This window comes from Humulus lupulus, chromosome X (genome assembly GCF_963169125.1).
Source record: "Humulus lupulus chromosome X, drHumLupu1.1, whole genome shotgun sequence".
In the NCBI taxonomy this organism is placed as follows: domain Eukaryota; kingdom Viridiplantae; phylum Streptophyta; class Magnoliopsida; order Rosales; family Cannabaceae; genus Humulus; species Humulus lupulus.
The window spans coordinates 266672460-266744548 of NC_084802.1; positions in this window are offsets into that span (position 1 = coordinate 266672460).

A 72089-nucleotide genomic window follows, 5' to 3' on the forward strand; every position below is an offset into this window, starting at 1 on the left:
ATTACAGGAAACTTGATTCGGCCCGAGAAACATATCGTAGTGGTATTCTATCAGCAAAGTCCCTCGAGACATTACGTAGTACTTTTACCAACTATCGATAATTTGCTCAGCACATATTTTTCAAGGAAAATTGTAATTTCTAAATATAATTACATTTTTCAAGGGAAATTAATTTCCTAAAAATCTAGAATATTTTTCAATGAATTTAGAAGTCCTAAAAATATAATATATTTTTCAAGGATATTTATTCCTAAAAATACAAAATATTTTTCAAGGAATTTGAATTCCTAAAAATATAAGATATTTTTCAAATAATTTGAATTTTTAACAATACCAGATGTTTTTCAAGGAATTTGAGTTCCTAAAAATATGGTTAGCCTAGAGGCTATAAGTAGGGCCTCACTCTTCAAACCCTGACTCATTCGCCTCGTTCAAGATATTCTGAGCTGAGGAATTTTCCTATTCTTCATCAACTCTGCATATCTTCTCTTTGGTAAGTATTCTTTCCCAATCTTTACATCTGTGATGAATCTGTCTGACTTTCCTTAATTTGTGCTACTTTGATTCAAAACAACTAATTTTTTTTAACCAAAGAATTATTTTTAATAAAAAATTGGCTTGATCCTTGCCTCTTTTTGCGTGATGGTTTAGGGTTTAGAGGTCAGTAGGTCGACCACCTTCAAATTCACCAGCCTGGGCGATTTCTTGGCTTGTAAAACCCTAACCTAGGCCAACCACCTTTAAGATTCACTAGCCTGGGCCATTTTCAGGCTTGTCAAAGTTAGGGTTGGGCGATTTTCGGGGCTTCACATCTAGGCATAGGCAAATTTTAGGGTTTCAAATCCAAGCATAGACGATTTCCAGGTTTGTAAATTCCATCATGGGTTGACCACCCCCAGGGTTTCCCTTTCCTTGTCCGATTTCCAAGTCAAAACAATCCATCATGGGCTGAGCACCCCTTAGGCTCCCTTAGCCTGGCCAATTTCCAGGCTTGTGAAGTTCATCATAGGATGACCACCCCTAGGGCTTCCTTAGCCTGGGCAATTTCCAGGCTTATAGACCCTATGATTGAGCGATTTCTAGGGTTACAAAATCCAAATCTAGACTGCATTCCCCATGTCCTGGGCAATTTTCAGGGTTCCCAGGCCTGGGTCGTCGGCCCAAACCTTAGCATAGGTCGACCATCATACTCCTTGGGTGATTTCCAAGGATCCAAGATCTAGGGTGGTCGGCCTGGTCGGCCCAACCATAGGCCGACCACCTGGGACCCTCAAATATTTTTTCTTCGGTTTCTTCAATTTCGCTCCTTAGTAATGGATATGCCCCCAGCTATTGGCTTCATTATGTTGATGTACTAACTTTACTCTTTATTTTTCCTTTGTTGCAGATGTCAAACTCCTCTTCGTCAGATAAGTCTATAAGCGAGCATACTCCATAGGAGTTTTTGGAAAGGGTGAAAAGGATTCTCCCTCGCTCTGCTTTATATTTATTCAGTGAGGAAGATTTCTTGAAAAGGTATAGCCCAATGGCGAGAGTAAAACAGACAACTCGGCAACCCTCTAAAGATAATCCTCATATTGCCAGGCACATCACTCAAGGCACTACGCGTGGCTCTTCTCAAATCTCTTCTCAGCATAGTACTCCCCGTGGCTCTCATGGCACATCCCAACGAACTTATTCTTCTCAGCAGAGTCTGTCTGGTCAGTAAGACTCCTTGCAACGCCCATTGAACCGGGATACCAGTCGGATGCCCCATCACTCTTCTTCTCAACGAGAACATAACGAGGGTCCTCATCGCCAGGTTACTCACCCTCAGGAGCGTTCTATTCACAAGTTTCGACCTAAGGTGGTTCGCCCTTCTCCCAAGAGCAAGACAGTCTTGCCAGTTGCGCAATAGAAGAAGAGACAAATAGTTCCACTCATCAGATTCTGGGGCCACCTTTGCGAGTGAGATCATATGGAAACCAGTTGAGAAGCCTCTCCCTACTGATTATGAGGTGGTTTGGTTCAAAGGAGCTGCCTTTGACATGACTGAAGAGAAGGTAAAAAACTTAAGGAATACCTTTGACCTCTGGCATTTCTATTACTATTCCTAGTCCAAATGACAGAGCTGAGGACCCCCCCCCCCCTCTGGGTATGTATGCTTGGACATGTTCTTCCATCAAGTCTGGTGGCCTTCATGATAGCGTCATCTCGCTTCATGTATTTGTCTACTCAGTCCATGAACTCCTGCAAGGTGTTGATGGGGTTCGTATGTATGCTATCCCACAAGGGGCTACGATAAATTATTCATGCTGAGATTGCAACGAACTTCCCTTCATCTCCTACTGTGGACTCTCAGTTTGCTTCTCTCATGAATATTTGGATGTAGTCCTTCATGGATTCCTCCTTCCCTTGTTTGATGTCAGCTACCTGATTGGCATAAACTCGTTGAATCTGTCCGGCACTGAAGACCTTGCAAAATTATTTCCTGAACTGTTCCCAAGAAGTGATGGATCTAGGTTTGAATTTCCAATACCATTCCTGAGCTGAGTCAGAGAGAGTGGTAGGGAATACCCTACACCTATAATCATGTTCCACACCGAGTAATTCCATCTGATCCTCGAACTTTCCAATGTGCCGCACTTGGTCCTCCTTCCCAGTGTACGTTGGAAGTTTTGGGGTCTTGTACTTCGATGGTGGTTGAGTGGCTTGGATCTTGGCACTTAAGGGACTCCCACTTCTATGAGACAGCTCAATATCAAAAGGATTCTTTGTTAGGCCCTGAACAACCATGGTCTGTGCATCTATTTGAACCTACAGTACTGGTGGGATCGCTGCTTCAGGTGGGGTGGACGTCCCTGGTACTCCCTCTTCAGCGCTGGTTCTCTTGTTGATGACCTCCCTCAGATCTTGAGTTTGTGTATCTTTCCTAAGCCTATTGAACACAATATTGGTGTTGCTCATTGGTTCATTTCCCTTGCAAGACTGAGGGTGTAGGGGTGGTAGGTTTGCCTCATGCTGCCTTCGGTCAGCTTCCTGCTCCCTCTGGATCATCCTCTGGACCTACTCATCTATCTTTCACCGTTGTCATTCCATAGTCACCCTCTGGAGAGTAATTTTTGCAGCAAAGGCCTCTTGCCTCGCCAGAAATTGCACCATCTCCTCTTGATTAACATCTTGTGGATCGTTTGCATCAGGTTGATCTCCAACCTCCACCTGAGGTTCGTTAACAGGATCAATGGGATCATGAGTGGTGGAATCGTTGGGAGTCATCTTCTTTGTCTGACTGGGTTTTGGAGGCATCGTAAAATTGATGAAAGTGTGTTTCTTGATTTTTTACTCTCAACGAAAGCACCAAAATGTTAATTGGCCAACTGTCATATGTGCAGTATACGATACCTTTTGAACGAAATAAAATATAATAAACGACAAAGTACAAATATCTAAACAAACACACAGAAATTTATGGCGGTTCAGCCCTATTCTGATGAGCCATAATAACCCACTTAGTCTTTAGTATTGAATCAATTGATATACAATTACACAGATAAATTGAAGAGTTCACTCGTCATCAATTTGCCGAGAGTTTCTCCCCAAAAAATATTCGTCCAAAATTCGATCCAAAGATCCCCCTAAATGATGCTCTGGGTCCTTTATTTATAGTACCCGGGGGCTGTTACATGATCAACAAGACCGGGGATCGTGGTTTGGTAAAAGATTATTGTGAATGCAGATACGTGTTCACCTCTTCATGAATATGAGATTGTGAGTCTTCTCGTTGTTTATCTGGATCGTGGTTGAGCGGTTAGGAGACTAAGACACTATTGGATCTACACGTGCTCTACATCTAGAAAATCTATTTATAAGTTTTTATTTTATTCAGATTCATGCGTATGAGAAAGATCTCATTCTAGTTATGGTTTCTAGAGTGATTCGTTCTTATGCTTTAATTATTGTCAATATTACATTGAAATATTATCCCATGCTTCCGTTGCTGAACCACTATAAATGTTTGTGTGTTTGGTTAGATATTTGTACTCTTTCATATATTATATTTTATTTCATTCAAAAGGTGTTATATACTGTACATATGACCGTTAGCCAATTTCACAGGTCAACACGGAACGTCCCGTATTTTAATATTTGTTTATTTTATTATTTTAATGAAAAATGTTTTATTAAAATTAAAAATGATATTCTCTTAATTAAAGAAAAATTAAAATTAGAATTAAGGGCACAATTTATTCATTTTTAATTTTTTCTTAATTGGATTAGTAATTATTAGAATATCATTTAGTCAAAATAATTAAATTTATTTTTAGAACTAAATTAAAAAATATTGATTTGTGAAAAATACACATTTCCAAAATAGTGAGTGGGAGAGGGAGTTATGATAATAAGCATCATGGTCTCCATTATTGGTTGAACACCGAGAGGCATAGGAAGGGCCTCGTGTCGCATTCGTTTGCGGCCTCCCTAAGGAAAGGCTTCTAAATATGTTTATTTTATCTCAAGGTTGACTTCTTTTAAGAGAATATAATTAGTGATGTATTGCAAGTGACTTACTCTAAGGCACACTCTTGAGTTAACTCATTAATTGAAAATAATGAATTACACTCCGAAGGAGTATCTAGGCTTTCGAGCATGACTAGCATCTTGACCAAACTAGCGGTAGTTCATTAGTCAAAAGAGAAAAAAAAAGTTTTTAAGTTTTCACTTATGAAATTGGGATTTTTCACAAAATTAATTTGGAATTAGTCTGACCTACCCCAAAGCTGGTCCATTAAATTTCAAATTAATTTATCGTGGATTAGTATATAATTTTGTATGTATTTTTATATGTTGCATTCATGCATCATATTTAATTTTCAAAATAATATATGGTATTTATTATATGTTTTAATTCATTATATTTTATTTATTTATTTCCATCAATAATGGTTAATTCTCTTAATCCTAATCAAGGACCTCAAAATGTGAAAGAACTAGTGAATCCTTATGACGGCTACCTAAGTACTTTTCATTTAGACTTCAACAATCTTGATGATTGGTACAGAAGCATACATATAGTTCAAATTAAACTAGAAGTGTATGATGCAATCATTGATGTGCCTCCACATGAGCCATCAACTTTATCTGATTATGATGATCATAAAAAAATATGTGGATTGGATGAGATCTGATTATTTGGCTTGTCATTGCATACTGAAGACTATGTCTGACGATATTAAATTGAGATATGTAAACCTTAAACCTACATACAAGATATGGGAAAAGATCACAAGAGACTCTTTTGATCACTTGAGAAGTTTGCAAGAAGAAAGGGTAAATATGATTTACTCGTCTCCTTTTAATATATTTGAATAGTTAATTCAAGAAAAGAAATAAATGGGAAGAGAAACAAGAAAATGATTGCAGATTAGTAGACCAAGGAATAACTGGCATGAAATTTAGTTTTTATTTTCAACTTTATATTAAGTCTATTTCTTTAAATTAGTTCTGGAATTCTTTCTAGAAAATATATTTATATTCCTTTATTTGATGAGTGAACAAGTTTAATTTTGCTTTTAAATAATAAATAAAGTTGTTATTTTTGAAATATATTTGTTTTACCTATTTGATTAATGAGTGTAAATGATAATTATGAATTATTCATTATTGTGCAAATCATAGACATATTATTCCAAGAACAATTAAGTGAAACATATATGTGAATTTTTTTTTTGAGATTGGTTTGTAATTAATTAGACACATAAAACAAAAAGACAATCTTTTATTAGAACCGTTCATTGGTTCTCTCCCTGTTTATATATTTGTTATCCAGATTTCCGGATAGCGTTTAGATTGATGACCTCGGGGAAGCAGAATTATCGATGTCTTTCACGGAGGGTGACCAGAGCTCGCGGATGGACAGAAAGGCTTCGCCTCTCCTGTCTAGTATCCGGATTACTCTTCCAAACAAGCACAACACGGAAGCTCGTCAACTCTCCCGGACTCCCGAAGGATACCCCTCGGGGAGGCCCCTTCCAGGAGAGGCTCTTCGAGTGGTCTCCGCGGAAACAGTTCCGTGCCCCGCACAGAACAAAACCGAACGGTCGAGTCCGGGAGAAGGCATATTTGGAATGATATCCGTCTGACATAGGATCCCGCCTGACACGCCCGTCAGGTCAAAGCCGCACACATCCCAGCACGCCTAAGGGTACCTTTTCGCCTACTGTTCCGCTGACAACTTGGAAAAGACGGCTGACTTTGTGTGTTCCCCATACTTTCACGTAAATATACCCACATAGAGTCTGGTAGCCATGCTACTACAGTAATTGTATCCCCTATTTATGGCTGGTGTAATTAAGACTCATGTACGTAGAGAAAAACCCTAATCCAAAACCCTAGCTATAAAGACTCCTTCCTTTTACAAGAAGAGAGGGAGATATCAGATAGCAAAAACTCTACCAAAATCTCTCTAGCTTCATCTTCTTCAAGAGAACCCGAGAGAAACATTGTGAGTGTGTGAAGTTCTTATGCACCAGCCATCTTACTGTAATCTTTTCCAAGTATAATAACATCGACTCGTGGACTAGGGCTTGTTAACGCCTGAACCACGTAAAAACACTGTTTGTTTAGTTACATTTCAGTATTTCTACAGTTCTTATCTTTTTATTATTCTGTTAGTTATTCGTTTCCGAAAAACTCGGTAAACATTTTGGTGCTTTCATTGAGAGCTGTAGGAAGTTGTTAGTCAGCTCTTTTTCTGTGTACGTTTTTTGTATTCACTTCGTACTAAAGAGATGGTGACTACGCGAAAATCCGCTGTTGACAAAAATGCTACGGTCAACCCCGATACCGTGATGGAAGATGTGGTGCAGAGCGAACCCTTAGACTACCGAGGTGAAGACCCGACATCCCGCCAGGATCAGGTCAGTACCGAAGATACAACATACTTAGAAGACGAAGAAGAGTATGTCCAAGACGGTTATTACAAGGACGGCTGCTACTATGAGAAGGACCCAGAACTGGTCCAAGTAGCCGAAGAACTGGTGGCCACTAAGGCCAAGCTTGCTGAGCAGGAGCGCGTCTCCGAAAGAATGCAACGCATGATGGAATGCCTCCAAAGTAAGTTCGGAGATCTAGGCGACTCGGACGAGGATACCTCTGTTCGAGGTGGTGCTGATGCCCCCATGCCGGATCCAGCCGCTGCTGGACCATCCAAAGCCGCCCCTAACAAGGGCAAAGAAAAAGTTGGAGAGCCTGTGCGCGCTGACGCCCCTGCACCTCCTAAAGGCGTGAATCACCAGGCCGACTGCCCCCCCCGCGCGCAGAAGGTCTCTGGCGCTCCTAAGCCCAGACGCCCTTCAGCCCCAAGGGGGCACTCTGTGCCTAAAGGGCCCGGTGCTAAGGCACCCAGGCCTAGGGGAAGGAACAACCACCCCAGTGATTCCGTCAATCAGGACGGTCGGGCTGCGAACTCGCACTCCGAAGATAGCTGGTCCACGGTGGACCTAAGAAGAAGGTTGGAGGCCAAGTATGAGAAGGCCAAAGGGGAAAAAGCCCGGCCTCGCGGAGATGACCTCCGAAATCATATTAATGACAAGCTCCGGGGACGTGACCTCCCGGAAAGTGATACGAAGAGGCTCGAGGAACAGATTGCTGCCTTGACCAAGCTGGTCCGGAAGCAAAGTGGGGCCCTGTCAGATTCTGAGGAGGAAGACCCGGAACCATGTATTAGGAGGATCGCGGAAACGTCCCTCCCGGATAACTTCAAAATGCCTCACATAGAATTATATGATGGGAGGACAGACCCGCGTACCCACCTAGCTAAATACAATAAAATGATGCAAGTGGTGCGCGTCAGTGAGGACGCCAAATGCATGTGCTTCTCACTCACCCTTACCAAGTCTGCGGAGGACTGGTGGAAAAGATTAGCTCCCGGATCAATCCACAGTTGGAAGGAGCTACAGTCCGCGTTTAGGAGGCAGTTTATTGCTGCCCGCGACCACGACATGGAGGTTGGTTCCTTAACCAACATCAAACAGCAACCCACTGAGAACCTCAAAGCTTTCATTCAGAGAATGATGGAAGCTGCTGCAAAAACCAAGGTCAGCGATGACATGAAGCTGATCGCCCTTCAATCGGGCCTTACTGTCGGCTCCCTGCTATGGGGGGAAATGCAAAGGAGACGGGCAGAAACCCTGTCCGAATTCATGTCAAAAGCTCAGGGAATCATCAACCTTGAGGATGCCTACCAGCAAGCCTTTGGAGTTCCCCCGGCTCCAACCCCTTCCGTGACTGCGCCGAGCTTTGCTTCGCAAGCTCCCGCACCAGTCCTCACGCTTCCAGGAGCCTGATTCACTCCAAGTGTGTATGGGCCTTCCGCGTCTGCTCAGACGCCGGGTCAAACCCATTTCTCTGGGTATGGAGCGGTACAAACCGGATGTAGTATCGCTCCTAGCATGCCGCAGCCGCAAGCGGAAGCCCCGGAACAAAGTTTGAGCCAATCGCGGAGCAAACGAAGCGGAAAAAACTCCAACCGGGGAGACCATTCAAAGAAACCCCGAAAGGATTATGAGCCCAAGTTCACGGAATATACCAGTTTGATAGACTCGCGAGAGAATGTCTATCGGGCGACCTGTAATATGGTCAACTACAGGAAGCCCCCGAAAGTGTCTCACGAAGGAAGGCGTCCGCGAGACTCCAATAAGAGATGTGAGTTCCACGGAGACGTGGGGCACACCACGAATGAATGCCTTCAGCTGAAGGATGAGATCGAGTCCCTGGCAAGAGCGGGACACCTCGGTCAGTGGGTGAGAATACCCATAATCTATCCCGGACAGGGGGTAGTTCACGGAGCTGTATATTCACCGGGACAGAGGGGGGCCGCTAGCGCTCCTGGAGCCGGTCACCCCCAAGCTCCCGGGTCTCAGTTCCCAGCACTTCCTCCTCCACCTGCTCCGGCGCCCATTGCCTTGTTGGCTCCAGGGCCAGGCAACCCATATCCGCCCGGCCTTGCTCCGCCACCCGTTGACGGACACGTCGCCACCATTTCCGGAGGACCACACCTTGCCGGAAGCACCCGCAATTCCCAGAAGAGGTACTTGAGGGAGTTAGAGCACGCCGAGGAGATGTGCGCCTTGGTCCAATCACCTGCTCAACGTCCCCGAATGATGGATCTTCCCATCACCTTCACGGAGGACGATGCTCGACATGTGCACTTCCCCCACAACGATCCCCTCGTGGTGGAAGCCCAGATTGCCAATAAGAAGGTCTCACGGGTCTTGATCGATAACGGAAGCTCCGTGAACATCCTCTTCAAAGCGGCCTTCCACGCGATCGGATTGACCGAGACGGACCTGGCCCCATGCCCCATCCAGCTTCAAGGTTTCAATGGGGACGCACTCATGCCATTAGGCAAAATTCAACTTCCGGTCACCCTCAGAGGAGAAAGCGACGCTTGTGCCTTCAAGCATAGCACATTCGTGGTGGTCGACTGCCCCACGGCGTATAATGCCATCTTAGGCCGGCCGGTCCTGATCGATTGTGGGGCCATAACCTCGATACGTCACTTATGCTTGAAGTTTCCCTGCGACGATGGGCGTATTGGCACCCTCCGAGGAGACCAGAGAAGTGCACGGAGCTGTTATAACGTCTCCGTCCGAGCCGTCTACACGGTCCGAGAGACGTTTGCTGCCATTCCTTTGGCGGAAGTATTGCCAGAAACTAGGGATGCTCAGGAGGCATACTTTGACGAACTCGACCCAAGAGTGGGAATCGAGAAAGCAATAGAGCCGATGGAGGAAGTCGAAGAGGTGATCCTCAATCCGGGAGAACCCACCAAGGTCATTCAGGTGGGGAAAAATCTGCCGTCGGCCGTTCGAGATAAGATCGTGGCCACTGTGAAGGATAATCAGGATATCCTGGCATGGTGCCACGCTGATATGACGGGGATTAATCCCAATGTTGCGTGCCACGCACTCAACATAGACCCAGCTGCAACTCCAATTCGCCAAAAGAGGAGGTCGCTAGACCCAGTGAGAGCCGAAGCCGTCAAAGCTGAAGTGGACAAATTGATGTCCATAGGCTTTCTCCAGGAGTCGCACTATCCCGTGTGGTTGGCCAACCCAGTTCTGGTCCCGAAACCCGATGGGTCCTGGAGAATGTGCATTGACTTCACGGACCTAAACAGGGCCTGCCCGAAAGATTGTTTCCCTCTCCCGCGAATCGATCAGATGGTAGACGCTACTTCCGGGTACGAACTCTTATCCTTCATGGATGCGTACTCCGGATACAACCAGATCAAGATGCATGTCGCGGACCAGGAGCACACCAGCTTCCTCACGGATAAGGGTGTCTACTGTTACGTGGTCATGCCTTTCGGTTTGAAGAATGCTGGGGCGACTTACCAGCGTCTGGTAAACAGAATGTTCAAGGACCAACTGGGGAGGAACATGGAGGTGTACGTGGACGACATGTTGGTAAAGTCCAAGACCTCCGGGGACCACAGTAACGACCTTGAGGAAGCTTTCGCCGTGATCCGAAAGTACGGGATGAAACTAAATCCAAAGAAATGTACTTTCGGGGTCTCGTCCGGGAAGTTCCTCGGTTTTATTGTCAGCTCCCGCGGCGTGGAAGCCAACCCTGAAAAAATAAAGGCGTTCATAGATATGCCTTCCCCCCGGAAGCATAAGGATGTCCAGAGCGTTACCGGAAGGATAGCTGCTCTCAGTCGCTTCGTATCCAAGGCCACTGACAAGTGTATCCCCTTCTTCAATGTTCTGCGAGGGAACAAGAAGTTCGAGTGGACCCCCGAATGCGAAGCGGCCTTCCAACACCTCAAAGAACATTTAACCCGAGCCCCCATTCTGTCCAAGCCGGTCGAAGGAGAGGCGTTGTTCTTATACCTAGCTGTGACTGAGCACGCAGTAAGTGCCGCTCTCGTCCGGGAAGATGGCCGTATCCAGCTCCCTGTGTATTACGTAAGCAAGAGGTTATTGGACGCCGAGTCCAGATATTCGATGATCGAGAAACTCTCCCTCTGCTTGCTGATCGCTTCACGGAAGCTGAGGCCATATTTCCAGGCGCACACCATCAAAGTACTCACCAACCACCCTCTCCGACAAGTCCTGCAGAAGCCCGAGTCTTCTGGCAGATTGCTTAAGTGGGCCATGGAACTAAGCCAGTTCGACGTCCACTACCAACCGCGTGTTTCCATAAAAGGTCAAGCTCTCGCGGACTTTATTGTGGAGTGCTCGGGAATGAATGACCTCCCAGAAGATCCTGTCCCGGAACTTCCCACCTGGAAGGTCTACGTAGACGGAGCCTCAAATGAAAAAGGAGCTGGAGCGGGGGTTATCCTAATATCTCCCCAAGGGCATCAGCTCCAGAGCGCCATCCGTTTCGCATTCCCAGCATCCAACAACGAGGCAGAACACGAAGCCATGTTAGCTGGGTTACGACTGGCCAGAGAAGTCGGAGCCCAAAAAATCGAAGTGTACAGCGACTCCCTACTTGTGGTAAACCAAATATCCGGGGAATACCAGACAAAAGGCGAAAGGATGGCTGCCTACGTGTCTCTCTCCCGCGACCTACTGCAGCATTTCAAAGGCTACAAAATCCGCCAGGTCCCCCGGGACCAGAACTCACTTGCGGACACGCTGGCCAAGCTTGCAACGGACCCGGAGATTGAACAGTATGGCTTAGTCCCCATCGGGCACTTAGAAGCCCCCAGTACTAAGACGCGAAGGATAAACGCCATCATCGACCATTCCCACTCCTGGATAGGACCCATCCTCAGATTTCTCACCACCGGAGAACTCCCCACCGATAAAGCTGACGCAAGGAAGCTCCAGTATCAAGCTCCCCGATACGTGGTTATGGATGGAAAGCTTTACCGCAGGGGGTTGTCCATACCCTTCCTTAGGTGTGTTGCCGGAACCGAAGTCAGCACCATCATCCATGAGATTCACGGAGGCTTCTGTGGCGATCATACCTCCGGGCTGAGCCTCTCCAAAAAAATCCTTCGACAAGGATACTTCTGGCCCACCATGAAGAAGGATTGTGTGGATTATGTCAGGAAGTGTGAGCAGTGCCAGAGGTACGCCAAGGTTCCGCGAGCGCCGCCTACGGAAATTACCCTAATGACCAGCCCCTGGCCGTTCGCCGTTTGGGGCATTGACCTAGTAGGTTCCCTCCCCACTGGAAAGGGTGGAGTGAAGTACGCCATAGTCGCGGTAGACTACTTCACCAAATGGGCTGAAGCTGAACCTATGAACACGGTCACATCTAAAAAAGCACTGGATTTTGTCATCAGGAATATAGTGTGTCGTTTTGGGCTTCCACGGAAAATTGTGTCCGACAACGGAAAGCAGTTTGACAGTGAACACTTCACGAACTTCTGTGCTTCGCATGGAATTATCAAAAGCTTTTCCGCAGTCGCCAGACCCCAGGCTAATGGACAAGTGGAAGCTGTAAACAAAATATTAAAGACCACGTTGAAGAAAAAACTCCAAGCCTGCAAGGCTCACTGGCCGGAAGAACTTCCGCGAGTACTTTGGGCTTATCGCACAACAGAGAGAACTTCGACGGGGCACACGCCTTATTCCATGACCTTCGGTTGCGAGGCCGTCATCCCAGTAGAAGCTATGATCCCCTCTCACAGGCAAGACACCTACGATCCTACCCGGAACCATGCCCTCCTCCAGGAGTCCTTAGACATGATCGAAGAGCTCCGGGAGCAGTCGCAGGTCCAACTAAAAATGTACCAAGGCAAGATAGCCCGACACTTTAACACGAGAGTCCAGAGCCGTGCATTCGAAGTTGGGGACCTTGTCCTACGGAGAGTATTTCCTGCTACGCAGGATCCGGGAGTAGGAGTCCTCGGACCCAACTGGGAAGGCCCCTACGAAGTCCAAGAAAAAGTGGGCCATGGGACGTATCACTTAAAGAGACTCGACGGATCTAAAGTCCCGCGCGCCTGGAACGCGGAGCACCTTCGCCGTTACTACCAGTAAGCCCCGGACCATCCAGTCGGAAGTCCTTGGTGAAAATAACAAAAGTGAAAAATGTGGAAATAATCCTCCCTGTTGTAAAACTAGCGCCTAGCAGGCTATTTTAATGAAACACGGAGGGATTCACTCCGCTTTTACTGCACTTTTTATCCCTATGTTCAAAGCTGCGTTTTAACAAGCGACCACGCGGTCCGGAGACGTCCGGACCCCACGCTCGCTTGGGGGGTATACATGGCTAAGGCTTAGCCATACGCCCCTTGAACAAAACGTACACAGAACACCACTTATGTGCTAGCATTGTGTTTGAAGTTTTTAAATTGTTTTGCTCTAATTGTTAAGCTTAGGTTTATTTGTTGCCATGAACATGCTTGCATTACGTGTCATATGTGCATTATGTGCTTAAGTGAAAATTGCCACAGAAATGCCTGCCATTATGTATCATGAGAATTATCTCTTGTGTAGCCCAGCTCCTTGACAAGTCCTTTGCAGAATTCTCCGCGAGCTCTGTAGAGCTTTGCTTCGCAAGCTCCAGCTCCGGGTCCCGCAAGGCGAAAGATGGCAAGATCCGCGAGCTCTGTAGAGCTTTGCTTCGCAAGCTCCAGCTCCGGGTCCCGCAAGGCGAAAGATGGCAAGATCCGCGAGCGCTGAAGAGCTTTGCTTTGCAAGCTCCAGCTCCGGGTCCCGCAAGACAAAAGATGGCAAGATCCGTGAGCGCTGTAAAGCTTTGCTTCGCATGCTCCAGCTCCGGATCCCGCAAGGCAAAAGATGGCAAGATCCGCGAGCGCTCTAAAGCTTTGCTTCGCGCGGATCTAGCCTCGCAGGGCTCCATGCCAGGTCCCTGAAGCCAGCCACCATGAGGTTCGCAACAACAGTTAGTTTTGCTTCGCAAAGATCTAACCTTAAGTCTAGCGACGCTCACCAAAAGAACTCCCATTCCAAACAATGGAACGACTCACCTTAGCAATCCCAGCGAACAGTATAACTACAAGTCCCGGGATTGGCTATTTGCCTCAGGAAAGATAAAGTACGGTGAAAGGAGCCTGGCCGTTGGAACCAGAAAACCTTCGTAACCTAGAAACTACGTGGGGAAAGACATCATCCGTTAAAGCTTCAACTCGGAAGTGCATAAGTTTTGGCCGTTGGAACCAAAACCCCATACGCCCCTACAACAGTTTCTACCGTATAAATGTCTACCCTAAGCGCAAAGATAAATAAAGAACTCGGCAGAAAAGGAAAGGAGAATGCTATGATTATGGCAAAATTATCCGCAATGAAAAACTCAAAATGAAAAACAATTAAAGATAAAACCCCTTCAAGCATTGGGGGTAACTACAGCGTCCACGACCGCAGCTTCGGGGGCATCTGTTTCAGCTGAGGCTGGCGGAGTCGGCTCATTGGAAGGAGGGATTTGGTCATGAGAAGGTTCAGAGGTCCCCGCCTCTCCGGGATCTCCCGCCTCAGGAGCTTCAGCACGTTCGTCAATGTTATAAGTTTGGACGTACGCCTCTGGGCCCTGATCCCACACGAGTAGCTTCTCCCTCATGGCTTCGGCATCATCTCCCAGATAGCCTAACACCTCCGGGTTCACTTTCCAGAGTTGATGCATGAGGACCACATGCGATATATTAATAGTCCTGTTCAGTATCACCTCAGCATCCTCCTTCTCCTTCAACCGCTCCGCCTCGGAGGTTGCCAGCTGTGCTTCCGCGGCAGTTAGTTGGGCCCTCAATTTTTCCATTTCGGCCTTGGAGGCATCCCGCTCCCCCTTAAGAGAATCAATCGCCTTGCGCTGCTCCCTATTTTGGTTCAGCACGGATTGCTTCTCGGTCACATGCCCCCTGGCAGTGAATTACAAAGCCCCGATCTCTTTATCCTTCTCGGCGAGCCCCAACTGAAGCATAGACACGAGATCCCTGCTCCTCTTATGGAGTTGCTCCTCGTCGTGCAGCTTACTCTGAAGAGTGGAATATTCCTCTTGTCGCTTAAGGAGGAGATCGTTCTTTGATTGCAAGCGGGCTTCCAGGGTATCTTTCTCCACCTTGGCTTGGGACAGCTCTTCCCGGAGCTTGGAGTTTTCGGTCTTAATCCCATCCGACCGCTGTCTAAACTCATTCTCTGCCTTGGCCCGGTACTCTTGATATTTGGCAAGATATTTCTTCTCCGCCTCTTCTTCAGCCGTGCGCCGGGCCTGATCAATCTTCTCCGAAGCCCCCAAGGCCTGTTGGGTCAGTTTCTGTTTCTCCGCTTCCAAGGCCTGGCGAGCCAGTTGGCTCTCCTCCAGCTGAACCAGAGCTGCACCAACCTCCCGGAACGAGCGTTCCGCGATCATAGAGGCCTGCAAGGAAAGACAACAGAGTGAGCTAAAGCAGGACCAAGAGACAGGTGGTCCCAAAAAAAAAAAAATAAATAAATTAAAAAATAAATAAATAACAACTGACGGCTTACCCCGGACAGTTGCTGCTTCACAGCGTGTGTCAGCAACAGCGGATCCTTGCTGCTGCTGATGGCCCATTTCTCAGAATTGAGCTCGCATAAGCTCAGGGCCATGTCCTCCATCATCTCAGCTCCGAACGGCGCCAATGCACGTCCGAGCCTAGGCACCAGCCTTTTCTCCAAGGCTGGACCATCCAGAACCGCTCCGGCCGGGTGAGGAGATCTCACCCCCTCGGCCAGCTCAGCCCTCTTCACGGCAGACAAGTTATCTGCCCTTCCCTGAGTAACGGCCTTCTCCGCCTCTAGCCGCCTCTTCAAAAAACTATCGGCCCGTCTTACACCCTCCAGGAGGGCAGCGGGAAAACTGGTCGGCTTCCGCGGAAAGTAGAACTTCAGGCCAGGCAGGGGAAGATTGGTTGTCTGAGAAGACGGAGACCCCAGAAGGGTGGACCCCCTTTGGGCTGGAGGAGGAGGCAGCCGGGGTATTAAGGCCCCGGTCTGTTGCTTTTGCTGCTGCGGTAGCAGAAGTAATTGCCCTTGTTGCTGCTGCTGGTTTGGATGTTGCTGTTGCTGCTGCTGCGGCGTTGGTGATTGTCTCTCTTGTTCCTGTTGCTGCTGTTGTTGTAGTTGTGACTGCTGTCGTTGCTGTTGTTGTTGCCTTCGACCGGGAGAAGAGTGTCTAAGGCGTTTGTTCTTAGCACCCTCAGCATCTTCTCCGGGACGCTTGCTCACCCCAGTTGTCCTCACGGGGAACACAAGCCCTTCCCCGTCGCTACTGCTACTCGAGACCATCATAGTCTCGGAAGGCCCTTCAGCAGGGGACTTCTCTACCCTCGGAGACGCTTGCGCCTCGCCACTTGTCTTCTTGGGGGAGGCAGCCTTACCTCCCCTACCAGCCTTGGTCTTCCGTCCTTTCCCCGTGGGCGGGTCTTGGCTGGTGGCAGCCTTCTTAATAAGCAAAGTAACCTTCCCCAACATCTTGGCTTCGGGATACTCTGCAAGAAACGTACAAAGCAAGGTTAACGAACCAACAAGAAATGAGAAAGAAGATAAGCGGAAGACAAGACAATCAGCAACATAAAAGTATAAGCAAGCCCGCCAGCAGGGAACAAGAAACAAGAAAAAGAAAAGTTTGAAAGGGACGACCATGCACGAGAAACGTGGATGGCCTTCCCCGAGCAAAACAAAACATCGCTTCCTGCTCCAGGAAGCTCCCGTACTCCTTGAAGTCCGGGAAGAACATGCTGAGAGAAGAAGGGTCAACCATGATGACACCTTCTGGCAGACTACCATCACTCAGACACCAGAGGAGCTCATCTACCCTATCACAGTACCTGTCGAAAGGTATCCTACGCGGATCTAGCCTAAGGAAACGAGGATCAAACCCCATCTGAGAGGTTTGGGTAACTTCAGACAGGCTGGGGGTGTGGATCAATCGAAAACTAGTCTTACCTCTCCCGGAGGAACTAGCCCCCGGAGCCCCTTCATTAGGGTAAGCCGCGGCGTGGCGAGCCTCGATCTCCTCTCCCTCCGGCTGGGGGTCGGGGAACCTCTCCGCCCAACTAGGAGATAGAGTATTTTCCTCCCGAGCGGCTTGGGTGATCACCTTAGACAGCTCCAGGGCAATCTGCTCCCGGATGTCAGCCGACACCTGAGTCTGCCCCCTACCACTTACTGGCTCGATATTTTGGAAGGAGGCGAGTAACCCATACTCCCTCAACGATTCGGAGGTCACAAGTCCCTCCACTCTCAACTCTTCCTCAGAAAGCCCTTCGTAGAACTTGGACCTCCTTATCATCTCCGCGCAGCGAGGTGTCCGCGGAACGACTTCTGCAAAAATCAAATACAAGCGTTAGAGATCCTCCCAAAAGGCAAATCAAACACAAAGAAACAAAGTTGAAAAGGAAAAGAGGAAACCCTTACCAGGGATTTTGAAGTCCAAAGATAGAGCTGGCACCCTCTTCAGCGGGAAGCCAGTCGTCAGGAACCAGTATTCCCGGAGGTCTGGAACCCTCGCGGTATGACAAGTGGGGCACATCACATCCGGGTGCCTTTCTAGCCTGTAAAACCCCACCTTGTCTGAGTGACCCCTCATAGGCTGAGACTTCAACCCATAAAAGTACAGCACCTCCTCCGGGGTAGGAGCTTCCAGTGTCCGGGACTTGCAAAAGATGAACCACCCCGCTAAGAGCTTGTAGCTGGGAGGAATTAACTGGAAGGGGGCAATCCCCGCCTTCACACAGAAATTGGCGAAGTAACTCCTTAGGGGCAAGTGCGCTCCGCACACTATGTGTGCCCAGCTCCAGGCACCAAAGCCCTCGTGGCTCTGACTAGCTGACTCGCCCAGCACCGACAGACGGTGCCACATCAGACCTGGGACGTTCTTCAGGCCTGCCTCAGAGGAATACAGCTCCAGCATGCCATAATTCCTGAAAAGGTTCGGTTTTTGGTCCATCTCCCAGATGGAACTATTGGAGGTTGGTGGGCTAGCCGCGACCGCTTTCGCCTTTCCTTTCCCCTTTCCACCAGCGATAGGAGAGCCCTTCTCTTGGGCAGATTCAGCCTCCCCCGCAGCAAGGAGTTGTTCCTTCGAGATGTTCGTCACTGGACAAAAGAAAAGAAAGAAGAAAACACTCTAAGCAGTCAGCACCCTTGTCATACCCTAGTGGTATCAAAGGCGTCGGGGAGACCCTCCCCGAAAACTGCTTGGAGAGGCTCCCACCGAGCTTGCCGAGGGATTGGCACCATGCCACCCGAAGGACAGCAAGGAACCAGACTCAGACCCCGAGCCTAAGCCCGCCAAAAGAAGTGTTTTTCCAGAGAAAGACACCCTAAAGGCGTTCATGCTTATGCCCTAAAACAGCAAAACAAGGGACGACTTTCCAAACGCAAATCGCCAAAACACGCAGAAAAGGCTACTTATCGACTCACAATCAATCACATGCCTACCAAAGCCCTATTCACACATGCACATAAGCAATAATGGCAGAAACCTCTACTCTAACAACTACCAACAACCTAAGGTTTGGGAGGAAAGAGCAAAGTAGAAATACTTACTGATATTCGGGTAGGTGGAGGTTGAAGGAGTAACTGGATCACTGCACAGCACGATCGCGAGAAGTAAAAGCTGCAAAGATGAACGGCGATTCAAACCAGGAACTTCGGGGAATAAACCCACTGCCAAATCAAAAAGATAAGTTTCCAGATACTTACCAAAAGAAATGGCAAGTTCGGAGGAACGTAAGCTGGGAAGCCTGAGAGTTCGAAGGTTTGGAAATCTGAAAATCCTAAAGATGGAGAATCTGAAAGCGTAAAGGGGAAGAAAGGTCCTTTCCCTCGTTTTTATAGCAGGGAAGAAGCCGTTTCGAATTCCTCGAGTGGACGGTCCCGATCTTCCCATTCCATGTGCGTCGGATCCAACGGCTGGAGAGGAAGCGACGATCCTATTTATGACTCCTCGGATGGGAATAAAGTATTTATTTCCCATCATTACACCACCTCGGGCCCTGAGTACCATTAAAAACCGTCAAATAGTCAGATGACTGACGCACGCATCCTCAACCAGTCGCCTCACGCACACGTCTTGGTCGCAGAACCATTCCCAGAATGACACGTGATCCTTGCCGCACTTGAGTACTTGATCTCAAACAGAAGAAATTCCTTTTTCTCTTTCATACTAATACTCAGGCGGGAAAAAGGAATCCTTCCGGGAACACAGGAGATGCCCCCTCGCCTAGTCTAAGAAACCGATTGTACAAGCTCCCGGATCTCTCAAAGCTCCGCGACCTTGGGGGGTAAATGTTATCCAGATTTCCGGATAGCGTTTAGATTGATGACCTCGGGGAAGCAGAATTATCGATGTCTTTCACGGAGGGTGACCAGAGCTCGCGGATGGACAGAAAGGCTTCGCCTCTCCTGTCTAGTATCCGGATTACTCTTCCAAACAAGCACAACACGGAAGCTCGTCAACTCTCCCGGACTCCCGAAGGATACCCCTCGGGGAGGCCCCTTCTAGGAGAGGCTCTTCGAGTGGTCTCCGCGGAAACAGTTCCGTGCCCCGCACAGAACAAAACCGAACGGTCGAGTCCGGGAGAAGGCATATTTGGAATGATATCCGTCTGACACAGGATCCCGCCTGACACGCCCGTCAGGTCAAAGCCGCACACATCCCAGCACGCCTAAGGGTACCTTTTCGCCTACTGTTCCGCTGACAACTTGGAAAAGACGGCTGACTTTGTGTGTTCCCCATACTTTCACGTAAATATACCCACATAGAGTCTGGTAGCCATGCTACTACAGTAATTGTATCCCCTATTTATGGCTGGTGTAATTAAGACTCATGTACGTAGAGAAAAACCCTAATCCGAAACCCTAGCTATAAAGACTCCTTCCTTTTACAAGAAGAGAGGGAGAGATCAGATAGCAAAAACTCTACCAAAATCTCTCTAGCTTCATCTTCTTCAAGAGAACCCGAGAGAAACATTGTGAGTGTGTGAAGTTCTTATGCACCAGCCATCTTACTGTAATCTTTTCCAAGTATAATAACATCGACTCGTGGACTAGGGCTTGTTAACGCCTGAACCACGTAAAAACACTGTTTGTTTAGTTACATTTCAGTATTTCTACAGTTCTTATCTTTTTATTATTCTGTTAGTTATTCGTTTCCGAAAAACTCGGTAAACAATATTCTATTAATTAAAGTTAATCAAAAGACCTTTCTCTAATAAAGGCTAAAAAATCACATAATCATATAGCTAATACATAGAGACGTGTTGACGGTGAGAACTCGTAAACTATGTTAGTTTGGAAAACTCAAAGTTTAGAAAGAGAATAACTAAGTAAGAATTTAGAATAGACTTGAGGAAGGATAAATGCATATCAACAATGGAGTAAGAACTCGTATATTGCTTAATAGCTCGAGTAAACAATGAATTTTCCAAGCCCTTATTCTGAGGGGTAAAGGTCTATTTATACTTGGGCTCTAATGGCCTCTTGTACATGGTGGTCCCTGGGGAAAAAATAATACGCAGGTACACTATCAGGGTAGTAGCATAGGTGGTAGTGGTGTTGGAGGAGTGGTGGTCGGCTTTAGTATGTGTCAAGGGTCTACAAAACTACTCCTGCCTTGGTTCCATATTACACCTCCACTACTTGCCGGGTACGGACCTCATAAGCATCCTGAACGACTCCATATTATGAACCATTCTAGTACTGCAACTACTTATCCGGCATGGGTACCTAATCCATACCATGTGCTCTCCAGGCTTGTACATACCTGACCAAACGTACTACGTACTCAGGCTTTTTCCTCCTTTGTCTTCCTTGGGTCATCTTGGCCTTGTTCCCCATACCATCTAACACTTGATAAGGATGAGGTATGGCTCCCTTCGTGGGAGTTTGTTGTGAACAAATTATTGTGCTCTAGCATGATTGGTCAAGTGAAGGATGCTCCACCAGTGGAATAAGGCTCAGGTAATGAACGCAGCCTCATCAACGATGTCGGTATCACTAAGTGAGGTGATACGGGTGCGAGGCATATGGGCATGAGACACTCAGGCATAAGCCATACAGGCATGAGGCGCGAGGAACTCCAGCGAGGCGGGGGTCTCGCGAGGCCCATGGACGAGTGGCACTTGGGCATGAGGCACTTGGGTCTTCAGCTAGGATGGGGCTTTGTGAGGCGCAAGGGTACGTGGCTCCTAGACGCGAGGCGTTCTGGTCTCTAGTGAGGCGAGGGTCTCGCGAGGGCCATGCACGTGTGGCACTTGGGCGTGAGGCGCTTGGATCTTCAGCCAGGTTAGGACTTCGCGGGGTGCAAAGGTGCATGGCACCTGGGCGCGAGGCATTCTAGTCTTCAGTGAGGCGGGGGCCTCATGAGCCGCACGGGAGCATGACTCCTAAGAGCAAGGCGCTCGGGTCTCTAACTAGGCTAGGGTCTCACGAGGCGCATGGACGCCCAACACATGGGCTCGAGACACACAAGGGTGTCTTGAGCCTTCAAATCTTCAGAAAGGCAGGGACCTACATGGCACTTGGGAGTGTTGGATAAAACGTGGCCTTGTGAGACCAATAGGCTCGAGCCTGATATAATGACTAAGTATCCCTTAGCCATTTATTTCAGCAAGGGATAAGAGATTTTTTCCTTGGTGGATTTTTGGCATCCACACTTGCCCCCCATTCTATAAAGAGGCTTTTAGGTGTTTTTGTAGACTATTTTTTCCCATCTTTATGACATGCAAGGTACGAGTGCAATTCTTTGTTTATGAGATATGGAAAATCATAATTCATAAGTTGTGATCCTCAGGACTCCTTTGAAGTTTAATTAATGTCATTAATTTCTCAGTACAGATCCCACGGGTACCATTGGTGTACACAACATTGGGTCGCACAAAGGAGCTTAAGGAACACTACCCGAAGGGGCCTAAGAAGTAGTGTCTAACCAAAGTAAGCCCTCGGGTTGTGCTCCTAAGATGTTGCCCTGGGCGGTTTGCGTGTAGCTACCGCTTGGCAGATTTCAGAGTGAAGAGTGCTTTAACAATTATTTCTTGTGGTCCTTTTGTCTTGTTGGCTTCTTCTTCACTTATCAGAGCAATGGGTCGACTCGACTATTAAGTCTGCCAATACTTGCTCATTTATTGATACCCTTGAAGTATAAGTGACGTTGAATCATCTCAGATCCATTGATCATTTTAACAATTTTCCTATAGTTTAGGGCCTGCAGAGAACTTGTCATAGGGGTAACCTGTTGTTGATAGTGAGAACTCGTCAATGAAGTTTGTGATGCTAGTGACAATGGTAGCATACTCTGGGCTGTCATGGCTGCATGAGTGGGAAGACAATTTATATATATATATTCAGGCATGTATAACCTCCATAGGGGAGTTGTCGAGCATCATGGCATGGTGTTATTGTCTCGTTATACCTCAGGGGATTACTAGGCATAGATGAAGCGTATGGCACTCGACAGCACGCTCTGGAGGGTATGATCAAGTACTGGGTGAAAATAACTTAGCATTGACATCGAGGCCTCAAATAAAGTCATTCGGAAGCATCGAGCAAAGGATGACCCTCCTTTGAGCCTTCGAGTCTTCAACCTTCATTCATCAACACGTGAAGGCTTTGGCTTGTCACTTTTTTCATGAATGTGATACTTGTGTTATGCTTGGAGGCATATAAGGTAGTGAAGGATGTTATTCAGCACAATTGCTTGATGAAGACTTCACTATGTGAGATGGTTTCGCACAACGAGACCCTCAAACATGGTGAGGTTTTCCTCCTTCTCTTCGTGCTTCATCTATTGACATCCTGGGACCTTCATCGACCTTCCTTTCAAGGATAAGGCTTATGTGAGGCTTAGGGGCACGTTAAACACTTAGACAAGAATTTTTGGAAGCACTAGGCTATAGTTGGTAACCGAAGCCTGGGAAATTATGGGCTGTGCAGGGGCTCCCACAGCCGGGGTCTAAGCTTGGCATGCTCCACCCTGAGCAGACTGGTGGAGGTGTCCCAGTTTAATGAGGTTTTCTATCTCATCCTTGAGTAGGCGGCACTCATTGGTGTGGTGCCCTACATCATTATGAAAACGGTAAAATTTTTTGGGATCTCACCTTTCCCTGTCTCTTCGAATGGGTTGTGGCTTCTGGTAATGGACGTGCTATTTTGTGGTGACCAAGATGTTCTCCCAAGAGTCCACTAAGTCAATGGACTAAGAGTAATGCAAGACATACTTCTCATCAGGGCGGCTCCATGTCTTGTCTGCAATGTCCCATTTCATTTTGGATATCTGCCCTTTCCCTTGCCCTTGCTCCTACTGTTGTTGGGGGTTCGACTGGGTGTGGTTACTAGGTTGTAGCAGCAACTCCAACAGTGAATTCAGGCTGATAAGCATTGTATCCAGTGGGCACTACTCTATATCCCATCGGAGCGGCATTGAAACCAGCTACTGGCACGACACTAAAGCCAGCTGACGGGACAATTGGACTGAACGGGCACCCACCACACTAGTTAGACAGGATTGTAAGGCAAATACTGGGTTGCCAAAGACAAGGGGCTTGGCATCGTCGGAGTGAGAAAAGTGACAGGCCCACCAAATGCTCTGATCTGGGCATCTTCCTAGTTAATATACACTTATGCTCGACGAATGAAGTCGCTGAGCTTACGACATCCTCTCCGTTGGAGGTCATCCAACAACAGGGATCCCGCGGGGATGCTAGCCTCTAAGTCCATCAGCTACTGGCCGTCGTCAACCCTCTTGGTCCTTGCAACTTCCTCATTGAAGTGCCTAAGTAAGCTGTAAGGGTCTCGAAGGGTTCCTACTTTATGTTGGCCAAAGCGTTGACCTCAAAATTCACCTTCCGGCAGCTATGAACTGTCTTCGGAATGAAGGCGACAGTTGGTGCCACAAATGAATGGATCTGAGCTTGTGTTTCTTAAACCATTCCTCTGTTGGTCCCATCAAGGTTAATGGGAACACATGACTCTTGGCGTCTTTGGAGATGAGATGCACCGACATCAACCTATTGAATTTCAAAGGGTGGTCGATGGGATCCGTTCCGCCATCATAAGACATGATTGCAGGCATCTTAAACCCTTGTGGTAATGGGGCCTCCACATTGTAAGGGACACATGGTTCCCCATCCTCATCCTTCGAGTTAAAGCCATGGCCTTGTTGTCAGGCCATTTCGAGCTTGATCCTCTTTAAGCTCTCTAACTCTACATGGAGGGGGTTGCAGTCTCGGTTGGCACTTTGTGCTGGGATATTTCTCTTTTGGGCGTTGAGATTGTCCTGGTGGTCTGGTAGATCCTTCCTCTCAGGTCCGCACTCGGGAGCCTTGCTACTCCTATGATCATTCAAATCATCTCATAGGTCATTCTAAACTCAGAATGCACAATTGTCCTTGGGGTATGATACTTTTTTTCCCCGTCGGACTCAATATTTTCATTGATAATCGAGATGCTGATGTCGTGTCCTCAGTTAACAGAGATGTTTCGCTTATTGGCTCCTTGGCTATTGTTCATGTGGTGATGGCAAGGTATTGGGGGGACAACACCTCCAAACCTCGCACAATCCGTATTAGCGTGCCTAGGCAGAGTGCCCTGGGCTCCACGGGAGGTGACGACCTGATGGTATCCTCAGGCACCTGGGCCTTTTTCTCCACTAGTTGGCCTCGGGGTCTGGTTGTCTTCGGCGGTCGAATGAGCCATCTTTTTCTTGGGATCAGGGTTGTCCTCAACCTTACCTTTGCCACAATCTTGTGGAACAGGTGGGGTTCCAACTCCAGCTGGGTGCAAGGTGGCACACCAGCTCGTAGATCTGGCACCACATCATCTTTGTGCTCGAGAGGCACACCGGCTGGGTCGACAGGTGGCACTCCAGCTAGGTGCACAGGTGGCACACCAACTTGCTGCCTAGTAGTTACTTCTCCATGGGGGTCAACTAGCAGCCCTTAGGCTGCCAAAGTAGCCTTCATAGGGTGAACCATCTTCTGTAGGGCGGCGATGTTACCCTCTTATGTGTCGATTTGCTGCTTCTGAGTGGCCACCTAGTTGCGAAGAGCCACCACTTCTAGTGTCTCCTCTAGGACCATGGATTGAGGATATTACTCCTCATAATACTCATCGTTGCCTTCGTTGTCTATGTTGTCGTATTCGACATTTTCGTCATAGACATCCACCATCTCTGGGAGGTCTTGCGGTGGTGGATGGTTGGTTTCTCCTCCCTCAACTCCAGCGGGAGGAGCTACATCGTTTAGTGCATTTCTAGGAGTGGTCACCATGATTATGTTTTTTAAGCTTTCTTCAAGCTCCCAATGAAAGCACCAAAATGTTGACTGCCTTTTTTGCTATCAACCTAATCCGAGACTTCAAAAAAATAATGGAAAAGAACACGAGGATTTTACGTTGTTCGGGCTATAAAAGAGCCCTAGTCCACGAGTCTCTAGTATTTAGTGAGCTTGAAACTTGTTTGAGCAATCTTAAATGGCGGTTCTCAGGGAGCGTATATATTGTGCTAAGTTACAGAGTTTTCTCTCTAAAATCTAAACCCCTTTATAGGGAGATACCCAAGCCCTATGTATAGGGTTTATGGTCATTAATGTTAATCATATGTCATTAATATAAATTCACCTGTTATGGGGTATTAATGCTGAATTAATACAAAAGTGATGCAGTAAATAGAGACTACCGCCCCAGCGAATTGCATGGGGCCCATTGAAAAATGTTGTGTACCAAATTCATGGGGAACATATCTCTGACTGGTAGGGTGCAATGCACGTTCTCCCATGTCAAGCAACATTGTGGGAAATGCCGAATGTCAAAGGTAAAAACTCGACACCACTTATCGAGGTTGGCCCAAAGTTGTCAGATGATCTTCTGGTGGCCCATAACTACAGTGCCTGACACCTGGCTGCTACTTCTTGTTCAAGGACTAGAATCCTAGACCTGGGAGATGGGCGAGTGAAGAGAGCTCCTTGGGACGTGGCCTCACCTGGAGAACCCTCGCCTTGAGGACAGACCTCGGGGCGTGGCCTCGCATGGAGACATCAACGACTTGGCCAGTTTGGGTTTCCTGGAGGAGTCCACACTTCGAGAACCTCATGACTTATCTTGTCATTAATTAATATTAATTGCCACATGTCTTCTGGTGAAAATACGGAAAACAATAATAATTTCCAAATATTTTGATTTATTAAATGGATTAAACTTACACTAATAATTACTATAACTAAAACACATTTTTTTAGTCAAATACTAGAATAGTTTCCATTATTTTTCTTAAGTAAAACTTTCTAAATTTAAGTTGTAGGTAACCTAGTTTAAAAATTTATATTTTAAAAAATATAGCTCCAATAATCTTCAAATATTTGCAAAACTAAAATTCGCTATTCCAAGAAGCTCCTTGATAACTATTTTAAAAACCTTTCAATAAAACTCCCTATAGGAAAAACCAATCTTTTTAATGAACTTTTGAAGTTCATAAAATATTTTTAGTTTTTTATTTAGGTATGAAATTTAATAGGCCTATACTAGGATATGTAAACGTTATGAATACCAAAAATTAGGTTATTTAAACAATTTTTACTTAATAAAATGGATTTTCAAACTTGGTTGTCTAGAAATTATATTGAGCTTCCCAGAAATTTTGTCTAACTTTGAAAACTCATAACTCTTAGCCCATTCATTCCAAAAATCAGTCAAAAACTCAATTATTTGCTTATGTAAAACATAACTCAAGGTCGACTGTGTACCCAGTTTTTGAAAAGTAATTTCTCATATTACACACAAATTTTGTAAAAATCATAACGTGTTCTTTTTAAAATTATTTTTGCATGTTTCCAATGTTATCAACATCTACACATCTCAAACTTAAACATGAAGACAAGAAAATCCAGAATCAGATTAATAAATAATTCGCTTGACCCGTTGAAAGTCAAGGCTTAAATATTTTTCTTACAAAATCATTGTTTTGACTATGGAATGTTGGATTTCAACCCTAACAAATATTCAAACACCCATGCATGCATGCTCAACCAATGAATAAACATTATTATAGTCCCAAAACATAATTAAAAAATGCAGATTTAACAAAACTCATCGGAGGTGACCATATACCTCTTGATGACCTTGGTTGGGATTTAGGTGAAATCTAGCACTTCAAGACCTTTGCTTTGCCTTTAATCTAGATTTATGTACTCCCCAAAAGATCACAAGTCAGTTTACACAAACATGAAAACTCATCTAAGGGCATAAAATAACCAAAACTCAAACTTTGACAAAGTAGAGTTTAGCTTTTTACCTTTTATAGTCTAGCCTTTTCCTTAACTCCAAACAACTCAAATGATCTAGAACTAGGTGTGTAGATGAAAGAGTATGAGAGAGGAAGTGTTTAGATGAGAATTTTTGAAGAAAAATTCTGATGGTGAGCTATGGAGTGCTCGGCCACCTTGAGAGAAGGGAGATGATTTAGAGAGAAGAAATTTTTGGAAGAGAAAGTGTTTGTGAAAAGTAAAGACTTTTTGAAATTTTAAATATTTACAGCTGGTAAATATTTACTCCAAAAAGACCCTTATACCCCCCCCCCCCCCCCCCCTAGCTTCCGCCCCCTCTAAGCCTAGTTACCATTTGGTTAATTTCCTAATTAATCTAACTTAAGTTAATTTATCTTTGCCTAATGGTAATTTTCCCAAAAAGTTACTATTGTGATAATTTTTTTCTTATTTTTTTTATGGAGATTTAAACCTAGGGTAATTAAATTAAATAGACCTTGCTATTTAATTCAAGTGGTCACACTCCAATATTTGTGACTCAAAATAAATAAATTAGCCAAAATCTCATTTTTGGCTAAAATATGCATTTTTTCACAAAAATGCATTTTAAAGATTTTTCTCACAAAAATCAAATTGTTTCACTTAATATAATATATTCCAATAATTAAATGCCTAATATTATTTTTCCATAATTATGCTTCTCAAATAACAATTATTCGAGAATTTACCCGGTTAGGGTTTTTAGTTTCAGTTTGGGACTGAAATGCTCGGTTTTTCCACAAATTGCTCATTACAAACTTAGGCTAACATTTGCAACATTAATTTTGATTCTCAAACATATATTAATATTTATAATAATATCCACATATATCTCACCACCCTGTTCCTAGTTGCTAATAGATGCCTGAAACGCGGGGCGGTGTACCTTAGGGTTCCGGATAAATCTGAGCCCTAAACAAACGATTATAGAATGCCTAATTGTTATGGAGGTCTTATTATCCAGAAACAGAAACAACAACTATATAACCTTACAGAATACTAGACCAGAGAAAATACAAATAATAACAATAATAATAATAATAAAATTTTCTCTAGAAACCAACTCGGGAGTTGCCAGAAATATCCCCTTGTATATTATTCAAACCCCATAATTAAACCGGACTAAATAACAATCAGAATGGAGCATAAGCACCCCTAGGATCATTTTTACACCTAAGTTTAACAAATATACTTATCTCCTGGCCAATTGTCACAGTCGTGAACCAAACCACATATCACTGACATGGAGCATAAGCACGCCTAGTTATTGTCCCTAGTGTATAAGTGCTACTTCTAGCAAATAATACACTAGTTATTTCATGTTGTAGACACTTAAATCATAGATTGACTTACAAGTCATCATTCGAAGCGTGCAGGCAAATCCTCCCACAGATAGTCCCATCTCGTTAGTCAATATTTTAGTTATCATACAACATACTCAGATTAATTATGGCATTTATAGTAGATTAAACTACCTTGGGCATTAAGGTCATTTGTTGAATATTTAAAGTCGGCTTTTTATGAAATATTACTGCTTTGTTTCCTCTATCGGACCTAGCCGGAAAAATAATTTTTAAAGTACTTCAGCTTTGCCAAATTTACTCTTTCTTTGATAAATTATTAAGAACTTATTATTTTTGGTAAAATCGTTAAATTGTAATATTTTGATAAACTAAGATAATTTTATTTTATTAAGAAAAAAAAATAATGATGGTGATAAAAAAAATTAAGTTTGTTTTTAAGAAAAAGCTAATTTTCTATTAAAAGGTAATTAATCCCATTTTCTTAAAAATTAGGGCTTTGGACCCTTTTTATTTTCCTTATAGAAAATTAATTAATTTATAAAATTATTAAATATATTATCCAAATTAACCCTAATAATAATTTAGTATACTAAACTTAAGTCCATAACTATTAAAATTAAAGTAGATTAAAAATCTAATCTTTATAGAAAAATTCCTATTTTTCTACCAAGTGTAAAAGTTGTCAATTTTAGTTATAAATTTCTAACTTTAGAAAATTGTATTTTATTAAGCTTGACTCTAAAAATTCCCAAATTTTGTAGAACTAATCTTGGCTATATCAATAATATTCTTTCTCATTTTTATACAAAAATAATTATTTTTACTTAGTGAAAACTATTTTAAAAAGTGACCTTTTGAAACTACCCAGGAATTCTTTAACATCTTTCTTAAATTTTCAGAGATCATAAAATCCTATTGGTTAATTAGTTTGGTCTGATATTTCTTAGGTCTATATTAGGTATGTTAACAATTTCCATACGAAATAATAGGTAAAAATGATAATTTTTACTTAATGAAAAATGTCCACAAAGGTTGTTGTCGAGAGAGCCTATTTTCAAAATGTTAAATTTTTACTCAACTTTGAAAAATTATAACTCCTAGCATTTTCAATATTTTTATTTTAAACTTTAATTGTTTTATTAACAATATTCTAAGAGTGTTCAGCTAAAAAATCACCCAAAAATACATAAATTTACTTATGAAAGTCATTGTCCAAAGTTAATTGTTTGTACAGTTTCTAAAAATTATTTCTCCATATTGCACAATGATTTTGTTAAAATCATATATTTGTCAATTCCAACTCTTTTTCAACTATTCGTCATCCAAGAAAAATCAGAAACAAGTGTGTATAAGTTTGCTTGACCCTTTGGAAGTCAAGACTTAAACATTTTACACATAAAATCACACAAACATAATTGATTGTTGGATTCCTCTTCTAGCCATTCAACTAAACATCCATGCATGCATGATAGGCCAACAAATATACCATATTACAGTCCCAATAATGAATTGAAACACTTAAAAAATACACATGTAAGCCAAATTACATAAAATTTAACCATATATACAACAAATTTAACCATATACCTCTTGAAGACACTAGTGGATGATTTTGGATTGGGTGTAACTCCTCTATCCTTTGATTAAACTTACAACCTTCTTATTTACACTCCCAAAAACCCAACAATCAGATTTACCCAAAATAATAAGTAGAAAAACAAAGAACAAAACTACTAAACAAGAGTTAGAACTTGACCTCTTGTGTTTTCTCTTTTGGAACTCCTTCTAACTCTTAAAAATTAACAAAGGAATAGGGGGGTTTTAGAAGTGAGAATGGTGAATAGAGTTTATGAGAGATTGGTGTGAATTTGTGAAAAAAAAAACAGAGAGAGAAGAGAAGAGGCACTCGGCCAAACTAGAGAGAAGGAGGAGAAAAGAAAATGTCGAGAAGGAAAGAAAAATGAGAAATGAAGACAAAAATTGACTTTTGCCTATTTATATTGAGTTCTAACAAGACCTAAAATGAAGAAAAAAAAAAGCCCCTTAGGCTGCCGCCCGACTTAACCTTAATTAACCCCAATTTTTTTTAATTAAACACTAATTAACTACTTAATCTTACACTTAATTATGTACCCCAAAATAATTACCAAGTGGTCACCAAATTGAATTCTTAACCTAGGGAAATTAAATTAAATGTGTTTTTCCATTTAATTTAATTAACCAAAATTCTATTTTTGGCTAAATAAGCATTTTTCACAACAAAAAAAAAATCAAACTTTTTAAACCTTAAAAATAAAACAATTCAATAATTTATGTCAATTAATATTTTACCATATTTATGAATTTCCAATAATATTTTATCCGAACATTTATTCGGTTAGGGTTTCCATTTCGGTCCAAGACCGAAATGCTCGGTTTGTCACAGAGCCACACATTTCACACATTGGCTAACACTAGCAACATGAAATTTGCTTCTCAAGCATATGTTATTAATGAAAATAATATTCATACATATCTCACCATCCCGTCATAGATACTAGTAGGTGCCCAAAACGCAAGGCATTACACCTAAAGGAAATGAATGGAAGCTTTTTTTTCTTTTTCTCCTAGGGTTTTATCAAGCCTAGTGTTCTCCTTCTTTGTTTTCACGTGTAATAGAATAAAAAAGTCATAAATTAATGATAAAACCTAACCAGAAGATGGACGAAATATGGAGTCGTTCAAATGGACGAAATATGTCCAAATCCTGACAGGAAGAGTCGTCGCCCTTAGCCGTTTAATCTTGAAATCCACTGATAAGTTCATCCCATTCTTCAACCTCCTTAGAGGAGGTAAGAAGTTTGAGTGGACGGATGAATGCGAGCAAACTTGTCAGGCGATAAAGCAACACTTGGTGCAACCTCTAGTCTTGTCCGAACCCATCAATGGCAAAGACTTGTTATTAAGAGTAAAAGGCACAACACCCCGTATATTATGGTAGTAAGAGATTGATAGACGCCGAGACACAGTATCCGCAAATGGAAAGGTTGCCTTACTATTTTGTGATGGCATCTCAAAATCTATCACCGTACTTCCAACCTCATCCGATCAAGGTGTTGACAAATCACCCCCTGAGACAAGTTTTACAGGAACCTGACGCCTCAAGTCGCCTACTAAAATTGACCATTGAGTTGGGACAACTCGAGATTGTTAGGAATGGTTCCCTTGAAAGCATATGTATTAGACAATGTTTTATGAAATAAATAATTGAGTTGAATTTTTCACATATATTGATTTTTATTTTTATTATTTGAAGAGTATTATATGAATATTAGAAAATCCCCAAATTCGTTACTGTGACTACAATCTTGTATTGGTGCAAGAGGATCAAGATTGTAGGGAACAAATTAAAATAGTTCATATTAAAACAAAGCCATATGGAATCTTTGAATTAAATACTGTAAGTATGGTTCACTAGTATTATTAATACAAGTAATCTAGATCCAGATTACTAATTTAGTAGGACATCTTAGTGGAGGTACTTTGTATAATGTGATTATACAAAAACTGGACCCGATATGATATTAATACTTAGTTAAATACCATTTTGTTTTATAAGTATTGATTAAACATGACAACAAGATGATCATATACAATTTGATCTCATTCCTGAAGTTACCATGAACTCATGTTTATGTCATTGGCTTCCTTTGATTCACTCGTTGTGGTTTGTCGAAATGATCAAGATGAAAACTTTTGTTTTTGGGACTCCTTGATGTGAGTGGCTAGGGATATAGTATAAAAATATGTAATCTATACCTTTCTAAGAGGCATTTTGTTGTTCGTGTTTTCACCAATCAACATGTGGTAGTCATTATAGAAGTAATTAAGCTTCTCGAGAGTTAATAAAGCCCAGATCTCGCCTGTAGCTGTTCAGAAGATAAGCCTTCCGAGTATGTTGTGATCTGTTTCCAGAGATGAACATCTTCAAGGGTGTTGCATTATGAAGATCATTATCATAGTCCTCCCAATTTCATTTTCATCTAGTTCTCTAAGCTCGGACGAGTTGTCCTTAGGGGCTGGAGGAAAGTGCCATGTGTCAGGCACATCGACCCTGGACCACAAGCAGTCGTCTAACAAAGCTACCATTCCTTCAAGTCGTTGTTTTGAGTCCATACATGCGACAAGAAGCATGTCCAAATGTGTCGTCTAACATGGGAAAATGTGCAGCGATCCCTTGACACTGTCAGAAGCATGTCTCCCTAGAAGTTTGTGAGATGCAACCTCAGAAATGGGCCCCGTGTGATTCGTACGGGCCCACCACAAGTTTTATTATGAGAATGTGTTAATTAGAATTGAAACCCCAATTAATTTGGAATGTTTTGTGTTGTACCCTAAAAATACAGGCTTAACCATCTAGCTCGGGGTACAACTGGCGCGAAGTAAACATAGGCAAGACTTCAAAAATGTTTTCTTAACTCTGGACCTAGCAGCTCGAGGTTGTTTAACTAAGTCTGGAGCAGCCTAGGATCTTCCAAATTTTCAGAAGGGCAAATGCCAGAGATTGAGGCACCTAGCATTCAGATCGCATGTATTAGGCTCAGCCATTATTTAAGACAAACCATCTTGTTCCTTTCATGTCCAGCTCGAGATTGTCATCTAGCTCAGATGGGAGAATCCATATAGAATCGAATGTCCGTTATGCGAGGTAAATGCATACGACCATTATATGCATTTATAGATTGATGTAAAATGACAATAAGCCTAATTAGGATATTTAAGTGTCTTAATTAGGGAACTTACCCAATGTTGTACGTTGCATATTATATTGCGGTTACCCAATATTGTCCATCCTATTTCCCTTTAAGCATAAGGGGAATGGGCTATAAAAAGGACCAACATTCTGTATGCCAAAACTCTGCCAGAATACTTTTAAACAATTTTGTCTAAAAGTTCATAAACAAATCAATAAGAGTGACTAGTGGACTAGGTGGATTTTAACTACTGAACAACGTAAATTGTGAGTGTTTTTTTATTCTTATACATTTAGTTAACAAAAAGATTAATATCTCTGTTTCGGATTTCTAAATCCCTTGTTGGCAAAAAAATCATGTTAACAAATTGGTTCTTTCATTGAGAGTAGATTAAGCTTGAAATTGCGCATGATATTCAACCCAGTAATCATTATGGTGGTCACTCGTTCCATGTGCGACAATGAAATAGACCAACCTGATGATTAGAGATGTCACTATACGACCATCCCCGCTTAAGAAGGTACATCCACACAACATCGTTTTTTAAAACAACACGTGGACCAGGACAATGCTGGAAGTTAGGATTCGCGCCCACCGAATCCCAATCCTGGATACCTGACCCCCATTGAAATTGAGAATGCTTGGCTAAGGAGCCACCTTGCCCAAGCTAACATAAAAATAGATGAGATTATGGCTCAACTACCTTTTCCCACAACAGACGGGAATGTCGGAAGGAGGCAACATGGGTCCCACATATCTTGGTCCCACCTTAATAGTCGACCTAAAATAAGTCATTCTGTCATAACAACAACGCCAAACTCCATGCCTTAAGAACGGACTCCCAGAAACAACACTCCTACTAATAACCGTAGGAATGGAGAAATGACTCACTCTCACATAAATCAGTTTGGCCATGCAAGACGAACTAAAACCACATCGAGAAGGGTGGAGGTCCTTGTGAATTCACCAGCGCCTCAGCCAGCCGCTCAGGTACCATGTAATAACTTCGTGTTGTCGACAGGTCAAAAAATCAGAGTAGACAATGGGCGTGCTAATCTGGTTTGTCCAGATGGGACACAAATTTCTTTACCGATAAGGCATCCTCCTTCAGCTATTCGTCATCCAACACCACCACACCACAGTGAAATGCTCTAGCGCGTCAAAATGAAATGAGACATTATATACATGTAGAATACACATATGCCCCACGATCTCATGCTAATATTTTAGTTGATCGACCTCAACCATGAGCAGTAAGCTTCGTGGATGGTAGTCATAGGACGGAGAGCCATCATGGGGGTAGGACTAGGAATGCCCATAATGCGAATTCCCATAGGCATGAAAGTGACCTAAGAAATCATCTAAACATGCAATGAGGACAGTGATCTTGTTAGGATGATCTAAGCTATACTCGGAACGTGGAAGATTTGTCCATTGTGCTTGACAATGGGAATGTCCCGCCTAACCGAGCTCAAGCTTGGAGGGATAATAACCCATCGAACACGCACAATAGGATGGGAACTGGTAACCATCTCCCAAACAACCTAGAGATGAAGGATCCAACCCTTTATCCAACCTTCATGAGGAGCAAATGAAGAGGTCCTTGTCTGGAAAAAAAATATAGATGGTTGTAACACCGATGAGGAGCTCGTGCCTTTTGCTCGTCATATCGCAGCAGCTCCATATCATATTGGCATCAGGATGCCAACTAAGCCTACATATAATGGAACCACTAATTTGTCCAATAATGTGAGCCTTGACCTGTGGTGTATTCTATTCCCAGCTACATTGACCGGACAAGCCAAGTTGTAGTTCAACAAGTATAAGAAACACTCAATCACCTCGCGAAAAAAGTTGTCCTTCGAGTTCAAGAGACAGTTCCGACCTGCCAAAGAGGTTTGAGTGGAGGCCGACTCACTGGCCAACATTAAACAACATATTAGTGAGTCCGTGAAGGCCTACCGTAGTTGGTTTACTAATGTAGCGACCCGAGCTAAAGATGTTGATGATAGTGCTAAGCTCATGGCCATGAGATCAGGAATCACTGTAGGAGGAGATTTATGGAAGGAACACCAAAGGAAAGGATTGAAAAGTGTAGATAAATTCTTCGCTTGAGCTCAAGAGTGAGTAAACCTAGAAGAGAAAGAATTTGTTATCGTAGGGACCAGCCAGACCCTTGTTCAACTCGCTGGAGTGGTGGCAGATGCTGCAGTTACGACTCAACCTCCTACCCAAAATAACTAGGTGGGGGGTAATAAACAAAAAGGGAATGGTGAGGGTGACCAAAACAGATACGTGAGAGAATATATATATTTAGCTAATTCTACTCGCCTTCCATGGAAGAAGCCCGAGCCCATGAAGCATCAAAGGATGAAAAGAGACCTAGCTAAATTCTTCCGATACCACAATGATATTGGCCACAACACATAACATTTCCACCAATTAAAAGATGAGATTGAGACACTCATTCGAGCTGGACAGTAGGCCCTAATCAAAAAGTGGGGCAAAACCCTTAACAGGCTCAGGATAACCAACTCAATCCAACACAAGGTCTATTAGCTTAGGGAAATCAAATCATCCCTCCCCCTATTAAGGGATGGACATAGCCACTATCTGACAGTAATGAGCAGTGGAGCTCAGAAGAGATATATCCAGGAGCTGAAAACACATGATGGCACCGAGTTCGTTCCGGAGCAAAGGTTATCTAAACAACATTGATTCGATAAACAATCAATCATGTTTATGTAAGACTACTATAGCCATGTCCAATTCCCTCCTAATGATCCATCGGTGATAACTATTTAGCTTTGTAACTGGAAGGTGCGCTGAATACTGATTGACAATGGGAGCTCTGTGAATTTTCTGTTCAGATCCACCCTTAAAAAGATGGGGCTATCTATAGCCGATCTCAAGGAGACCTCAATGGCCCTTTATGTATTTTAAGGAGAGGGGATAGTATCCATAGAACAGTCGAGATCATAGTAACATTAAGCAAGGAGACATGAGTTGTCGCCAAGATGCTCGAGTTTGTAGTAATTGACAGTCTGACGGCCTACAATGCAATCTTAGGGAGACCTACGCTGATGGCGTGTGAAGCTATTAATTCAGTTTGCCATTCGGCCATGAAATCTCCACCGTCCTCAAGAATATGCACCATTAGGGGAGATCAACTCGCTGCCAGGGAATGCCATAACATTGTCATGAAGGGAAAATCACAACTCGAGCAGTAAGCCATGGTAATAACCGAGGAGAATGAGGAACCTCGGGCAATAGTAATTTATGGAGAGGTGGAAGAACCTTAGGAAGTCAGAAATGAGGTCGCCTAACCCAAAGAATTTAATCCAAGATTAAGCAAGGACAAATCTGAGCTCCAGGCTTTAGAGGAGCTAGAGGAAATTATCCTCGACCTTGAAGTACCTTCGAAAGTAGTAAAGGTTGGGAAAAATCTCAAAGACAAAAGAAAGAAGGAATTCATCCCAGCGTGATGATGCACACATTAAACCTTGACAAAAATGTGTCTATGAAGGCACAGAAATGTAGGTTTGTTTGAAAAGTGCGAGGAGAATCTCTAGAGGAAGAGGCAACTCTCTTATTGAAATTGGGTTTCATTAGGGAGGCTAAATATCTGGCCTAGATTGCCAACCCCGTTTTGGTCCCAAAGCGAAATGGAAAGTTAAGGACCTGCATCGATTTCTCCAACCTCAACAAGGCCTATCCTAAAGACTGTATTCCACTATCCAGAATAGATCAACTAGTTGACGCCACAGTCGGCAATGAGCTCATGTCCTTCATGGATGCATATTCTGGATATAACCAGATCGCGATGAACCCTGCAGACCAAGAGCACACCAACTTCATGACCGAACATAACGTATACTGCTACAAGGTCATGCCATTCGAGCTAATGAATGTTGGTGCAACATATCAAAGGTTGGTCAATAAGATGTTCGTTAACCAGATCGGGAAAAACATGGCGGTGTATATTATAATTTAATATAATGTTTGATTGATTAAATAAGTGTTACAAAAAGTGATTATTTAATCTAGTGGGGGAATGCTATATTATTTCATATAATATAATGTTAGATTAAAAATGTCATTTGTCACACAAATGTGATTTGGCACACCTTGTAACATATTATTGAGAGTCACAAAAATTAGACACATGTGTGTGCCCAAATGTGACATATTTTGGAGTTACAAAATCAGTTACAAATTTGTAACTCCCAAATATTACCCAATAATGTATATATTATATGTTACACATTTGAGAGTGGATTTCACAAAGCCATGATGAAATATGGCTGTTGGAGACATGTTTTTAACTCCGAATAGGTGTTTGGAGGTTACAAAATCATGTGGGAAAGGATTTGAGACGTTTTGGAAAAATGACTTTTTTGTGCTGAAAATGGCCTGTGACCGCAGCCTGGGGGAGAGAAGCCAGTGGTCGCAGCCACTGAAAAATCCTAGCTGCGGCGAGTGAGGCTGACAGCCTATATGATTTTTCAATTTTTTCTAAATTGAATGGTTCTAACATCCCAAATAACTCCCAAATCTCCATTTTAATTCCATAAACATCCAATTAAACATTGTTAATAGCCATGGGGCTTGGTGGAGTTTGAAATTCAAAGGGGTATCTCAAACTCTATAAATAGGAGCCTAATGCTCACTTGTAAGACACACCATTTTCCATCCACAAAGCACTTGGTTGGAAAATACACCATAGAGGCTTGATAATTCCAGAGAGCTATTTCCTAGAGAGATCCCTTAGTGCTTAGAGGATAGGGGGAAATAAGCTTTTGGACAAAGGTTTTGAACCTTGTTCAAGTTGGTGATCCCCACTGCTCTACACTTTGGTTGTGTGAGAGTTTGTTTTTTCCATTGGTCTTTTCATTCTGTTGTTCTTCTTGTATTATTAGTGTATTGAGTTTGTAATCCTCTTCTAAATTTCTATTTACATATTCATTGGTATCTTTTGTTTTAGGGTTTTAGATCTTATAATTCTCTTGCTTCTCTTATTTCTATGTACTTGTATTTTGAGCAATTGAGTTGTAATATTTATTTAATCAATTACCTTGTCTATTGTATTCTTTGCATAGAGTTGTATTTTGGTTTTTCCATATTTCCAATTAGCAATAAAATATATTCTCTAATAGTGTATGTTGATGGCATGCTTCTCAAGTCCAAGACTGCCAATGACCATGTATTCGATCTGGAAGAATGTTTTGGTGTGCTGAGAAAATACAACATGAAGTTGAACCCCCAAAAATGTACCTTTGGGGTTTCGTTGAGAAAGTTCTTAGGCTTCATTGTAAACGCGAGGGGGATTGAAGCAAACCTAGAGAAAATTAGGTCGCTATTAGAAATTCCTTCACCAAGGTCGTGAAATGATTTACAAAGCCTAACTGGAAAGGTCACGGCCTTAATCGGTTCGTATCAAAGTCCACAGACCAATGTCTTCCCTTCGAAAACTTGCTTCGGGGAAATAGACAGTTTGAATGGATAGAAGAATGAGAAATACATTTCATGATCTGAAGACTCATAAGGTTGAGCCCTCCTTGTTATCAAAACTAGTTGCTAGGGAATGTTTATCCTTAAACCTAGTCTTAAAAGAAAACGCAATCAGTGCTATGTTAGTTCGAGAAGAAAATAGAACATAGAAACCAATGTATTATGTTAGCAAGAGGCTTCTTGAGCTGAATCCAGATATCCTCTGATTGAAAAACACGTGTTTTGTTTAATCCTGGCATCGAGAAAACTCAGGCCATATTTCCAATCCCACACATTACACGTCTTAACTGATCAACCTTTAAGGCAGGTCTTGCAAAAGCCCGAGACATCGGGATGTTTGTTGAAGTGGGTCATCAAACTCAGTCAGTTTGAGATCTTATATAAACCACGAACAACAATCAATGGCCAAGCGCTTGCTAACTTCGTGGATGAATGTACAAGGTTCTAGGACAAACCAATGAGAGAACCTTTACAATAATTGTGGAAACTCTTCGTTGAGGGATCGTCAAACGAGAACGGGTATGGTGCTGGAATAATTCTAATTTCACCCGAAGGACATTGCTTCAATATGGCTCTCTGATTTGGTTTTGATGCTTCCAACAAAAAAGTGAAGTATGAGGCATTATTGGCTGGAGTTCGGGTAGCGAAAGAGCTAAGAGCAAGGGCAATCCAATGATTTAGTGATTCTCAGCTCATGGCTAACCAGTTATTAGGAGAATACCACGCTCGAGGAATCCAAATGGGAGCTTATCTAGCTATGGTTAAAGGTGAATTGTCAAAATTTGAGTTTTATTCCATCGAGCAGGTCCCTCCCAAGAAGAATACGAATGCAGATGCTTTAACCCGACTCGTTACAACAAAAGAAGGGCACACATTAAATATGGTCCTCGTAGAATTATTGGATAAACCAAGCATCAATGAAGAACCGGTTGAGGTTGGAATGATTTGCGAAGAACCAACCTGGATGACTCACATAGTTGAATACCTCACGACCGAAAAAGTGCTAGAAGATTGAAAGAATGCACGAAAGTTGTTGCATCAAGTCCCACGGTACATTATGGTCAATGAAATTCTCCATAGGTGAGACCATTCTTTACCCCTCCTAAGGTGCGTTTTACCCAAGGAACCGCAGGATATCCTTCGAGAAATCCACGAAGGATTTTGTGGAGACCATGCTTGGGGGGCAAAACTTGTCTCTAAAGGTACTAAGGCAAGGCTATTACTGGCCTCATATGTCCTCAACTGTGACAAATGTCAAAGTTTTCCCTCCATTGCTCGAGCTGCACCGATGGAGCAAACCATGATCTCCTAACCCTGGCCATTCGCGATATGGGGGAATGACTTAATCGGCTCGTTTCCTAATGGAAGAGGAGGAGTTCGCTATGAAGTTGTTGCAATAGACTATTTTACCAAGTGGGTTGAGGCTGAGCCTCTAGCGACTATAACCTCAAAATGAGTGTTAGATTTCATCGTGAAAAACATCGTAAGTCGTTTCGGACTACCAAAGAAGATTGTGTCAGATAACAGAAGTCAATTTGACAATGACATATTCAAAACCTTTTGTGAGAAATACGACATAATGAAGAGTTTCTTTTTAGTGGTGTACCCTCAAGCTAATGAGCAGGTCGAGGCAGTAAACATAACCATAGTGAGACTGTAAGGAAAACATAGTCTCCCAACTGGAACTCCACGTTCCTGCGCTTGGAATCTGCATAACTTTTCTGTCTACTCTGAGAAGCAAGCAACCAAGCTCTACTCTTCTCAATGGCCTCACTAGTCCTCTGAACTGCCTCAGGACTCAAGTATCTCCTTTCTCCTGTCCCATCCCAATGAATGGAAGATCTGCACTTCCTACCATACAACATCTCATAAGGTGCAACCCCAATGGTAGACTGATAATTTTTGTTGTAGGAAAACTCTATCAAAGGTAGATACTTACTCCAGGATCCACCAAAGTCCAGCACACATGCTCGCAGCATGTCCTCTAATATCTAGATAATCCTCTCAGATTGTCCATCTGTCTGAGGATGATAAGCAGTATTGAACTTCAACTGTGTTCCCATGGCCTTCTATAAACTCCCCAAAAACTTGGAAGTAAAAGTGGGGTCCATGGAGACGCACGATCTCTTTCACATAGAGATCTGCATACTGGTCAATGGTATATGTAGTCCTCACTGGTAAGAAGTGAGTTAACTTGGTGTAGCGATCCACAATAACCCAAATTGAATCATGTTGACCAACAGTCCTAGGTAACCCCACCACGAAATCCATCATGATGTCCTCCCATTTCCACTCTAGGATATCTAGAGGCTGCAATAACCCTGCTGGCCTTTGATGCTCAACCTTGACCTGTTGACATGTCAAGCACTTAGCCACATATTCCACTACATCCCTCTTCATTCCAGGCCACCAATACAATGATCTCACATCCTAATACATATTTGTGGTTCCTGGATGCAAAGAGTAAGGAGTAGTATGAGATTCACCCAAAATCTCCCGCCTCATAGCAGTGTCTAATGGAACACATATCCGACCCTTGTACTTCAACAATCCCAAATCAGACACTGTATAATCTCTGGATACTCCAGCCACAACCTCTTCTCTGATCTTCATTAGCTGTGGATCACCCAACTGACCTTCCTTGATTTTTTCCAACAGTGTAGACTGTAGTATAATATTGGCCAACTAGCCCACCAGCAACTCTATACCAGCTCTGGTCATATCATCTGCTAACTCTCTGGCTAACAACCTCGCACTATAAATCTATCCCGGACCCTTCCGGTTTAAAGCATCAGCTACCATGTTGGCTTTTCGTGGATGATACAAAATTTCAGAATCATAATCTTTTAGTAACTCCAGCCAACACCTTTGTCGCATATTCAAGTCTTTCTGCGTGAAGAAGTGCTTTAGGATTTTGAGGGCAGTGTAGATCACACACTTCTCCCCATAAAGGTAATACCTCTATACCCTTAAAGCAAAGACCACAGCCACCAACTCTAAATCATGAGTGGGATATCTCTGTTCATACTCCTTCAGCTGACGTGAGGCATAAACAATCACCATTCCTGCCTGCATCAAAACACAGCCCAAACCTTGATGTGAAGCATCGTAGTATATAACAAACTTCTCCTGGTCTATTGGAAGACTCAGAACTAGATCTATAACCAACCTCTGCTTCAGTTCCTAGAAGATGTTCTCACACCGGTTTGACCATACAAACTTCTGGTTCTTGCGTGTCTGCTCAGTCAATGAAGTAGCAATCTTAGAGAACCCTTCCATGAAATGTCTGTAATAACCTGACAATCCAAGGAAACTTCTAACCTCAGAAGCATTCTTTGGCCTTGGCCAATCTCTGACTACCTCTATCTTGGCTGGATCTACCTTAATCCCCTCCTTACTGACAATGTGCCAAAGGAAAGATACCTGAGATAACTAGAACTCACCTTTCTTGAACTTTGCAAACAGTCTGTGCTCCCTCAGTCTCTGTAGAACCAATCTCAGATGTTGCTTATATTCTGACTCTGACTGAGAATAAACCAGAATATCATCGATGAAGAGGATCACAAACTGGTCTAGATTATCCTTGAACACTCTGTTCATCAAATCCATAAAAGCAGCTGGGCCATTAGTCAATCCAAAAGACATGACTAAGAACTCATAATGCCCATATCTAGTGGGAAAATCAGTCTTTGGTATGTCTCCCTCCTTCACCCTCAACTGATGATAACCAGAATGAAGGTCTATCTTTGAGAATACCCTTTTTCCTTGAAACTGATCAAACAGATCATCTATCCTTGGAAAGGATACTTATTCTTAATTGTTAACTTATTCAGTTTCGTGTAATCAATACACATCCTCAGAGAACAATCATTCTTCTTTACAAACAAAACTGGAACACCCCAAGGTGAGAAACTAGGTCTGATAAAACCCAAATCCAACAGCTCTTGCAATTGTACTTTAAATTCTATTAACTCAGTTGGGGCCATTCTGTAAGGTGCTTTAGACACTGGCTTTGTCCCTTGTGAAAGTTCTATCACGAACTCAATCTCTCTGTGTGGTGGCAACCCTGGTAAGTCTTCTGGAAACACATCCAGGAATTCACAGACTAGTCTGGTCTCATTAGCATGACTTGAGTGGTGTCCACCACACTGGCTAAGAATCCTATGCAACCTCCTTGCAATAGGTCTCTAGCCCTCAAAACATAAATCATAGGTATGTGAGGTCCATGCACAGTACCAACAAACACAAAAGGATCCTCACCTTCAGGCTCAAAGGTGACCATCTTCCTTCTGCAATCATTGGTTGCCCCATACTTCACTAACCAATCCATACCAAGAATCATGTCAAAGTCATTCATAACTAACTCTATCATATCCACTGACTACTCACTATCACTGGCAAAGATCTGACCCATCTCCTGGATACTACTAACTCCCCACTGGGTAATAAGGTTCTGAACCCCACAACATAATAATCACAGGGTCTACATAGTCTATCAATAATTCTACTAGCAACAAAAGAATGTGTAGCACCAGAATCAATCAAAATAGTATAAGGGGTTCCAGCACTAAGAGGCTGGCATGTAACTACTAAGGGTGAAGCCTCAGCTTCTGCTAGTGTCAATGCGAACACTTAAGCTGGGGCCGAGCTAGGGCCGAGCTGTCTGCTTTCCTGGGTTCTTCCTTTCTTGGTTTAGGGCAATCTTTCTTAAGATGACCCACTGCCCCATATAAAAAGTAGTCATTTTCCCTACACTCTCCTAAATGATGCCTCTTGCACCTAGGGTACTCAGGATAAGTCATCCAGGCCTCACTGCCACCCTGACGACCAATTGCAATACCACGGGGTCGCCTATCAGGACCTGGAGCTGGGAAGGTGTCAGGAACCTTCCTCTTCTGATCACTGGGGCCTCCACCCCTACCAGAACCTATTGGTTTTTATTGATCAAATCAAAGATTATACACAGCGGAACCACAATCAAATTGTTAGATTAATCCCATAAGATTTCTAGATCTACTTCTTCACATGCATATATATATTGAATCAAGGACATGAACAGAAAAATTACCTCAGGTCCTTCCTTGCTGCTATCTTTTCGTATGGCTAAATCCTCGAGATCTCACACCAAGATCTTCCAAAATGTTCTCAGGCACACAAAGAACGAGTGTGGGCTCGCTATACAAATAATAGGCAATAACTATTTATCAGATGTTCTAAACACATGAGATCTGATAAAGTTTGGACCTAGGTTTTGTGAAGAACAATGACTTTAGTTTTTGTCACTGTTCTCTTTCTCTAAGAGAGATTCCTAACATGCTTTTAGGACACACTCCTAACAATCTCCCACTTGTACTTAAAGCAAGTGAGACATTTCTCTCAATTCCATATTATGTACATGACCCTCGAATTGCTTTTCTGGAAGCGTCTTCGTGAACGGGTCTGCCAGGTTGTGTTCTGATGCTATTTTCAGAATGGTCACATCTCCTTTATGTACGATTTATCTGACTAAGTGGTATTTGCGCTCTATATGCTTTCCCCTCTTGTGGCTTCTTGGTTCTTTAGAATTGGCCACTGCTCCACTGTTGTCACAGTAAAGAACAAGTGGTTTCTCCACTTCTGGAACTACTTCCAAATCTGTGTAGAACTTTTTCAGCCAAACTGCTTCCTTAGCTACTTCACAAGCTCCTATGTATTCAGCTTCCATGGTTGAATCAGCTATACTGGATTGCTTAATGCTTCTCCAAACAACTGCTCCACCACCAAGAGTGAATATTGACCCAGAAGTAGACTTTCTACTATCCTTGTCAGATTGAAAATCTGAGTCAGTGTATCCAGTGGGTTCGAGGTCACTACCCAAATTTACTAGCATATAGTCTCTCGTTCTCCTGAGATACTTGAGAATATGTTTCACCGCAATGCAGTGTTCGAAACCTGGATTTGATTGATAACAACTGACAATCCCTACTACATAACATATGTCAGGTCTACTACATAACATTGCATACGTTAGGCTCCCCACAGCTGATGCATAGGGATAATTTCTCATATCCTCTTGCTCTTGTGGTGTCTTAGGACACTGATCTTTGCAAAGAGAAATTCCATGTCTGGTCGGCAATTGACCCTTTTTGGAATTCTCCATAGAGAATCTTTCAAGCACTTTATCAATATAATTTGCTTGTGAAAGTGCTAGGAGCTTGTTCTTTCTATCTCTTAGAATTTTAATGCCTAGAACATAGCTCGCTTCTCCCAAATCTTTCATTTGGAATTTGTTTACCAACCATTTCTTTACAATTGATAATGTCTCTACATCATTCCCAATGAGTAGGATATCATCAACGTAAAGAACTAAGAAAACCAAAAATTTTCCTTTGATGTATTTATAAACACATGCTTCGTCAACATTTTGTTCGAAACCATATGTTTTAATAGTTTCATCAAATGCTAAGTTCCAAGATCTTGATGCTTGTTTCAATCCAGATATGGATTTCAACAATTTGCATACCTTTTGATCTTGATCCTTCTTTATAAACCCTTCTGGTTGTTCCATATAAATGGTTTCATCAAGGTGGCCATTCAGAAAAGTTGTCTTGATGTCCATTTGCCATATCTCATAATTATAAATGGCAGCTATGGATAAGAGTATGCGAATGGACTTAAGCATGGCCACAGGAGAAAATGTTTCTTCATAGTCCACACCCTCTCTGTGTGTTTAGCGTTTGGCCACAAGCCTTGCTTTATAGGTTTCTACCTTTCCATCTGCACCCTTTTTCTTCTTGTAGATCCATTTGCATCCAATGGCATTAACATTGTCAGGCAGATCTACAAGTTCACAGACTGAATTGGAATACATTGATTCCATTTCTTGATTCATGGCTTCTTGCCACTTATCAACATCAGGGTCTTCCATTGCTTCTTTAAAAGTCAATGGATCATCCTTTTCAGTATCTGATACAAGAATGTGTGCCTCATGTTCGTAACGAATAGGTTGTCTCACAATCCTCCCACTACGACGTTGCACTGGTTTTTCCTTTTCAGGAATTGTGGTTTCTTTGGTTGTTTTATCATTAATTGTTGCTGGTGACTTTGCGACTTCATTTGAGACCATCTCCTCTGGTACAACCTTACTGCGAGGTTTGTGGTTATTAACATAGTCTTATTCAAGAAAAGTTGCATTTGTCAATACAAATGTTTTATTTTCTTTTGAACTATTGAAAATTCCACCTCTAGTCTCTTTGGAATATCCCACAAACATACACACTTCAGAGTGTGTTTCCAACTTCCCGGTCTTTCCTTTAAGCACATGTGTAGGACACCCTTAAATTTGAAAATGGTGTAGACTAGGTTTACAACCATTCGATAATTCTATGGGTGTTTATCGGATAGACTTAGGTGGAACATCATTCAATGTGTATAGAACACATTGAATCGTATAGCCCATGAATGATAGTGGTAATGATGAGAAACTCATCATTCATCTAACCATATCTAATAACGTTCTATTCCGACTATCTTAAACATCACTTTATTGTGTTGTTTCAGGTGTAGTGAGTTGGAATTGAATGGCATGCTCACGTTGATGGTTCTTGAATTCACAATCCAAGTACTCTCTTCCTCAATCAGATCGAAGTGCTTTTAAGTGATTTACCTAATTGCTTTTTAGCCTCTGCTTGAAATTCTTTGAACTTTCCAAAAGTTTCAGATTTTCTTTGCATTAAGTATAGGTAACCATATCTTGAATAATCGTCAATAAAAGTGACGAAATATTCACAACCTCCTCTTGCTTGTACATCAAGTGGATTGCAACATCCATATGTACAAGCTGAAGTGGTTTTGTGGCTCTTGAACCTTTATCAGAGAAAGGTCTCTTGGTCATTTTGTTTTCTAGACAGGATTTACAAATAGGGAGAGATCCAATAGATAGTTCTCTTAAAGGGCTATCCTTTCCAAGCCCATTTATTCTGTCTTGACCAATGTGGTCCAATCTCAAGTGCCACAGATATGTCTCACTATTGGAATCAGTTAAATAAATCTAGGATTAGTTGTGTTAAATAATTCAGAATTATAAAAAAAAAATTGTCATTCAATATAAGTATGTGAACTTTGTTTATCCCAAAGCATTTGCATAACAAGTAAATAGATAATTTCTTTAAATAATAACTACTTTATTAATAAAAGAAATAAATGTTATGCAAAAATAGAAATAAGTTTCCAAACATTAATAATCAAGATTACTAACAATAAACTAAATTTCTAGACTGTAGTTTTCTTTGTGCAAAGAATCTAAAATTTCTAAAACAAAATAAAGAAATATAAATTGTTCAACTAACAATAAAATTACTAAATAAAAACTACTGCTCTCCAACTTCTCCAGCTCCTTACTTGCTACCATAATCCTCATCAGTCTCTTCCTCCTTTTCAGGGTTCTGATTCTGCAAAAGGAAAGACAAAAGAAAAATAGATTAGTGGCATATATTTTTGAATCTACTATCCAAAAATTTGAATCTTTTATTCATAGTGTTTGAATCTACTATTCATAGTTAAAAAAATATATGTAAATCTTATTTACCTTTTTCGTTTGATATAAACGATGACACTCAGCATAGACTTCCTCTGTCATTGCTCGCCACATCTCATGTGCTGAGTCATAGTGTATATATTTTTCCTTTGTTTCGCCAGGCATGGTGGAAATCATGCAATAACGTGCCATACGATCGGATTTCATCCAATCTGCATATTTTTCTTCTACTTCATAGCTAGTAGCCAGAGGTGGTTCTGTTGGAGGTTTTTCACAGACAGTTGACATCATCTTCTTATAAGAAAAAATAGTCAACATGCCTCGAAACCAGTATTTCATATTTCCAGGTTCAAAAACCAAGGTTTTGAGAAAGGCATCGGTGTGTGATTCACTAATAGACATTTTGCTGATAATACATAAGTACAAATAAATATTATTATTATATTTAGAAAAATAAATATCAAAGTTTCAGAAATTAAACGTGATGCATGAGCACAATTAAAACACATAAAATAAAGAATAATTTCCACGATAAAATTTTCTAACAATTAAAGTGTCGCCTTAGGGTCAGTCAAATTAATTTTAGAGAATTTATAAGACATTCTTATCTTTATTGTTTAATACTTAAAATAACTCTGTATTTTGTCTTTTAAACATTAAAGTACCGCTTAGTTTGGTCAAGTTATGATTATCCACTGCACGAGCTTAATCGTAACTTTGTGAATGTAACCCATTATTTCGGAGTTCATGACTTAACTTAGGACATGCCGCCATAGGGTCGGTCAAGCCTAAAATACATCATTAGTTCCTGTCTATGTAAGAAATACAACCTTGCAATTGATATGTCCAGACACCTTCCTTAGGGGGACGAAAACAAAGCCGTCGCGAGGCGCTATTCATATCTAACGGTGTTATATTAATAATGGAGAACATGGGTTATGTTTGAGATATCAACCCTCTCCCACTCACTATTTTGAAATAAGTGTTTTTAACCTAATTAATTCCAAATTAATTACAGTTTCTTTAAAGTTTATGAACATAATTAAAATTGGAAAGAAAGCGAGTTTCTAGGTGCATATCCAATTTTAAATTACCAATCATGTTCATCTAAACTTTACTAAAAAAGAACACTATTAAAATAAAGTTGGTTTAAAGAAATTAAGTCATAAAGACTTAAAAATTGGTTTGATATTTTACCAAGTTTTCAAAATAAAACTAAGTAATTTACATGTAATTGATTTCACAAAACAATTCATATAAACATATAGGACAATCTTAATAATCATGTTTCTACTAATGAGATGCATGATTATGACTGTGTGGGTTTTCATGTATGGCATACAATGCATGAACATGTTATCAATCACATTAATCACATGAAAATAATTATTTAAATAAATAAATAATAAATGTTGAACCGGGTGCTTTTGGGTATTTCTAATTTTACAACCACTTTATAAAATTAAAATAAAACTGCCATGATTTCCATCGGGCTTCTTTACTTTACTGTCGGTAGGATATGTGGCATTGTTGGTCCAGAATAATAATAAGAAAACAATTTTCTAATTATTTTTTATTAATTAAAACAAACATTTAAATAATCATTATTTTTATTTTTCTTTTTAAATAAAACAACTTTTAATTAAAACTGAAATGAATTAAAATTAAAATCTGTTATTTTGAAAAAATAAATTTTAAATAAGATATTCAAAAAAGTTTATTAAGACAACAAAAATATCTCATTATTTAAATATCAAATTTCAAAAATAGGATATTTAAACATTTTAAATTTTTTTTAAAAATAACAGATTAATTTCAGAAAAAATAAAAAAATAAAAAAAAATTTTGGACCAGTCAGACGGGGACACGTGGCGTCAAACGAGGGCTGCCGGGCTAGATTATACGGAACCATACGAATCCGTCCGTACGGCGTCCGTACGACGTCCGACAGCGGCTCGGAGGTTGGCCTCGGAGGTGCGGTGGCTGAGTTCTGAATCTCGGGCTCCGTTCTGACTTTTGTGTGATCGGAATTACAATTTTATGGTGTCGAAAACCAAATAAAATTATATAAATCCTATGCCCTTTAATGGCTTACACAATGATCTAATCATAAACAAATCCTAACCCAAAAACACCATACAATTAACTATTCAACATTCCCACGCATTCAATCACATTAAGCCATCCATTCATTCATCAAAATAAATAAATGCATAAAATTAAACCCAAACAGATTCAATACATATATATATATATGTGAAGATGGCTCTGGTACCATTTGTTGGTTTTTATTGATCAAATCAGAGATTATACGCAGCGGAACAACAATCAAATTGTTAGATTAATCCCATAAGATTTCTAAATCTACTTCTTCACATGCATATATATATTGAATCAAGGACATAAACAGAAAAATTACCTCATGTCCTTCCTTGCTGCTATCTTTTAGTATGGCTAAATCCTCGAGATCTCACACCAAGATCTTCCAAAATGTTCTCAGGCACACAAAGAACGAGTGTGGGCTCGCTATACAAATAATAGGCAATAACTATTTATCAGATGTTCTCAACACATGAGATCTGATAAAGTTTGGACCTATGTTTTGAGAAGAACAATGACTTTAGTTTTTGTCACTGTTCTCTTTCTCTAAGAGAGATTCCTAGATATTTTTCTACTCCTAAAAAGTTACGTTCTGTGAAAAACTGATATCTAATATTTAATAATATCCAATATAATAAAATGTTTGTTATTTTAAACAAATTCAAAATAACTGATCAGTTATCAGATTTTTGTTTAAATAATAATATTTTAATCATATTAAAATATCTCATTTTTTATTTAATATTTAAATAACTAAAATTGTGGAATCAAGAGACTGAGTAAACTCTCTTATGCGTGTAGCACAGTGCCTGTGCACTGTGCCACACGTGTGCCACATGCCTGTGATGGCATGTGATTTTTCCCAATTTTTATTATTATTTAAATACCAAAAATAAAAAAAAATTAATTCAAAATTAATTATATTTTTGTTAAATCAAATAATTAATTAATTCTTAATTAATTAATTACACATAATTAAACAATAATTATGTTTGATGCATAGAAAAATATTTTACTTATCACATAAGTCCTTTTTGCCCATTTTTTGTATTTGCCTGTGACAGTGATTGTTTGAGCCATTTCGGGGACCATGGACCTATAACATTAAGCTCCAATAAATTGAAACTAAATAATTAAACTCTTTAATTATAATAGTTAATTTATTAATTCTGATATTACTCAACTATAAATTTAGAATTGCACTCTTTATGTTATAGATATACTTTTACAGAAATCTTTTTCTTAAGTCGTCCATTGATATAACCATCTTAAAATAGTTCAACCCTCTAATTAATTAGTTCATAAATTAGAATGGAAGAATTACCATTTAACCTTTCTAATTTACTTCTTATTCCTTAAGTACCATTAATTCACTAGTGAATAATTAATCTATAATCTAATTACAGATTTGAGCTAAAAATTATTCAGTTCCAGAATTAACCCTTAAGGGAACTAATATACGATCCGTTAGGAAAGATTAGATCCCGTATTGTTGATACATGTTCCCAACCATCCATGATATTAAATCTCCAAAACAAAAGTCATTAGCCTCATACTTTGAAGAGACCTTAACGAATGAATCAAAAGATTTAATAAACATGAACAGGAGTTCATGAACACTCAGGATTTAGGTTGATCTATAAATGATCATCAGTTATGATAAGAATTACAAGTCTATATTGTTAAACGGTGTTTGGATAAAGACTCTAATTCATATCGGTCCATGTCATATATAATCATATTATATAGATCACCTTTACCGAGATGTCTTTCCACATCAATAATCCGAATCTAGATTATTTGTATCATTATGATACTTAGTAAACCGTACTTACAACTCCAATTAAAGAATTCCATAACTTTAATTTGTTGTTGTTGACTATTTTTATTCATTCATGTGATCTTAATTCTCTCGTACTAATACAAGGTCACATCCTCAATAATTAATATGGAATTTTTCTGATATTTTCAAAATTATTCAAACAATAATTTAACAATCTAAATATAACAATAATAATAAACTATTATATTTATTTATTCATCAAAAAAAAAAAAAACAAATGTCTTTACATGCTTTTAGGACACACTCCTAACAGAACCAACAAATGGAGAACCTGTCCTCCTAAACTCTTTTCTTGTTGCATTGTCCCGCCAGATCTTGTTCTCTGCACTCTCAGCTTTGAGCACCTTCTCCACCACCTGTGCATAAGTAGTAACTCCAGCCACAGTGATGATACGAACATCCCGGGCTAATCTAAGTTGTAGCCCCTGGAGAAACCTATCCCTTCTGGTCCCATCAGTGGGCACCAGCTCCATGGAAAACATTGTTTGCCAATCTAAGTTGCCAATCTATCAAACTTCAGGGCATACTCAGTCACTGATAAACTCCCTTGAAGCAATCTGATAAACTCCTCAAGTTTTGTAGCCCTGATGGCATCATTGTAATACTTCTCGTTGGATAGAGTCTGAAACTCTTCCCAACTCAGGGCATTGATGTTTCTTGTCTGGGATATAACCTCCCAACAAATTCGAGCATCCTCCCGAAACATGTACGTGGCACATGCCACCCTTTCATTACCAGACACCCTCATGAAGTCAAGGAAGGTGGTAATCATGCTCATCCATTGCTCTGCCTTTGCTGGATCTACACTCCTCTCAAATACTAGAGGTTGCTCTTTCCTGAGCCTTTCATAAAGAGGCTCCCATTTGCTACCAACCTCAGGCAGCTGCTGAACTGTTGGCATCGCTATAGGTGGTGCCTCTGGTACACTGGTTCCTGCAGAGACCTGTTGTTGTCTCAAGAGGCGGATTTCTTTTTCCTGCCTCAATATTGTGGCCTGCATGTCATTAAAAAACTATTGCCAATTATAAGGAGCTGGCAGTGGAATCTGATTTTGGTCATTCTCTTGGTACATTTTTGGGGGTTGATCTTCCTGGCCAACTGACGAATCTGTCTGTCTTGGAATCATTCTTACAACTTAAACCTCACCGCAATAGTCAATACGGCTAGTTAGGTAGTGATAACTAACCTCTGGCCGCCTCACGGTCCAAGAACAAGCAGATAATCACCCATATTCAACATTTATATAAATATACAGATGGATACATGAACATAGCATTTATCATTTAGCACGTATCAATTGATAATCCACAATGAACAATACTAGTAAGCATGTTCTTGCCATACGCTCATGCTCAAGCAAGTATCGTGAGCACTCCGCACTTCAGACAACCTGTTCCAGAAGCTAGCTTCAGTATCGCTCCCTCAGCTGGTTTCACTACTGCTCCGTCCAGCTATTGAATAGCTCCTACTGGATAAAGTGCTTTTTAGCCTGCGTTTAGTGCTGGAACAGCTACTCTAGCCTAATCAGGGACACCAAGCGAGACCCCCATTGAGAGCAAACGTGGTGGAAAGGGAAAGGGTAAGAAGCCCTAGAGAAATGGAGCAACTCTCGATGAGAAGTATACTCCCCAGTACTCTGAGTACACGGACTTGGTGGATACTCGGAGAACATTTTCCTATCCATGGAGCAACAGATCCACTATCGGAAGGTTCAACCAATTCACAGGGATCAGGAGAGAAAAGATTCGAGAAATTGGAACCTAGGGTTCAAGAAGAAAAGGTTTTTGAGCCCATTGAAGAAGCTGAGGAGGTTATCCTTTACACCTCCAATCCTAGAAGAAAACCTAAGGTCAGGAAGAACCTCAAGGCAGAGGTTCGAGAGGCTCTGGTGAGCTTTCTCAAGTTAAACAGGATGTCTTTGACTGGTTTCACTCTGACATGACATGCATTGACCCGAATATCATATGCCATGCCTTGAATGTAGATCAAAAAATTTCCCTGTCGTAACAGAAGAGAATGACCATTGACCTGACTGGGGCGGAGGCTTTGAAGGCAAAAGTTGACAAGCTTCTCGTGAATGGTTTCATCTGAGATGCTCAGTAGTTAAAGTGGTCATCAAACCCGGTCCTGGTCCGTAAGCCTAACGACATTTGGAGAACATGCATCAACTTCTCTGACCTCAATAAGGCCTTCCCCAAGGACTGTTTCCCTTTGCCGATGATTGATCAGATGGCCAACACTTGTAATGCCCTACTACCCAAGGAATGTTACACTGTGTATTTTAAATAGTGACAAACTCGCTAAACAAGTCATTTGCCCATAATTGTGTAATTAAATGTGATTAACAGTTTAGGGTTAAAAATTTTGGTCAGAGATACAAACGTTTCATTAAAACGTTTACTGGAAACACAAGATCCCAAAATACATTTAAAAGGTTAATTACAATAAAAGAGTCACAACTTGCCGACCTAAGCAGCAACATAAAGTTTGACCCTAATTCCTCTTTAAACCTTCGGTCGTGGTGGTCGAGCAGTCGCATATATACACATCATCCCCTAAGATCTCCAACTCAAGGATCGTTCAGCTTTCTTTTACCTTTAACTACACCACATAGCACCCATGAGTCAAGGCTCAGCAAGAAAACTCAAACATGCTCATAAGCAGTTAATAACATGTCACGAAATCATAATAAGCATGCTTAGTAGTAATAACCCTACTCATGCATGGATACAGGTACAAACAAATGATTATGGAATCATTTTGGCTCAATGCCCTAAGATGTGGGAATAATGAGTAACCCTAGGACCCTTTGCCCTGTCCTCTATACAACCAGCTCTCGAGCTCATTTAGCATAACCGGCGCTAAATTGTCTCCGACCAATAGATTTGTGAAGAGTATGATGTGCTCCTGGTTATGCTGGATAATATGGGACAGCGCAACGCGCGCTATCGCCCTGCTTGACTTAATAAGTCAATGCTTTATGACTAGCATTCAGTGTGTTAATGTCGTCCTTGACTAATAAGTCGATGCTTTAAGACCAGCACTCACCATGCTAATGTTGTCCTTGACGGATAAGTCAATCCTAGGATATGTGAATATTAAGACACCTCAGGTCCCTTAGCCATATCCTCTATATAAGCGTACCTGGCGCTGGCCAACACTCAACGTGCTAAGGTTGTTCTTAACTAATAACTCAATGTTAGGATATGTGACTGTTAAGTCACCTCAAGTCCTTTAGCCATATCCTCTATATAAGTGTACCTGGAGCTGACCAACACTCCACGTTCTAAGGTCGTTCTTGACTAATACGCCAATGATAAGATACGTGACTATTAAGTCACCTTTGCTCCCTTAGCCATATCCTCTATATAAGCATACCTGGCACTAACCAGCTGTAACGCCCTAGATAGCCAAGACCACTACACTGTGTATTTATAAAGGTGTGAGACTTGCTAATCAAGTCGTTTAATCAAAACTTGTCATTAGCTAAAGTGTTCTAGGGCTAAAAGACATTTTGGCCTCAAAAGATACATCTTATAAGTTATAAACAGTTTACAGAAAGGATCCCCAAAACTCAACAATGTTTAAAAGTTGGTTTACAAAATTCAACAGTTAAGAGTAAACATTAGCCATACTAAGGAAAAATACAAGGTTCTGGTCCCCTCATCCCTGTAATCTCCTCAACCGTCGCGATTGAGTGGCCTGACATGTACATTCACCCTGCAGAGCTCTCCAATCAAGGTTGATCGATCTTGCCCTTGCCTTTACCTACACCACGCAACACCTGTGAGCCAAGGCCCAGCAAGAAAACAACATACACAACATAAACAATATTATCAAACAGACATTCCAATAAGCATGTTCAGATATTCAATCCACAGCATACAAGCACACTTCAAGGTACAAGTAACCTCATATATACTCAGATTATTCAACAATCTCATTAATCACATTCATAGCCAAATATAATAATAAATTAACACAAATACTAGGGTCAACACTTTAGGTCGCACCCTCTGTTTAACCCACTGACTTCGGCCCGCTTAAACCGAGCTCAGTGCATAATAAGCTGTCCTCTGATACCAGTGTCCGAGCCGTGCCAATTGCACAAGTTAACCGTGGCACGCTTAGGCTGTTGGTTTACAATTTACATGGCATAATACCATTCTTTCAATCATATACATCAGAGAGCCCTTAGTCCCGTTCAAATATTCAACCGAGTGTTGTTTTCTTACCTTTAGCTTCTAGATGAATTAGCTATGGGCGATTACTCCTTGAGCGCGATCCGATCCCTGAGCCCTAGCCTAGCACCTAGTCACAACCATGATGAAAGATACCATTAACAATCTTAAATGAGTTTCCAAACCAAGTTCTAGTCCCCGGAACATTGAACTTCACCAAATATGGTAAAAGATTCAATCTCGAGCACCCTAGGTTAAATTCCCAAGCTTAAAATCTCAAAATCCCAAAATCCCTTAAGCGCCCCAGCATAGGCCACCCATGCCGTGGCATGGCCCCCAAACAGAACCATCTAAGGCACAAAAACAGGTAAGGGCCGTGGCATTGCTTGGACCATGTCGCGGCCCGCCACGGCATGTCGCGGACCATGTCGAAGGGTCGCGGCTCACCAAGAACCATGCCGCGGCCCGACCCTTCGAACCTAGAAAAATCCACCATGTTCAATCTCTAAACCTCACCTTAAGCCATCCCAAAGCCCCCAACTCAAAACTAGTTAATAACAACATCATTAGAATGACTTAAACAACACAATCGAACCAAAAATCCAGCCTAACACTCACCAAAATCCCAATTCCAATTTCTGAGATTTCAAACCCACAAAACTCAAAACCAGCCATGAAAACTCTCAAATTCAACCATCAAACTTTAAATTAAACCTTACCTCAGCTGTAGAATCATTTCTCCAAGGATCCCCTGGCCTATCTTCTGAGTTTTAAGCCTCAACTCCACCTTGAATGTCCAAACCACAACTATTAAAATCTCAGCCATTTTTCCTTAAATTTCTAACCTCATAAACGAAAATTAATGCTTACCTTGGCTCTAATTCAACCCTTGATTAGTTCCTTGAGCTAATCCTCTGGTTCAGCCCTTCAATTTCCCCCAAGTTTCAGTCAATTTCCCCTTGAAAATCAGGGTTTTGCCTTTGCTAAGAGAGAGAAGGAGAGAATGGTCGGTTTAAACTTGTGTCTACTATTTTCTAACATATTCCTTAACTCTATCTTTAAGTTATCAGACTAATCCCAAAGCTCGGGATACCGAAACCATCCCCGAGGGCAAAACGGTAAAATCCCCCAATAATCTCGTCTAGACATCCTAACCTCAAATGTAACGCCCTACTTCCTTAGAGCCGTTACTAAGTGAGTTTTTAAGACAAAACAGTGTGCAATGAACTCGCTAACCGAGGTTTTGAAACTAAAGTGTGACTAATTAAAAGTTAAGGCTGTAATCTTTGAAAATGCGTCGTTTCATTAAAACTTCTATTATTAAACATTTGGGATCCCAAAATAAGGTTTGAAAACTAATTACATTTTTGAAATAAGGTTACAGTTGAGAAATCATAAAATCATAGATCATTACAGCCATTTTCGAATAAACCCCCAACCAAAGCAGTCGGGCAGGCCAAACATGTACGCGCCGCTTCACGCTCTCCGTACTCATGGTTGGTTGACTCAGTCATTGCCCTTACCTGCAACACAGAGCACCCGTGAGCCGAAGCCCAGCAAGAAAACTCATGCAGAACATAACATATGCAATGTATACAGTTTATCATAACAGATAATCCACAAATAAACAAGTCAATCATTAAACTAAGCAAACACGGCCATGCCGCCCCAGAAACCTTACCAAAGCCCTGGGGTATCGGTTCTCACCGCGAGGATAACTCATGTATCCCTTGGGTCCCACCCTGAATATAGCATAACACATGTATCCACCAGGCCCCGCCCTGACTATAGCATCCCATGTGCTAGGTGTTACTTTCGGCCCACGGCCGCCCCGGCTTACGCCGTACTCGGCCCACGGCCGCCCCGGCTTACGCCGTACTCGGCCCACGGCCGCCCCGGCTTACGCCGTACTCGGCCCTTGCCGCTCATTTCATCATAATCACACATATAGTACATTCGAAATAATCATTCACACACATCATGATTCATTTAAGGTTTAAACATTTGCACATAATACAATCTGGGGCCATGCCCTAACCTCGGGTGTTATAGTTTTCTTACCTGTACTCCGAGCCTCCTGATGCACTAAAGCCTCAAGCACGGTCCTCAAGCACGAGCCTCACTAACAACCTAGTCACAACACACAAGAAACATCCCTCATTACTAATCAACCCAAAACCACTTCCCGGGACCAATCCCGCACTCTCGGGACTCCTAAATCCCTAAAACAATTCATCGGAAACATCCCCTGAACCCCCGGAGAAAAAGCTGAAAAATGCAAATTTCCAACCCCTGAAAATGGCCTACCGCCGCGGCACTCCCCTCAAGGGCCGCGGCGCCCAGCGAGATGCCCCTCTCCTGATGCAACCTCGCGCCGCGGCGCCCAAGAACAGGGTCGCGGCGCTCATACGCGAACCCAGAAAATCTGGGTTTTCCCTTGCGTTTTTCCCGAACTTAAACCTTCCAAATCAAACCAAACCAATACCCAAACCCCAAAACCAATTTCAAACATCAAATAGACCATATAACAACCCATAACTCAAGATTCAAGCTCAAAACATCAATATACCCAAGATTCACACCCATTGATCTTAAAATTCAGCAACTATCCCAAAACCCAACAAAGCTTAGCTTAGGCATTTAATTTCCTCAAATCAAAACAAAACCCAAACTTAAATATGTATAAAACATTTACCTCCAATGGAGAACCCACACAAAGTCCTTGATCTCATCCTAGACTCCCACTTCTCCTTTTCTTCTTCTTCTTCTCTTGCTTGCCCTAGCTTTTCCCTCTCTTTTCTCTTCTCTTCAAACTCTATCAATGCCTCATAAAACCAATGCCCAAACCGAACCCCATATACCCAGCTGAGAATTTTCATAATCCCCAGCCAAAAGACCAAATTACCCCTTCCTACTAATCCTCCTTAGCTAAACCTCCAAGGGCACTTAAGTCTTTACACTTTCATTTCATTTCTACCATTTTCTTTCTAAAACTTGTTACTCTCAGCAGTAACTAATGGTTACCTAGGTTACTAAATCTCCAATAACCATTACCCGCTAAATCTCAACTTAACCATAAAATTCCCGAGGTACCCCTAGGCTCCTCCCGAGCCGGGTACAAAAATCCCGTTGTGACATCTAAGTTAACTAGCTTTCTAGGACCGTCTCAGCACGTGCATCACAATAATAAAACCACACACACGTGGTACAATTCACGGAATACAATTATCACATACCAACACAGTTATGCCCAACATGGCCAAAATTACAATTATGCCCTCCTAACACGATCCGGGCCTACATGCATACTAATATACATAGTCATGCATCTCAGATAAAAAAATAGTGATATAACATGCTTTAAATCATAATCATGCATTTAATTCATAAAAATCACACATAATTCCCATCATGCCCTCCTGGCACGCTAATCAAGGCCCTTAAGCCTTATTAGCAAATTTGGGTCGTTACATCAAATATATCACCAATTATTATTTTCATCACCCAATAGCCTAAATCACTACCCGATACCTAAAATACTCCTTGACTTGTCCAAAGTCAATTATAATGCCCCGTTGTGACTTTTCCCGCTATCTAGCCCTAGGATCGCCTCGAGTCACCGGCTGCAGAATTATCCACATAATAATGTGGTTCTCACATATATCTCATACATATATATCATCAATTATCATAAGCACACTATTAATCATATATTTACGCATTTAAATCAATAGCATTCATTCTAATCCCAATTATACCCTCCCGGCACACTAATCAAGGCCCTTAAGCTTTATTAGCAAATTTGGGTTGTTACACCAGCACTCCACGTGCTAAGGTTGTTCTTGACTAATAAACCAATGCAAGGATATGTGAGTATTAAGTCATCGCAGGTCTCTTAGCCATATCCACCATATAAGCGTATATGGCGCTTTTGGTTAACCTAACCAATACGACCAGCGCTATTGTCGCTCTTAACAAATAAGTCAATGCTTTTTTACCAGCGCTCAGTGCTATTGCCAACCTTTACTGATAAGTCAATGCTAGGATATGGGACTAATAAGTCACCCTGGGCCCCATTTCGCCATCCTCTGCATAACCAGCTTTTGAGTTGATCCATCGTGTCTGGCGTTGAGTTTTCCTCTACCAATAGGTCGATCAAGTGTATGATGCGCTCATGGTTAAGCATAACCATAACGACCAGCGCTTAGTGCACTATCGCCATCTTTGACTAATAAGTCAAGCCTTTCTTTATATGATAATGGAAAAAGGCATATAACATATGTCAAATATCTAGATACAAAGCACTCAGAATGCTTAATCAATGATCACAAGCATAATCATAATCATGAACATTTACAAAGACTCAAGCTCTGATCAATTTCATATTCAACATTCAGGTCATGCCATAATGACATGCATTACATGCATCACATACTGGGTGCAATTTTCTTACCTTTAGCCCAAGCACAGGTTATCAATAAACGACCATCGAGCACAATCTTGATTCTGAACCACAACGACAACCTAGTCACAACCATAATATAGAATCCTGTAAAAAAAAATGGGTAAATAAAGGCTTCCGTACTGAGTCCTAGCCTCTGGGACGTCGAATCCTACATAACTGGGCAGTAGGATCGATCCCGAGCCCTTACGTTTAAGTTCCCAGAACTAAAAACCCAACCTGGCCAAGAAGAATAGGCGGGCCGCGACATGGCCCTGGGGGTCACAGCGCGCCTCCCAAACAGACAACCCTCTGCCTGGGCTTCTGAGTGTGGGCCATGACTTGCCCCCTAGAGTTACGGCACGCCCCCCAAGCAGAACCCCTTTCAGTTCTGGGTTCACACAGGTCACGACTTCCAAGAACAAGGTCGTGACCCAACCTCGAACCCAGCTATTTTCTTGGTTTTTCCCATTTCAAAATCCTCAAAAAACCTATCAAAACATATCCAAATCTCAAACACAAAGTTCACAAAGATCCCAATGGCCCAAAACAATCAAAACCCAAGTCCCAATCAAATCAAAACTCATCAAAACATAAAACCCAATCAAAGCTTAGAAACTTGAAAGCTCAAAACTTAAAACATGGATTACCTCTGATTGAATCATTTCTCAGTTAAATCCTCCGGCTAATAAGCTTCTAATCAGTAATGCCCTGGATAGCCAAGACTGTTACCCTGTGTGTTTATAAACTGCTAGACTTGCAAATAAAGTCGTTTAATTAAAAACATGCTATTTAAACTACAAAGGAACTAGGGTTAAAATGTTTTGATCTCGAAAGCCACATTTTCATTATGAAGCATTTCCTGTTTACACGGGATCCGAAAAATGTTAAGATTAAAGACCGTTTACAAAAGATATAAGGTTTAAATACAATATCAAGCCATATTAAGGCAAAACAGACAGTTAGGCAAACCCTGTCCTGGCCCACTCCTCGATCATGGCGATCGAACAGCTGGCTATGTACATTCAACCTCGTAGCTCTCCATCTCAGGGTTGGTCCAACTTGCCTTTGCCTTTACCTGCACCACGTAGCACCCGTGAGCCAAGACCCAGCAAGAAAATACAACAACAGAGCATAAGCAATCAGTAGACAAATCAATCTCACATAATGCATAACATGTTCTCAACCATAAAATCATTCAGTATAATCAAGTATTCCACATACTAGACATATCAACTCATATCATATATCAGTTAACAAATGATAACTAGGGCTAGCGCCTTCAGGCTGCTCCCTCCGTTATCCCACTGACTCCGGCCCGCTTAAACCGAGCTAAGTGAATATTAAGTTGTCCTCGGCTACCAGTGGCCAAGCCGCGCCCTGTGCGCAAATATTGTGTACGGCACCCTTAGGCCACTATCACATGTCCCATGGCATGATACCATCATTGACATAATGCAAATATTGGGAGCACTTAGTCCCATCACAAATATATAACCGAGTGCGGTTTTCTTACCTTTCAATTCACAAGCCATGATCACTTGATTCCTTGAGCACGATCCCTCTCGAGCCCTAGCGCTCACCTAAACACAACCATAGGTCGAAGTCATCATCAAACCTCAAGTCCAAAACCTAGCCTCGGGACCAATCCCGAGCCCCCAGGAAGTCCTAGTTCCACCAAACAAGGTGGTGGAACCAAACCCCAAACCCTTAGTCAAAAAACCCTGCAAATAACCCTAAAATTCTTTTCTGAAGACAGGGTAGCGCTACAGCGCTCTTGGGAGGGTGCTACAGCGCTACAAACAGAAGCAAAATCCCTTCAGCATGCATGGCCTAGTGCTACAGTGCCCAAAGGCTAGCGTTGTAGCGCTAGTCACAGACAGACACAACCTCAGTTTTCCTTCCTGCGATTTGCTTGAACCAAACTCAACCAAAATTTCCCCAAACCTTCACCAAACTCAAAAACAACCTTATGAACATACTCCACTCACCCCAGGCACCCCAAATACTCAAACCCCAAGCACATGCATCCCTAATCTCAAAATCCACCATAGCTGACCCTAAGTTCAGAAACTCAGCTGAAACCAGTCAAAACATCAGAGTTAGAAGCTCATAATTCATACATTTAATGGGATTTCGATTTCAATACAACCTCTACACCTCCTTAGTTTGCTCTTCCTCAACCTTTGCCCTAAATTCCCCAAAGTTCCCATCAAACTCAGCTTACCTCAAGTTTTAGGGTGTTCTTGCTAAACCTGTGCCAATTCTCCAAGCCTAGCTTAGGATTCCTAATGCTCAGCTTAACTTAGCTCCTCCCTGAGCTTTTCCTCAAAAATACTCAAGAAACTAATGAAGAAAGCATAAACCAACCTTCGAAACTCTCTGTTTTCTCCCTTTCCTTTTTCTTTCTTTTCCTTCTTTTCTTTTCAGACTTCTATACTTTTCTACAACTTCCACTAACATAAATCCTTAGTAACACTTAACTTCTATAAGCCAAATGACTATTATGCCCTCCCTATTAATTCTAAACCCTTTAATCCACTTAGGGGCATTTTAGTCATTTCACCCCAATTCCCGCTAACTCCTCAAGTGTCCCTAATATTTACTGCTTAATTCCTGATACCTAATTAATAACCAATAATATTCCTCGATGTCAAAATGGACTCCAATATACTCACTAAATTCCCATTTATACCCCTAGGCTCATCCCGAGCTGGGTATAAATCCCCACCATGACTTTTTTGCTAATCTGCTCACTAGGATCGTCTCGAGTCACAGATCACAGATATATACACATAATAATGTGGTCTCAACAATTATCACATATATCAATATAGTTATGCCTATAATGGCCAAAATTACGATTACGCCCTTCTAACCTAATCAGGGCCTACATGCATACTAATACGCATAGTCATGCATCTCAAATATTCAGATAATCTTATAACATGCTTTAAATCATAATCATGCATCTTACTCATTAAAATCACACATAATTCCCATTTTTCCCTCCAGGCACACTAATCAAGGCCTAAAGCCTTATTAGCGAATTTGGGTCGTTACATAATCATTCCTAGAATCGTTATGACCCTAACCTTGCTTGAATCTGAGTCCTAAAACTTGTGTTTCCTTCAAAAATGCTAATGGGCGTGAAATGAAAGAACAGGAGGGAGAGAACATACTGAACGTTCTTTTTATGTTTCTGACAAGTTACTTCGAGCTTAAGTAACCTCAAGCAATTCTCAATTCTTAGGGTCCCAAAAACGCCCCCGGGGTAAAATAGTAAAATTTCCCTGAATTCCCTCCTGGTCTCACTAACTCTCGATATATCATCAAATATTTATTCACATTATTCAATATTCTGGTAATGTACTAAATACCCAATATAGCCCTTGACTCACACCGAATCAAATATGGGTCCTGTAGTGAATTTTATACTAGCTTGCTCCCTAGGATCATCTCGTGCTGAGTAACCCAAATATATCCACATAATAATGTGGTCCCACACACATATATCACATATATGTCAAATATACCCATAACGGCCAAATTACAGCAATTTCCCTTTTAATTAGAAATGGGCCCACATGCATATTTAATACTCCTAAACGTTCATATCAAGTCAGATTATAAACTCACATAATCACATAATGATCCACATATATATATCACATAATCACATAATTTCCACAATTTTCCATCCTAGCCCCTAATCCTTATTAGGTAATTTGGGACGTTACAACTATCCCCTCCTTACAGAAATTTCGTCCTCGAAATTTACTTGAGTAGCCTGGGATATTAATCCCGCACATCTGATTCCAGTTCCCAGGGCGCTCCCTTGACCCTACTATTTTTGTATAATACCTTAACCAAAGGTATAGCTTGTTCCTCATAATTTTTCCATACTGTTAAAATCTGAACTGGATATTCCTCATAGAATAACTCTGCCTCCAATTTCAAATCCTCATAACTCATCCCACGAGTCTTATCTAACACATGTTTCCTCAACATGGAAATATGAATATATTTTATATGGCCGACAGTGCCGAAGATGAGTCCAATCCATAGGCCACCTGACCGATTCTCTCCAGAATTTCAAATGGCCCTACTAATCTAGGGCTCAACTTGCCCTTATCTCCTCACCCCTTTCCATGGTGATACTCTAAGGAAGATATAGCCTTCCACTTGGAACTCCACGTTCCTTCACTTCAAAATAACATAACTTTTCTGTCTGTTCTAAGAAGTGAACATTCGAGCTTTAATCTTTTCAATAGCCTCAATGATCCTCTAAACCACCTCAGGATCCAAATAAAACATCTCACCCATCTTATCCCAATGAATGAGTGATATCCATTTCCTATCATACATCATCTCATAAGGTGCCCTTCCAATAACTGGATAACTCCCTATGATTTACTATCAGTCTGAGGATAATAAGTTGTACTGAACTCCAACTATATAGTCATCGCCTTTTGTAACTTTCCCCAAAACTTGGAAGTAAATACAAGATCCCCATCCATCAGGATAGACCTCAATGTCCCAAGAAGGCGTACGATCTCTCTCTCACAGAGAGATCTGCATAGTGGTCAACTGTATTATGCTTCCTTTCTGATAAAAAGTGAGCTGACTTTGTATACTGGTCCATAATGATCCAAACTGAATCCCACTACATAATCCTTAGCTATTCTAGCTAAGAAATCCACCTCAATCCCCATCTGTGGGTCACTCAACTGTTTTCGTTTGATTCTTTCTAAAAGAGTAAACTCAAGCATAATTGTTATCCAGATTTCCGGATAGCGTTTAGATTGATGTCCTCGGGGAAGCAGAATTATCAATGTCTTTCACGGTAGGTGACCAGAGATCGCGGATGGACAGAAAGGCTTCGCCTCTCCTGTTTAGTGTCCGGATTACTCTTCCAAGAAGACACGACACGGAAACTCGTCAACCCTCTCGGACTCCCGAAGGGGTATCCTTCGAGGAAGCTCCTTCCAGGAGAAGCTCTTCGAGTGTTCTTCGCGGAAACGGTTCCGTGCCTCGCACGGAACAATACCAAGCGGTCGAGTCATGGAGGAGGCATATTTGGAATGATATCCACCTGACACAGGATCCCGCCTGACACGCCCAACAGGTCAAAGCCGCACACATCCCAGCACGCCTAAGGGTACCTTTTCGCCTACTGTTCCGCTGACAACTTGGAAAAGACGGCTGACTTTGTGTGTTCCCCATACTTTCATGTAAATATACCCACATAGAGTTTTGTAGCCATGCTACTACAGTAATTGTATTCCCTATTTATGGCTGGAGTAATTAAGACTCATGTACGTAGAGAAAAACCCTAATCCAAAACCCTAGCTATAAAGACCCCTTCATTTTACAAGAGAGGGGACGGCCAACAGATCACATAGCAAAAACTCTACAAAAATCTCTCTAGCTTCATCTTCTTCAAGAGAACCCGAGAGAAACACTGTGAGTGTGTGAAGTTCTTGTACACCAGCCATCTTACTGTAGTCCTTTCCAAGTATAATAACATCGACTCGTGGACTAGGGCTTGTTAACGCCTGAACCACGTAAAAACACTGTTTGTTTAGTTATATTTCAGCACTTTTACAGTTCTTATCTTTTTATTATTCTGTTTGTATTCGTTTCCGAAAAACTCGGTAAACATTTTGGTGCTTTCATTGAGAGTTGTAGGAAGTTGTTAGTCAGCTCTTTTTCTGTGTACGTTTTTTGTATTCACTTCGTGCTAAAGAGATGGTGACTACGAGAAAATCCGCGGTTGATAAAAATGCTAAGGTCAACCCCGATACTGCGATGGAAGATGTGGTGCAAAGCGAACCCTTGGACTACCAAGGTGAAGACCCGACATCCCGCCAGGATCGGGTCAGTACCGAAGATACGACATACTTAGAAGACGAAGAAGAGTATGTCCAAGACGGTTATTACAAGGACGGCTGCTACTATGAGAAGGACCCAGAACTGGTCCAAGTAGCCGAAGAACTGGAGGTCACCAAAGCCAAGCTTGCTGAGCAGGAGCGCCTCTCCGAAAAAATGCAGCGCATGATGGAGCGCCTCCAAAGCAAGTTCGAAGACCTAGGCGACTTGGACGAGGACGCCTCTGTTTTAGGTGGTGCTGATGCCGCTATGCCGGATCCAGCCGCTGCTGGACCATCCAAAGCCGCCCTAACAAGGGCAAAGAAAAAGTTGGAGAGCCTGTACGCACTGACGCCCCTGCACCTCCTAAAGGCGTGAATCACAAGGCCGACTGCCCCCCCGCGCACAGAAGGTCTCTGGCGCTCCTAAGCCCAGACGTCCTTCAGCCCCAAGGGGGCACTCCATGCCTAAAGGGCTCGGTGCTAAGGCACCCAGGCCTAGGGGAAGGAACAACCGCCCCAGTGATTCCGTCAACCAGGACGGTCGGGCTGCGAACTCGCACTCCGAAGATAGCTGGTCCACGGTGGACCTAAGAAGAAGGTTGGAGGCCATGTATGAAAAGGCCAAAGGAGAAAAGGCCCGGCCTCGCGGAGATGACCTCCGAAATCATATTAATGATAAGCTCCGGGGACGTGACCTCCCGGAGAGTTATACGAAGAGGCTCGAGGAACAGATTGCTGCCTTGACCAAGCTGGTCCGGAAGCAAAGTGGGGCCCTGTCAGACTCTGAGGAGGAAGACCCGGAACCATGTATTCGGAGGATCACGGAAACGTCCCTCCCGGATAACTTCAAAATGCCCCACATAGAATTATATGATGGGAGGACAGACCCGCGTACCCATCTAGCTAAATACAACAAAATGATGCAAGTGGCGCGTGTCAGTGAGGACGCCAAATGCATGTGCTTCTCACTCACCCTTACCAAGTCCGCGGAGGACTGGTGGAAAAGATTAGCTCCCGGATCAATCCACAGTTGGAAGGAGCTACAGTCCGCATTCAGGAGGCAGTTTATTGCTGCCCGCGACCACGACATGGAGGTTGGTTCCTTAACCAACATCAAGCAGCAACCCACTGAGAACCTCAAAGCTTTCATTCAGAGAATGATGGAAGCTACTGCAAAGACCAAGGTCAGCGATGACATGAAGCTGATCGCCCTTCAATCGGGCCTTACTGTCGGCTCCCTGCTATGGGGGGAAATGCAGAGGAGACGGGCAGAAACACTGTCCGAATTCATGCAAAGGCTCAGGGAATCATCAACCTTGAGGATGCCTACCAGCAGGCCTTTGGAGTTCCCCCAGCTCCAACGCCTTCCGTGACTGCGCCGAGCTTTGCTTCGCAAACTCCCGCACCAGCCCTCACGCTTCCAGGAGCCCAATTCACTCCAAGTGTGTATGGGCCTTCCGCGTCTGCTCAGACGCCGAGTCAAACCCATTTCTCTGGGTACGGAGCTGTACAAACCGGATGTAGTATCGTTCCTGGCATGCCGCAGCCGCAAGCAGAAGCCCCAGAACGAAATTTGAGCCAATCGCGGAGTAAACGAAGCGGAAGGAACTCCAACCGGGGAGACCATTCAAAGAAGCCCCGGAAGGACTATGAGCCCAAGTTCACGGAATATACCAGTTTGATAGACTCGCGAGAGAATGTCTATCGGGCGACCTGTAATATGGTCAACTACAGGAAGCCCCCGAAAGTGTCTCACGGAGGAAGGCGTCCGCGAGACTCCAATAAAAGGTGTGAGTTCCACGGAGACGTGGGGCACACCACGAACGAGTGCCTTCAGCTGAAGGATGAGATCGAGTCCCTGGCAAGAGCGGGACACCTCGGTCAGTGGGTGAGGATACCCATTATCTATCCCGGACAGGGGGTAGTTCACGGAGCTGCATATTCCCCGGGACAGAGGGGGACCGCTAGCGCTCCTGGAGCCGGTCACCCCCAAGCTCCCGGGTCTCAGTTCCCAGCGCTTCCTGCTCCAGCCGCTCCGGCACCCATTGCCTTGTTGGCTCCAGGGCCTGGCAACCCATATCCGCCCGGCCTTGCTCCGCCACCCGTTGACGGACACGTAGCCACCATTTCCGGAGGACCGCACCTTGCCGGAAGCACCCGCAACTCCCAGAAGAGGTACTTGAGGGAGTTAGAACACACCGGGGAGATGTGCGCCTTGGTTCAATCACCTGCTCAACGTCCCCGAATGATGGATCTTCCCATCACCTTCACGGAGGACGATGCTCGACATGTGCACTTCCCCCACAACGATCCCCTCGTGGTGGAAGCCCAGATTGCCAATAAGAAGGTCTCACGGATCTTGGTCGATAACGGAAGCTCCGTAAACATCCTCTTCAAAGCGGCCTTCCACGCGATCGGATTAACCGAGACAGACCTGGCCCCATGCCCCATCCAGCTTCAAGGGTTCAATGGGGACGCACTCATGCCATTAGGCAAAATTCAACTTCCAGTCACCCTCAGAGGAGAAAGCGACGCTTGTGCCTTCAAGCATAGCACATTCGTGGTGGTCGACTGCCCCACGGCGTATAATGCCATCTTAGGCCGACCGGTCCTAATCGATTGTGGGGCCATAACCTCGATACGCCACTTATGTTTGAAGTTTCCATGCGACGATGGGCGTATTGGCACCCTCCGAGGAGACCAACGAAGTGCACGGAGCTGTTATAACGTCTCCATCCTACACGGTCCAGGAGACGTTTGCTGCCATTCCTTTGGCGGAAGAATTACCAGAAATTGGGGGTGCCCAGGAGGCATACTTTGACGAACTCGACCCAAGAGTGGGAATCGAGAAAGCAATAGAGCCGATGGAGGAAGTCGAAGAGGTGATCCTCAACCCGGGAGAACCCACCAAAGTCATTCAGGTGGGGAAAAACCTGTCGTCGGCCATTTGAGATAAGATCGTGGCCACTGTGAAGGATAATCAGGATATCCTGGCATGGTGCCACGCTGATATGACGGGGATTAATCCTAATGTTGCGTGCCACGCACTCAACATAGACCCATCTGCAACTCCAATTCGCCAAAAGAGGAGGCCGTTAGACCCAGTGAGGGCCGAAGCCGTCAAAGCTGAAGTGGACAAGTTGATGTCCATAGGCTTTCTCCAGGAGTCGCACTATCCCGAGTGGTTGGCCAACCCAGTTCTGGTCCCGAAACCCGATGGGTCCTGGAGAATGTGCATTGACTTCACGGACCTAAACAAGGCCTGCCCGAAAGATTGTTTCCCTCTTCCGCGAATCGATCAGATGGTAGACGCTACTTCCGGGTACGAACTCTTATCCTTCATGGATGTGTACTCCGGATACAACCAGATCAAGATGCATGTCGCGGACCAGGAACACACCAGTTTCCTCACGAACAAGGGTGTCTACTGTTACGTGGTCATGCCTTTCAGTTTGAAGAATGCTGGGGCGACGTACCAGCGTCTAGTAAACAGAATGTTCAAGGACCAACTGGGGAGGAACATGGAGGTGTACGTGGACGACATGTTGGTAAAGTCCAAGACCTCCGGGGACCACAGTGACGATCTTGAGGAAGCTTTCGCCATGATCCGAAAGTACGGGATGAAACTGAATCCAAAGAAATGTACTTTCGGGGTCTCGTCTGGGAAGTTCCTCGGTTTCATTGTCAACTCCCGCGGAGTGGAAGCCAACCCTGAGAAAATAAAGGAGTTCATAGATATGCCTTCCCCCCGGAAACATAAGGATGTCCAGAGCGTTACCGGAAGGATAGCTGCTCTCAGCCGCTTCGTATCCAAGGCCACTGACAAGTGTATCCCCTTCTTCAATGTGTTGCGAGGAAACAAGAAGTTCGAGTGGACCCCCGAATGCGAAGCAGCCTTCCAACACCTCAAAGAACATTTAACCCGAGCTCCCATTCTGTCCAAACCTGTCGAAGGAGAGGCGTTGTTCTTATACTTAGCTGTGACTGAGCACGCAGTGAGTGCCGCTCTCGTCCGGGAAGATGGCTGTATCCAGCTCCCTGTGTATTACGTAAGCAAGAGGTTATTGGACGCCGAGTCCAGATATTCAATGATCGAGAAACTCTCCCTCTGCTTGCTAATTGCTTCACGGAAGCTGAGGCCATATTTCCAGGCGCACACCATCAAAGTACTCACCAACCACCCTCTCCGACAAGTCTTGCAGAAGCCCGAGTCTTCTGGCAGATTGCTTAAGTGGGCCATGGAACTGAGCCAGTTCGACGTCCACTACCAACCACGTGTTTCCATAAAAGGTCAAGCTCTCGCGGACTTTATTGTGGAATGCTCGGGAATGAATGACCTCCCGGAAGATCCTGTCCCGGAACTTCCCACATGGAAGGTCTATGTAGACGGAGCCTCAAATGAAAAAGGAGCTGGAGCAGGGGTCATCCTAATATCTCCCAAAGGGCATCAGCTCCAGAGCGCCATCCATTTCGCATTCCCAGCATCCAACAACGAGGCAGAACACGAAGCCATGTTAGCTGGATTACGACTGGCCAGAGAAGTCGGAGCCCAAAAAATCGAAGTATACAGCGACTCCCTACTTGTGGTAAACCAAATATCCGGGGAATACCAGACGAAAGGCGAAAGAATGGCTGCCTACGTGTCTCTCTCCCGCGACCTACTGCAGCATTTCTAAGGCTACCAAATCTGCCAGGTCCCCCGGGACCAGAACTCACTCGCGGACACGCTGGCCAAGCTTGCAACGGACCCGGAGATCGAACAATATGGCCTGGTGCCCATCGGGCACTTAGAAGCCCCCAGTACTGAGACACGAAGGATAAACGCCATCATCGACCATTCCCACTCCTGGATAGGACCCATCCTCAGATTTCTCACCACCGGAGAGCTCCCCACTGATAAAGCTGACGCAAGGAAGCTCCAATATCAAGCTCCCCGATACGTGGTTATGGATGGAAAGCTTTACCGCAGGGGGTTGTCCATACCCTTCCTTAGGTGTGTTGCCGGAACCGAAGTCAGCACCATCATCCATGAGGTTCACGGAGGCTTCTGTGGCGATCATACCTCCGGGCTGAGCCTCTCCAAAAGATCCTTCGACAAGGATACTTCTGGCCCACCATGAAGAAGGATTGTGTGGATTATGTCAGGAAATGTGAGCAGTGCCAGAGGTACGCCAAGGTTCCGCGAGCGCCGCCTACAGAAATTACCCTAATGACCAGCCCCTGGCCGTTCGCCGTTTGGGGCATTGACCTAGTAGGTTCCCTCCCAACTGGAAAGGGTGGAGTGAAGTATGCCATAGTCGCGGTAGACTACTTCACCAAATGGGCTGAAGCTGAACCTATGAACACGGTCACATCTAAAAAAGCATTGGACTTTGTCATCAGGAATATAGTGTGTCGTTTTGGGCTTCCATGAAAAATTGTGTCCGACAACGGAAAGCAATTTGACAGTGAACACTTCACGAACTTCTTTGCTTCGCATGGAATTATCAAAAGCTTTTCCGCAATCGCCAGACCCCAGGCTAATGGGCAAGTGGAGGCTGTAAACAAAATATTAAAGACCACGTTGAAGAAAAAACTCCAAGCCTGCAAGGCTCACTGGCCGGAAGAACTTCCGCGAGTACTTTGGGCCTATCGCACAACAGAGAGAACTTCGACGGGGCACACGCCTTATTCCATGACCTTCGGTTGCGAGGCCGTCATCCCAGTAGAAACTATGATCCCCTCTCACAGGCAAGATACCTACAACCCTACCCGGAACCATGCCCTTCTCCAGGAGTCCTTGGACATGATCGAAGAGCTCCGGGAGCAGTCGCAGGTCCAACTAAAAATGTACCAAGGCAAGATAGCCCGACACTTTAACACGAGAGTCAAGAGCCGTACATTCGAAGTTGAGGATCTTGTCCTACGGAGAGTATTTCCTGCTACGCAGGATCCGGGAGTGGGAGTCCTCGGACCCAACTGGGAAGGCCCCTACGAAGTCCAAGAAAAAGTGGGCCATGGGACGTATCACTTAAAGAGACTCGACGGATCTAAAGTCCCGCGCGCCTGGAACGCGGAGCACCTCCGCCATTACTACCAGTAGGCCCCGGACCATCTAGTCGGAAGTCCTTGGTGAAATTAGCAAAAGTGAAAAATGTGGAAATAATCCTCCCTGTTGTAAAACTCACGCCTAGCAGGCTAATTTATTGAAACACGGAGAGATTCACTCCGCTTTTACTGCACTTTTTATCCCTGTGTTCAAAGCTGCGTTTTAACAAGTGACCACGCGGTCCGGAGACGTCCGGACCCCACGCTCACTTGGGGGGGTATACATGGCTAAGGCATAGCCATACGCCCCTTGAACAAAACGTACACAGAACACCACTTAGGTG